The sequence below is a fragment of the Brassica napus genome, chromosome C2 (genome assembly GCF_020379485.1).
Source record: "Brassica napus cultivar Da-Ae chromosome C2, Da-Ae, whole genome shotgun sequence".
In the NCBI taxonomy this organism is placed as follows: Eukaryota; Viridiplantae; Streptophyta; class Magnoliopsida; order Brassicales; family Brassicaceae; genus Brassica; species Brassica napus.
Window position 1 is genome coordinate 10,550,725 of NC_063445.1, and position 66,307 is coordinate 10,617,031.

Consider the following 66,307-nt stretch of genomic DNA (forward strand, 5'->3'; position numbering starts at 1 on the left):
CCAACTTTTCCTTTATGTAACGAGCAATTTACATTGGTAACTAGAAACTAGTCTTTACAGTATTGTTTTTTTCAAAACAAATTTTGATTAGTATTTAGTGAAAATTGCTAGATTGTTACCTTTGATTTGATTCGGTCAACATTTTGTTGTTTGCAGTGTTTTAATTTACTGAGTGATGTGGGTCACATCCCCTATATATTATTTGTGAAACATTACAACTTCTTTTTGTAGCCACATGTCATCACTAAGATGATTCTTAGAATTACTAGAGAAATAGGTTGGTCCATCTAATTATATAATAAACTTTTTATTAAACTAACCATAAATTCATTATTAATGTCATTTATTATTTCCTTAAATAAAGATTACGGAATTGCATAATGTGGATAAAGTATATATGACAATTAATGATTTTGAATAACAAAGATCTGATAAAAAAAATGTATCTTCTATCAAATTTGTTTAATTTAAAACTATTAAAATAACTTTTAAAAAACACAATAACCATATTATAAAAATTTAGATTTTTCTGTATATTTTATATTTTGAATTTTAAAAAATGACTATAAATTACTAAAACTGTTAAAAGTCTCACATTCAAATTTTGCGATCCATGGTTTAAAATTTTTGTTATGACAAAATACAAATAATTACAAAATCATATAAGTAAAAGTCTAATTTAATTAATCATTAAGATTTAAAATATATATGTATATATATCATTCTAAATTAAACTATAAGCCATATTGAATAAATAAATATTTTAGTTTCAAAATTTACTTTGAATAATTTTTTTTGATAAAAGTTTTGAACTAACATTGATAATTTTTTTTTAAAATTATCAATTACTACAATTATTAATCCCACAATGAAAATTTTGTTATCAGTAATTTAAAGTTTTTGCTATTAAAGATACAAATGATCAAAAAAATATATGAGTAGAAAGCATCATTTAAAAAAAAAATATAGACATTAATATTAAAAATATACTATATATGTTAATATCATTTAAATTTAATTACATATCCTATCAAATTTTTTTAAAAAATTGTTTGGATTAATAAAATTGATTTATACGTTCGCACCAATTTAATTATATATGTAATAGTTACTGACTTTTAATTATTCAATATATATTTATTATTTCATAATATGTAAGAACATATAATACATAAAATAATTTTTATATATAATTTTTATTCCGCGCAAGGTGCGGGTCTTAATCTAGTATATTCTATTTTTCAGAAAAAAACATTCTATACAAAAGTCTTTACAAGACCAATTCATTAATTTTTATTTGATTATTTACATACATGTATTACATATATGTCTATTTTTTAAAAAGTAGACATAATATTTTTTTCTAAAACAGTAATCATCCATTTGTTAATAAAATATAAATTTACTTTTATCTTTTATCTATCTTATTAAAACATAATTATAATATAGAACTTACATTCAATTCATGTGTTATTTACAAACTATATCATTAGAAATCTTTGAATATTTAACAGGGGTTCTTTCAAAAATGACTCAAAATTTCAAGTCAAACACAAAAATAACCTATATTTTTTTTTGAAACTTTGTTTTATCCTATTCACCCTAGAAGTTCTAGTTATTCACGAAAATGCCATTATTTTTTTCTTTTTTCTTTTTTTTTTTGGAAAATAAAGTTTTTACCTTACCATCCTCATCTTCACCAAATATTTACAACTTTGCCATTGACATCAATACCTCAACCACCATGAACTATCAAATTGAGAGTGTTAATGCCCTAAAGTTTCGATTTTTTCTCATCCTTTCTCATTTCCTATCCACACAAACCACATATCTTACACTTTCTCTCAAAATTCATCAAAAAACTGAAGATTTTGATTACAAATTATGTAAGGTTCATAAGCTCACGATTCTTAGTGATTAACGAGTAGGTAGCTGTTGTGGTGAAGTTCTGGGTGATTGGAGAAACCACACAAGTCATCTCACGAGTTCAAGGAATGAAATTGTGAACTACATTTTATTTTTCAGATCTGTTCGACGAAGAAGACTTATTCATCGAGAAGACTTTTTTAGAATTCTTCTGGTCAATGCATAGGTTAGTTTTGCAATTGACCTTTTGTGTGTTTTTAATAGAAGACTTCTAACTTTCCTTTGTAAACAAAAAATTTCGAAATTCCCAGAGAAGTCTTCTCGGATAAACAAGTTACTTTTAAATTTGACCGAAGTTGGTTAGAAAATTGACTTTTTGTAGAAGACTTCTAAGGAAGTCTTCCTGGAGAAAACTTCTACAGAAGTCTTCTGAAAGTCTTCCCCAAGTCTTCTCAATGCCGAAAGATATCTGTGTGGGTTACTTTTGCAATTGAAAAATAATAGTAAGACATTTAATATCAATGAGAAAAAGTCTTCTATAAGAAGACTTCTTTTGAAGTCTTTTCGAGTTTAATTATGGGTTTTGGTCAAAACTTTGCCCGCGAGAGAAGATTTCTAGAGAAGTCATCCGACGGAAGACTTCTAAAGAAGTCTTCGCTCGAAAAGTCAAATATAGTCAATTGCAAAAGTAATCCAGCAGACTTCTTGCGACATTGAGAAGACTTCCGGAAGACTTAGAGAAGACTTCTTTTAAAGTATTCTCCAGGTATACTTACCTAGAAGTCTTCTACAAAAAGTCAAAATTCTTACTAACTTCGGTCAAATTCAAAAGTAACCTGTTTATCCAAGAAAACTTCTAAAGAAGTCTTTTCTGGGAATTTCGAAAAAAATTCAATTTGAAAAGTAAGCCAATATTTATAAAGGAATACTTCCGAAGATGTCTTCTGTAGAGTAGACTTCTTAAGAAGTCTTCCTTCGTAAATTTACAATTGCAAAAATGACCTAAATAGAAGACTTCTTTTGAAGTCTACACAGAGTAGACTTCTTTTGAAGTCATCTACGTAAATCTTTATTAAACTTCAAATTTATCCAAAATTAAAATGAAATTTTAATATCTTCTTACCAATTCATGTTTAGTAGTCAATATTGAGACTACTGAGTCGAATTTATAACTTAATTGGTGATAATTATGAAGTTACAAACATTGACGTTTAATAATGTTTCAAGCTAAACGGAGAAGTCTTCTGTAAGTCTTCCTCATAGAAGACTTGTAGAAGACTTCATAAGAAGTCTTCTCCGATGATTTTGTTTTATTATGTTGATGTTATGTGTTTGTGTTGTCTTCCTCATAAGATACAATTTTTAACTTCCATGAGATTTAAAATTTCAACTTTCACTTAAAATTCAATTTTGATCTTTTGTGAATTTGACTAAGGTTTCTTGAGAAGTATTTTCTCTTAGTTTTAGCAAATTTTACTAAGTTTTTGTGTTGTTGTGTTTTGTTATATGTGGGTAGAATGATTAAAATGTTTTTTGGTATGTTGCATCAATAACTTTAATGAAGTCAAATACTTTTGGCAAAACATGAACATATTTACCATTCTTTTGATTAACATCTCTTAAAGTTTACAAAATAATTCACAACTAAAATATTACACATACAAATCATAAAAAGACCATAAACAAAATTATTACACAACTGGATATTATTTCTCAACATAGATAAGCTTGGACTCCACTTCACATGATCTCTTTGTACCACTTTGGGCAGAAGATTTTGGAAGACTTTCTGGAAGTCTTCCGAGAGTCTTCCAAGAATTATCCCAGAAGTCTTTCAAAATCTGTCTCAGATCTGAAAAATCTGCATATTCAAAAGTATTCAAATGACTTCAAAATAGAGAAGACTTCAAAAATAATTTTTTAGATAATAAACAAAACAGTCACATTAGTTTGGATCTATAATTTTTTTGAATCTAATATATAAAACACACAAAATACATATCCAAAATTTATACCACTTTAGGCAGAAGACTTCGGAAGACTTCCTGAAGACTTCGTGGGAAGTCTTCTAGCATAAAATGCATTAGAAGACTTTCTAAGAAGGCTTCTGAGAAGTCTTTCAAAATCTCCCAGATCTGGAAAAACCTGCAAATTCAAAAACATTCAAATGACTTCAAAACAGAAAAAAACTTCAAAAATGAAAATTTTATGCTTACAAAATAAACAAAACAGTCACACTATGTTGAATCTATAGCTTTTTAGAATCTAACATATAAACACACACATAAATTCATATCCAAAATTTAGAGATCTACCTTTGAAAGAGTGAAAGATGAGAATCATGTAATGAAAAACCAGCAAAAAGAAGATAAATTAGTGAGAAGACATAAGAAAAAATGAGAAATGGATATAAAGTTTGGTGTTTTGATGTTCAAAGAGATTAGAGAGAGGTTGGAGAGTTTTAGAGTGAGAAACATTACATTTTTGTTGCAGTCATTTGAGAGGAAGAAAAAGAATGTGTAAATTTTATGGAGACAAAAATTCCAATTAGGTTAAATATTTTCGACCCAGAAGACTTCTGGAAGATTTATGGAAGACTCATGGAAGACTTATGTAAGACTCATGGAAGACTTATGGAAGACTTTGATTTAGGCGGGATGTGTCGGAAGACTTCTTTTTAAGTTTTCTATGAGTCTTCTAGACCCTAAAATCAAATAACTATGCAAAAAAACTTTTTTAAACTTAAAAAAACTTAGAAAGTGTTTAAATCAAATTATTAGATAGTTAAGTCAATTTGAAAAAGGAAAAAAAATGAAGATAAAATTTCAAATCTAACCCTAAAGATACCAACAATACTATAACATATGTTACCAAACCCTAAACCAATGACTCATAAACCAATCTACATTTACTCATCTATGTTGAAAATAATTCAATTTCAGACAAACTAAATTTACATCATTGAAAAATGTTTATTATTACATGATTTCAAATTTTAACCCATGAAAATATTTCTTATAAAAAATTTAAATTATTTTTAAAATCTAATCCATGAGAAGACTTTCTCTGGAAGACTTCTGGAAGACTCCTGGAAGGCTTATGGAAGACTCCTGGAAGACTTATAGAAGACTTTGATTTATGCGGGAAACCTAAATTTAGGCGGGAACCATAAATTCTAATAAAATTTAGGCGGGATGTGTCTGAAGACTTCTTTTTATGTCTTCTGTGAGTCTTCCAGACCCTAAAATCAATTAACTACGCAAAAAACACTTTCTTAAATTTAAAAAATGAACTTAGAAATCTTTAAATCAAGTTATTAAATAGTTACTAAACATATATGGGTCAATTTGAAAAAGAAAAAAATGAAGATAAGATTTCAAATCTAACTCTAAAGATACCAACAATACTATAACATATGTTACCAAACCCTAAACCAATGACTCATGAACCAATCTACATTCACTTATCTATGTTGAAAATAATTCAATTTCAGATAGACTAAATTTACATCATTGAAAAATATTTATTATTACATGATTTCAAATTTTAACCCATGAAAATATTTTTTATTAAAATATTAAATTATTTTTAAGATCTAATCCATGAGAAGACTTTCTCTGGAAGACTTTTGGAAGATTTATGGAAGACTCCTGGAAGACCACTACAAGAAAACACGCCGAATTCCGACGGAGGTTCCGACGGACACCAATGTCGTCGGACATTTGTGACGGATTTGTGACGGATTACCGACCAAATCCAAAAAAATGAAGTCGTCGGAATTCCGTCGGCCATTTCCAACGGAATTCCGACGAAACAAGGGTCGTTAGAATATTCCGACGACTTTTCGACGACATTCCGATAAAAAATGTAACCGTTGTAGTCGTCGGAAGTTCGTCGGTATATTCCGACGAATTTCCGACGACATTCCGATTAACAATAAAGTCGTCGGAATTCCGTCGGTATTTTCCGACGGAATTCCGACGAACCATGTGACCGTTGCCGACAAATATATATGACCGTTGTATAGCCGTTTGAGATTGGACAATACCGACGGAATTCCGACGGACTGCTTTACATCCGTCGGAATTTCGTCGGAAAGTCGTCGGAGGTCCGTAAGCAATTTCCTATAAGTACAACCCCTCCTCATTCAACTCATTCACACTTCATTCTCTCTTCATTCTCTTTTGTCATAACAATTCCGTGAAAATCATGTATTCAGAAGTTTATTATCGTTCGTGGATGGATAAACCTCATTTGGATCCGAACACCAATTTGCTTACGGAAGAATACGTTCAAGGGATTGGAGAATTCATGAGGCTTGTTCAACAACAAACGGATGCAAAAAGTGGTATGTTAAGATGTCCCTGCTCTTCTTGCAATAATAATAAGGTTATAAAAGAATTTGATGTTTGGACTCATTTGTATATGAAAGGGTTTTCACGTAATTATAAAGTTTGGTACCTTCATGGGGAAACTGGTTATGAATATGGTAGTACTAGCGAACCTCAGCCTGTTAGTGAACCTCAGCCTGATATTAGGTTAGAAGAATCTAGAACGGATATAGATTATGGTGTAGGTACTGAGCAGATGGTACATGATCATTATAGAGGGGAAGAACCAAACCCTGAATCTAGGAGATTTTTTGACATGTTGGATGCAGGAAAACAACCTTTGTATCAAAATTGTAGAGATGGTCATTCAGTCTTATCATCTGCAACTAGATTAATGGGTATTAAGACAGACTATAATTTGGCTGAAGAATGTATGGATGCGATTACTGATTTTGTCAAAGGTATTCTACCTGAGGATAACCTTGCACCGGGTTCATACTACGAGGTTCAGAAACTTGTTGCAGGTCTTCAACTACCGTATGAAGTGATAGATGTATGTATTGACAACTGCATGATCTACTGGAGAGCGGATGAGACACGGAATGTATGCAAATTTTGTGGGAAACCTCGTTATCAGGAGACGAGGGGAAGAGTTCCGATCCCATTCAAAAGAATGTGGTATTTGCCTTTGACGGAAAGATTGAAGAGGTTGTATCAGTGTGAGCGCACAGCAAAAGCAATGAGATGGCATGCAGAGCATTCCACAAATGGTGAGATTAGACATCCTTCAGATGCAAAGGCTTGGAAACATTTCCAGTCAACATATCCAGAATTTGCGGAAGAGAGAAGAAATGTTTATCTTGGATTATCTACTGATGGTTTCAGCCCATTTGGAAAGCATGGAAGACAGTATTCTCTATGGCCAGTTATTGTGACACCGTACAACTTACGGCCGAGCTTGTGCATGCGACGAGAGTTTTTGTTTCTCTCAATTCTCGTCCCCGGGCCAGATCATCCAAAGATCACTAGATGTGTTTCTTCAACCACTAATATATGAGTTGCAACAACTATGGGCGCATGGTTTTGAGACATACGATGTTTCGCGCAAAGAAAACTTTCAGATGCGGGCAGTACTTATGTGGACAATAAGTGACTTTCCAGCATATGGTATGTTATCTGGATGGACAACACATGGGAAGCTATCATGTCCATATTGTCAAGATGACACAGATGCTTTCCAACTAAAGAACGGAAGGAAAACGTGTTGGTTTGACTGTCACAAACGATTTCTACCACCTGATCATCCATACCGCAGGAGTAAAACTTCGTTTACGAAGAACAAGCAGGTGTTTGATGGTCCACCTGAGGAAGTTAGTGGGAAAGATTTGTTGAAGCAGTTTAGGTATTTTGATGCAGAAAGGACGCCAGATGTAGGTGGACATGAAAACATTCGAGTCAATGCGGTTGGAGAGCTACATAACTGGCACAAAAAGAGTATTTTCTGGGATCTGCCATATTGGGAGAGTCATCTATTGCGGCATAATTTAGATGTCATGCATATTGAGAAGAACTTCTTCGATAATCTGATGAACACAGTCCTTAACATCCAAGGTAAAACGAAGGATAATTTGAAGTCAAGGTTGGATTTAGTCGATATTTGTGATCGTTCTGAACTTCACGTTGATGAGAACGGTACGGCCCCTTTTCCCATTTATCGGCTGGATGGTGCTAGAAAAGAAGAGTTCTTTGATTGGATTACAGATAAAGTGAAATTTCCTGACGGATATGCATCAAATTTGGGGAACTGCGTTGATAGAAGCGAAGGAAAGTTTACTGGCTTGAAGAGTCATGATTGTCATGTAATTATGCAGCGCCTCCTTCCGTTTGCTTTTTCAGCATTATTGCCACGTAATGTTCATGAAGCAATTACAGATATATTATATTTTTACAATTTAATTTATTTTTATATTTAACAATTATGCTTATAAAAACTTAATACTTACGAAAATTATGTCTTTTATCTATGTAGGAATTAGTGTTTTCTTCCGCGACTTATGCAGCAGAGTAGTGACTGAAGAGGGTATTAATAATTTGAAGACAAACGCACCAGTCAGCATGTGCAACCTTGAGAAGATATTTCCTCCATCATTCTTTGATGTAATGGAACATCTTGCTATTCATCTCGCAAGAGAATTGGAACTTGGTGGTCCTGTGCAGTACAGATGGATGTATATTTTTGAGCGTTATATGCATCATCTGAAGAAGATGGTCAAAAATCAAAGCAGGGTGGAAGGATCTATAGTGGCACAGGTGATCAATGAAGAAACTGCAATCTTTGCTGAAAATTATTTTCCACCAGAAGTGCATACAAAACACCGAAGACCTGCTCGGCATGATGATAGAGGGGAGAGAGCAACATATCATGTTACTGTCCCAAGCATGTTCAAGGAAATAGGACGACTTAGTGGAAAATTCACGAAGCGGAGACTTACGGACACTGAGCACGCTCATTTGCAAACATATTTGCTCACCAACTGTGAAGATGTTCTACAATATGAGAGGTAAAAATATTTATTCATTTATTGTTAGATTAATATTCAATAAATTTATTTCATATTGATAATATTTTTGTATATAGTGTATATATGGCGGAGTTGCGTATGACTCACAGGCATGCAACAGAAGATGAGCTTCGACAACTTAGAGATAACGGATTTGCTGCGTGGCTTCGTAGTTATGTGAGTCATATATCATATTACCCTATGCAAATGATTAGTTTAAATTTAATATATATAAACTAATTAATTTTTCAATCATATATGTTTTTAATTTATAGGTGAATGATGGTTTGGCCAGAGGTCTTGTGTTCGATGATTGGATACGCGAATTTGTGCAGGGACCAAACTATGTGGTCAAATCATATCCTAAATTTTGTACGCGAGGATATGCATTCACAAGGAAATGTCATTCTAAGACAACATATGATGCTGGTGTTTCATCTTCTTCTGGTGACGATGTCTACTACGGCAACATAAAAGAAATATTGGAAATCCAATTTCCTGGAATGGTTGGATTGCGTTGTGTAGTATTCTATTGTGATTGGTATGACACCACCCCATATAGAGGAGTGAAGATTGATCCGTTTGGTGTTACATCAGTTCATTCGCGGCGGAAACTTCAATATTATGATCCCTTCATTCTTGGTTCGCAAACTGGTCAGGTATGTCAATCTATTCATAATTTTTTACCAATATAATTAATTAATGTTATATATTTTACTAATACTTGTATAATTGATATGTATAGGTGTGCTACATCAGTTACCCTCGGGTGACGTACAGAGACGATCCATGGGTTACTGTAACGCAAATCAACCCAAGAGGACGAGTGGATGGAACTTCTGATGATGATGAACCATTGCAACCAGAGTCTACCAGCAACGCCCAGGCAGTTGAAGATTTGGAAAATGTTCAACTCGTTGAGAATTTGACTGTGTTTGGACATGATGCTGTCGTACATTCAGAGCCGGAAGCCGAGGTTGGGGAGTTTGATGAAGATTCAGAAGATTCTGATTAGTTTTTTTTTTTTTTTTTTTTTTTTATTTATCCGTCGGAAATCCCTCGCAATATACCGACGACATAGCGACGACAATGGGTTTCATTGAAATTTGGAAAGGTCGTCGGTATTTCGTCGGACAATACCGACGACTTGTTTTTCTATAAAGTTTCAATCATAAAAATCTATAAATTTAGATGCCAAAACTATGAAAATAACACATAATAAGTGTTTAGTATAGTATTAGATCGCAACTGTTCAAATATAACAAGTCATTAAAATATTTATGTATGCATATCATTGTTTTCATAACATCTCATCTTAACATTATATACTTATACAATCATATTTATATAAGCTTACACTACAAAAAATGTTATTGTGTAAAATCGTGTTATAAAACATTTTTATTGTTAAATCTTTATGCAAATACTATATATATTATAAAAGATTTGGATTTTGCATTTAGAAACTTGAAATCAACACCCTAAACACTAAGTCATCGGAATTCCGTCGGAATTTCAATTTGCCCGGGAGAACCAAACCGCTTGAAAATTTTCGCGAATTGGCATTTGGTATATTTTAATTATACCGACGGAATACCGACGAACCCGTGTCCGTCGGAATCGTCTGATATAATAACCCTCCTCCTTCTTCTTTCTTCGTTATCTCCGCATCTCTCTCTCTAAATTCCTCTCTCCACCGGCGATTCACCGGCGATTCCTCTCTCTACACCGGCGATTCCTCCCTCTACACCGGCGATTCCTCCCCCAAACCCTAAATCATGTAAGAATCATCCCAAACCTTCTTTAATCTCAATTGTTTAGGGTTTTGGAAGTTAGATATCGGATTTTAGGTTGTTTGATTGATAGTTTAGTATATGTAAGTTAGGATTGTTGTTTGGATTGTTGTTTTAGGTTTTTTTGGAACATTTTTTGATTTTTAAAAACGTTTTTTGATTTTTAAAAACGTTTTTTGATTTTTTAAAACGTTTTTATTTTATTTTTAAAAACGTTTTTCAAGTTTCCAGTAATGAAATATATATAATAAAACGTTTTTAAATTTTTTTAAAAATATTTAACAACATTTATCTATATTTATAAATTTTTTATAATTTTGTATACATATATATATATATATATATAAATCATGTATAATAAAAATTTTAAAATTTTTCATAATTTTTTATAAGTTTCCACTAATAAACTATGTATAATAAAACGTTTTTTAAAAAAAATATATAAATATTTAACAACATTTTTCTTCATTTATAAATTTTTTAACAACATTTTTCTATATGTATAAATTTTTTATAATTTTGTATACATATATATATATATATAAATCATGTATAATAAAAAATTTTAAATTTTTTTATTATTTTTTATAAGTTTCTAGTAATAAACTATGTATATAATAAAAGGTTTAATAGTTTTTTTAAAAACGTTTATAAAACCTTTTGTAAATATATAAATGAAAACATTAAAAATAGAAATGATTTGAAAATATGTTTGATGTATTAATTTTTTTTTTTAGGGCCGAGGATGAAGCCCGCCCCGCAGCCCGTCTTCGACGTAGTTCGGTGAGCAGTTCCCGTGCATCGGGATCGTCTCATGACTCGGTTCCCGCATATATTCCCGCTCCAGCTCCCGCTACCCCTCACGCTGCCCCTCACGCTGCCGCTCATCAGGATCCGGGGGTCATGCCGGTTCATCTATTGGTTCAACAACCAGGTCGAGAGCATCTCCCGTTTCTCCAACCCAACCCACGACGAGGCCATAGCACTTGGTTAGTATTTTTTTTATTTGTACCGTTATATTTTTTCCTTTAATTAACTTGCTAACTTGTATTTTTTTTAAAGGTTCACCAAGTCGAAAAATGGCATTAGCCGGAGCATCAACCAGATGATGTACTCCATGCTCCGTTTTGGATATCCAAAGTGGAGTGTGATCCCTTCCGACGAACGAGAGTTGTGGTTTCGTCAGTTTGCGGTATAGTAACTCTTCATTTTTTTTAAAGTTTTTACATTTTTTTAAATATATTTACTTATTAAATTGTGTTTGTTTTGTAACAAGAGTTCAACTGGCACTCCGATCTTACGGAAACAGTCCGTAAGAAATTCAACGAAAAGGCCATGGACTCTTACACAAAGCAGATAAACGCGTGGAAGACAGTTTGGCAGAAGAACAAGAAGCCACGGTTCATCAACGGGACGGTGTGGGAGCAGTTGATAGCTCATTGGGAGAAGGAAGAAACTGCAGAGACGTCTTCTAGGAACTCCAGGAACCGGAAGAGCGATCGTGGCGGGAAAAGGTATGTATGTGCACAACCTCGGCGCTTGCTCCATGTCTACTAAGGAGGATGAACTTGTAAGTTTTTTATTATTATTTATCTTTATATTTTTTAAATAAATATTTTATATATTTCTTGGCTAATAATGGCGGTTTTTTTAGATCGAAGCAAATGACGGTAATCCCGTTGATCGTCTCCAACTCATTAAGGTGGCTCACACTAACAAGACGACGGGTCAAATTCAGGACCCCGTGATCAAAGGTGTAGTTGATTTGGTGGAAGCTGAGATAGTTTCTCAATCTCAGCCTCTCTCTGATGACGGCGACTCTACGGGAGCTTCAACCAACCTGTCTCTATTGCAAATAAATGAGATGGTTGAAAAGGTAATTTTTTTATTAATATATTTTTTTTTATAATGTAGATTACTTACTTGTCCCTATTTACTTACTTTAAATATTTTTGTAGGCGGTTCCTAAAAGAAAAGGAGGCCGTTTAGTTGGGTTGGCCCGTCGTGCTTCTTCGTATCCGGCATCTTCTTCGCAAGCTCCGTATGCCGATCCCATGATTCTCGAGCAGCTACATGACAAAGATGAACGGTTTGGGGCATTGGAGGAGCAGAACACCACTATCCTTTCGGAGAATGCCACTATCCGTTCGGAGAATGCCACTATCCTTGCTGAGTTGGCATCCCAGATGAAGTTCAACACCGAGATTATGCAGAAGCTAGATCATTTGATGTCTTCGAGTTCATCTTAGTTTATTTCAGCTTTTTAAAACTTTCGGAATGTTTTTTTTTTCTATTTCGGTTTGTATGAATTCTAAACTTTCTGAATGTTTTTTTCCTATTTCGGTTTGTATGAATTTAAATAATATAATATTATTAGTTTTAAATTTCTGATTTTTTAATTTATTAATATCAAAAATTATATAAAAATGCAAAATCAATTCGTTTTTAAAATTGGTATATACCGACGGACAGGGTCGTCGGAAAATACCGACGGATATATATCCGTCGGAATGTACCGACGAACCTCATTTCGTCGGAAAATATGTTCGTCGGTATACTCCGACGACCATTGTCCGTCGGTATATTCCGACGACCAATGTTCGTCGGAATACACCGAGGAACACGCTACGTCGGAATTGTCCGAGGAACGTTCTCCGTCGGTACGTAGTTTTTCCGATGAACTCTGGTCTCGTGTGTCCGCATCGTAATATCGTCGGAAGTTCGTCAGAATGACGTTTCTCGGTATTCGTCAGAAAGTCGTCGGAAGTACTGACGAAATTCCGACGAATTTTTTTTTCCGACGAAACGATACCGACGGACGGGTTCATCGGAAATTCGTCGGAATCGGTCTATTCCGACGAAATTCCGACGATTTCGGCCATCAGAATCCCCCTGTTTTCTTGTAGTGGACTTATGGAAGACTCCTGGAAGACTTATGGAAGACTCCTGGAAAACTTATGGAAGACTTTGATTTAGGCGGGAAACATAAATTATTCCAAAATTTAGGCGGGAACCATAAATTCTACTAAAATTTAGGCGGGATGTGTCTGAAGACTTCTTTTTAAGTCTTTTGTGAGTCTTCGAGACCCCAAAATCAATTAACTATGCAAAAAACACTTTCTTAAACTTAAAAAAAAACTTAGAAAGTGTTTAAATCAAGTTATTAAATAATTACTAAACATATATGGGTCAATTTGAAAAAGAAAAAAAATGAAGGTAAGATTTCAGAATCTAACCCTAAAGATACATACAATACTATAACACATGTTACCAAACCCTAAACCAATGACTCATGAGCCAATATACATTCACTCATCTATGTTGAAAATAATTCAATTTCATATGAACTAAATTTACATCATTGAAAAATGTTTATTATTACATGATTTCAATTTTTTACCCATCAAAATATTTTTTATAAAATTATTTTTTAAGATCTATTGAACGAGAAGACTTACAAGGAAGTCATCATAGAGAAGACTTACAAAGAAGTCTTCTCCAACAGAGGGTTATAATGGTAAAATTGAAAACAAGTTTTTTGTTTGTTCATAAGGGGTCTGTTGTAATTTCACTAGGCTTTTGGGTTACTTTTGCATTTGATTAAATTTGGGGTACACTTTTGTATTCGAAATCAAGTTTTGAGTCATTTTTGGCAAATCCCCCTATTTAATAACTAGGTAGTAATCCGCGCCTTGCGTGAAATGTGATTATTAGTTTTGTTATTTTTGATAAGGAGACATTAATCCGTTTAATTTGGATATCGGTTCGGTTTTAGGTTGTTTTTTGGTTTTTAATCTCCTAAAATATAAATATCATTTTAAATCAATATTTATTTTGTTTGTTCGGTTAAAATGTTTGATGTTTTTTATTTTTTTTCCTGTGATAATCAAAAATTACTATTACTTGGTTGTTTTCATATTATGAATCTTAGATAGTCGTGATGTCGAACCAATGGTTTCATATTATAGTTTCTAAACGGATAATAGTTAAAAAAAGAAAAGAAAATTTTGAAGACATCATTTTACTACAATTTGGTCGATAGTGAAAGAATCATTAAGAAAAAGAATATTTTAACTTAAAAAAAATTTAGATATTTTACTTGTGGTAAATACTTAGTTATAAGGTGCTCACGTCAATATGCACATGTATATGTATGTAAAAATGTATAAAGATGGTTGATAAATATATAAAGATATTGTTAATTAATATTAAATGATATTTTTTTTTCAAAATAATACATGAAAAATAAAATTCTAAAAATGAATTATTTTAAAACAAAAATATTGTAAAATTTATATAGACTATAATATATAACTTTTGTATAGTTCTTTAAATATATATATGCATATAACGGATCAAATTGGATATCCGTTCCTATAAATATTGATATTTGTGATTTGCTTTTTTTTTTCTTTCGGATATTGCATTTTAGTATTTGATTTGCTTCGTAGAGTTACGGATATCCAGATTTTTCGGTTTGAATCAAAACGGATAACGAATCAAATCAAAATTTATGAATAATTTGTCAAACTCTATTCGTAAACAGTAAAAATAACATAAAGAAAAACCATGCATGTGAGTTTTATATTAAAAAAAACGTAAAGTACATAGTGTGAATATATTTATGTAGAGTTTGGCTGAGAATCTCTCTACATGTGACATGTGTCCATTTTAGTGTGAACACATTTATTACAATGCTTTTACACGAGACATGTGTCCAGTTTAGTGTTAATGCATTTATTACAATGATTCTCCTTTAATATATAAGAGATTCATATAACATTTAATAAAAATCAAATAGAAAAACTAACTATAAAATAAGTGATATTCCTTTTTTAAAACCTAAAAAAATAAAAATTTAAAAGTACTCTTATTATTTTCATATAAATAACTAACTTTCCTTTTTAACAGATAAATGTATGCTACAAAAATATAAACCAAAATAAATATTATTTTCACATCTGTATTTAGGTTTAAGCTTTCTCATGTTATTTTCACAAAAATAGTATTGACAAGAAAAATATTATCTGAGTATATTCTTTTAATTTCTTTAAACAATTCAATTTTTTTTTATCATCTTTATTACATCTTATGATGCTAACACAAGTTTTTTTTTTAATTACGATGTTTTTATCATACATAAGTTTGTGTAAATATGAGGAACATATGTTTGTATGTATAAGACACAATATATAATTAACTAAACATAATTTTTATTGAAAATATATTAGTTGTATAAAAATCTTAAAAAACAAAAACGAATTATAGTTGGAATTTTCCTTTTTAAAAAATTTAAAGTAACTTATTTTTTATAAATAACTAACTTTTCTTTTTAATAGATAATTTTGTGTTAAAAAATTATAAACCAAAAATAACTTCAAATATTTCACCTGATATGATTGTGAATTTTGTACAAAAAAAAACATTGTGTATGTATTAATAAAAATCTATCATTATGTGAAAATAAATTTTTTTCCTTAAATCCTAAATAAAAGAAATATGAAAAATAATTTTTTCCTCTTTTAATCTTAACCAAATAAGATTTTTTTTTCCTTTTAAATCATGACCAAATAGAATTGTAAAAGTAATTTTTACTTTTAAAATTTAATGATAAATATGATACTGAAAATATTTAATTAAAAATATTAGTGATGTTGAGAAAACGAATTTTGAAAATAATATGATACTGAAAATATTTAATGAAAAATATTAGTGATATTGAGAAAACGAATTTTGAAAATAGCAACTATTAAAAATAGTTAATATTTGCTGGAAATAATTATTTGATAGTATTTTTATTTTATAAATCTTAAAAATTTAATTATAAAATATTATGTAATTTTAATTTTCTTTTCTAACACCCTAAAACTGTAATAAAATATTTGATGGTTCTTTTCTTTAAAAAAGAAAATCCTAAACAAAAGAGATTTGTATCATATTTTTTAATTCCTAACCAAAAGAGAATTGTAAGAAGTTATTTGATAGTATAGAAAATTTGATGATGAATATGATACTAAATATTATTTAATTAAAAATGAATTGTAAAAATAGTATTGATATGAACTGTAAATCATAATTTAAAATTATTTAATAGTAACTAGAAATAATGATTTGATTGCAATAAGATTTTTCTGAAATTCTAAACATAAGATAATTGTAAGAGTTTATATGATAATACTTTTTCTTTTCTATAATCCTAAACAAAAATATAAAAAAGTATTTGATAGTTTTTCTTTTTTTAAATTGTAAATAAAAATGAGATTTATAAAATATATTTTTTCCTTTTTTAAAAAATCCTAACAAAAGTAAACATACATATTTAATAGTATTTTTAAAAATGAATTTGATGACAAGTATGATGGTAAAACTATTAAATTAAAAAAAATCTAAACTTAGGATGTTGTCGTGATTGGTATTTATGTGTTTGGTTGTACGAAAATCAAACTCATGTTTGATATATATATTTTCATGTTTGCTCATAAAAAAATTGATTATTATTATTGTCACCGTACATATGTTTAGTGAAAAACAAATCAAACTTCATCATTATCTTATTGCATTTTTTATTTTTACTATGTAGTAGTTTATAATTTATTTTAATTAAAATGTTATTATGAAAATATATCATTAATAAAAAAAATGAATCAAGAAAATTATTTAACATCAGATAAGTTTAATAAAGCATTAAATTAGTACATAAGAAAGTGTATAATGTTGTCATTGCTTCTTGGTCTTATTTAACTTCCAAATTCCTTTTTATTTCATTATAATTATTATTTCTGGTTGGATCCGGTTTAAATTTTTACGTTTGGATGTTTTTTCTAGCTCTAACAAATATTAACTGAAACTTATGTGTGAAAACGAGTTCTTAACTATAAAATAAATTTCACATAACATATGTAAAAACAATTTAAAAACAATAATAAAATGATTTTTTAATATTTTTATTAAATTAAAATATCAAATAAACCCCGTTGCAACGCACGGACCCAAATCTAGTAGTATATAATAGATAATGTTAAGTTTTCTATTTTAATATATTGATGTATATCCTAATATTGGCTTTTCACTTTGACTATGTCATAGACTGGTAAATTACAGTGGCATCGACGGGAATATTAACATGCTTCCGATTCTTAAGAGAATTATACAGAACAAAACTTCTGTTTGGATCTTCAGGTAAGAATTCTATTAAAGATCCCTTTTATGACTTCTTGTAATGTATTTTTCAGCTAAACACCCAGCTTGTCGACATTGCAGTGGAGATCAAGATTCTGTAGTTCCACTTCTTGGTTCTAGAACTCTCGTACGAGAACTTGCTCATGATCTCAACTTCAGTACCACACTTCCCTATGGACCTTGGTTCCACAAAGACCAGGTAAGTTCTCTTCTCCATTGTAACGATGCTAAAATCAGCCGAAGCCAGTTTTCCCTCTTGCCCCTGCAACTTTCTCAAGCTGATTGCAAACTTGTGGTTGTTTGGATTGTGATGTGACTAGGTTGGTGGCTGGGTCACCGAGTATGGAGAGCTATTGACGTTTGCAACGGTGAGGGGAGCGGCTCATATGGTGCCCTATGCGCAGCCCTCACGAGCTCTGCATTTATTCAGTGGCTTTGTGCGTGGCCGGAGATTGCCCAATAACACACATGAAAGAGGAGAGATCTCTTTATTAGATATATTCAGTTAGGATTGGTATTATCTATTAAATGGTGAGCTTGTTAACCACCTATATAATTACACTTATTGTAATGAAAGCTTATATTCATCGGCAGAACCTTGCCTAAAGATTTGATATGATGTTGTCATCTTGGATTGTAACCGCAAATTGATACTCCCTCCGTTTCTAAACGTAAGTAGTTTTAGCAAAAACAATTTGTTTCACAATATAAGTAGTTTACATATTTCAATGCATTTTTTTCATTTATTAGATATTGTGTGACCAATGAAATAATGTTAGGTTTTTAATAATTAGTTGAATTAATTGGTTAAATGATATATTTTTTTAAATAAAAAATTTCTAAATATTCGTGTTTTTAAGCAAAACTACTTACAATTAGAAACGGAAGGAGTATCAATTAGCGTGATCTTTTCTGAGTCTGCGTGCACTATATTGACGGATCTAAAATAATATTTTTTTGTAAGAGGAGCACAACTGGATTAATATATCTATATACCTAACATTTTTCAATTCTAATGTTTATTTTCAACTCTAATGTTTATTTTCATAAAACATAATAATTAAATTAGATACAAATTTCAAATTATTATAAATTATAAAACTTCAATATTCATATTAGTAATCAATGTATCAAATTATGTTCTTTTGTTTTATAGTTTTATAGTTTTATTTTTATTTATGTGATGTAGATTTTGGATCAAAATCTTTTCTGTAGTAATAATTAAATTAGAAAATTTGTGTTTGAAATTAAACACATATTGTATTTGGACTAAAAAAAAGTCATGCGGTAGTGAAAATCACAAATATAAAACATTAACAAAACAATGACAGTGTAGAAGTGTTCAATCCAATAAAATCAAAACATTTAAAACTGAACCAAAAAATAGTATGGATTTGGTATTATCGAATAAACCGAATGATCATTATTTTAAAACCCCCGTAGTATATGGATATAGTTCAGTATATTAAGTGATCAAACCAAATAAACCAAAAGCTGATTTATTCAGATATATTAGTATACTCATATACAAATTTTTTAATAATCTGTATTTGATCAATATTTCAAATAAAAATCAGAGAAATTGGCTATAATATTAGTCATTAAAATTTATAAACTAAATATAACATAAAAGTAATGACAATATTACCGGTAGATATTGTTATTATCAATTTATTAATTAAATATCATAAATATCATGATAATGATATATTAAAAATATTTTTAAAATAATAGTATTTATATATCAAAAGAATATTTTAATGTTTATTAATTAACTTAAATATCATGATAAATATATAAATATCAAATAAAATAATATTAGTTAAACTAATGACTTATCCTAAATTCATGAAAAATATGACAAGTAATCAAATAAACTAAAATCATGGAGAATATGACAAGTAAACAAATTCACTTCTCAAATAATAGTATACTAGGTGTTTTGCCCGCACATGCGGACATGATCGTTTTACTAATAATTAGTAATATATGTATTATGATTTAAACATCATGCTAACTTATTCTTTATATTCTTAATCATTTTGGTTCTCTTCGATTTTTATTTCGATCTAATTCTTTTTAACACAAAGGAAAGCTATAAAACTATGAGACGATAAGAGGATAATTACATATCAAATATTCCACACAATAAAGTAAAGTAAGAATGTGAACTTTTGGTATCTCTGAATCTATTTTGTATTTTTGAACCATAAACATGAATTAACTTACCAAAAACACATTTAAACACACAGAATCCAAATAATAACAAAATAAATAAAAACTATAGTTCGATGATAATTTTGAAGAATTTTTTTTTTTAAAACGAATTGAGATAATGACAATATTTCGTTAATTTACTTGATCAATATATACATTGACTTATCTTAATATTTAATAATTTTAATTTTAATAAATGAAACAAAAGATAATGATAATTTTATTATTAAAGTTAATTTATGGTTAATTATATAATGATAAGTCTAACTATTCATTAAAAATATATTTACTTTTATATGTTTTAGAAACTAAACAATTAAAGACATGTTCATAACATGATTACATAGAAAATTCTCTAAATTTAATATTAAAGCATATTTTTCTTATAGATTAAACAGTAATAAAACATACACATGAAATAACTACTGAAGTAATTCGGAATAACTAATTCATAATTCCAAATTCCATGTAACAAAACTGATTTGCTCCTAGTATTTCAGACTCAAAGAAAGAAGAAAAACATAAAACTCCAACTATAAAAAACAAATATCAAAAGTACATAAATATAGATGTCAAAAACTATAATCGAGATAACTTGGAATGAATGAGAAAATTGAAACTATAGAGTTTAAAACATCTTACATCATATGAAAATAGAATTGGTCCTAACTTTATAAAATAATTATAATTTTAATTCCAATTAGAAAGTTTGAAATAGTTATGTTATTTAAATTAATAAATTAATGATTTAAGCTAAAAATTAATAAAAATCTTGTGAAAGTTAAAATAATTATAATCATAATTCCAATTAGAAATTTCGAAATATTTATATTATTTAAATTAATAAATTAATTAGAAATCAAAATATTTATATTATTTAAATTAATAAATTGATGATTTAATCTAAAAACTAATAAGAATATGACAAATAAGCAAAATTAGTTAAAATCATGGAGAATGTAACAAATCAGCAAAATCACTTCATAAATAATAGTATAGATATATATTCCATAAAATATTCATAACTAAATCTTGTTAAGCTTTTTAATACTTAAATTTTTTTCTACCCAATTTTAATATCTAAACTAATTATTCAGCTTATTTTAATATATAAACACTTAAAATGGTACTCATTTTAATATCCAAATTGTGCTTATTTTAATAAAAATATTAATTAAGTTTTAAATAATTTTTTAGAATATCTAAAATTCACAAAACAATCTAAAATAAAGATATTATTTATTTCCAATTTAAAATTTCGAATGAAATATGTTTCTTACAAAAAAAATCATAAATTAAACTCGTAAGTGGTTGTTTCATAGCCAATGAAAATATTTATTAAAATATTATATAGAATAACTTAATTCATAAATATTGGAAAAATTATTTTCTAAGTTATATCTACTAATGTTAACGAAATTAATTAGCCCGAAGAAATAATGACAAATTATTATCATTACAGTTGGCAAAATCTGTTTAAATAAAATTATATCTTGATAGTGTAATTTGTAATAAAGTAAAATGCAAACATATGTTCGTACAATCATACATAACAGGGCAATAAATTATTTTAACATTATTGGACTAAAATTTAAGAAAATTAATTTAAAGATTTTATAACAAAAAGTCCTTTACATAAGTTTATGCTATTATTTGTATTTCCTTGCTTTCTAAAATTCTCAACTACCTGGTTATTTTCTTCGAAAAAATCACACATATAATTATAATAAATGAATATTAAAAAATAGTATTCTGATTATTATTATAAATGATATTAGGTTTGAAATTAATTAATTAATTATTTATATATATGTATATTAAAGTAAAACCAAAAGTGTAGACTTTTTCTTTTGTTATTTTAGTCTAATATAAGATTAAAGATTACAATACTCTTTAGTTATATAATTATAGGTTATGCCACTAATTTTATATATGTTACCTGATTTTTTTCTGTATAATATAAATACTTAACAATGATTTTACTAAGTGATGTACAAGTGTTCACATTCCATGTTACATTATGCAGTTTGTCACATGTGTGTTGCTATTATAAGGGAAAATGATAATATTTGTTGTTCTAGAACTGTTTCTTCTTCTAAGTTCTTCACACATTGAGAGTTGGTTTGGCGTTTTATGAACGTGATTCCAAAGTTACTATTCATCATCTTCTCCGATACAGAGAAATCGGTGGTATCAGAGTCATGTTTTGGTTAAAAGACTGTATCAACGATAGGAATATCTCATTCTCTAAAAATAATTCATAATATGATAAAAATAAAATAATTTACTTCGAATTTAAATTTTTGAATGAAATATTTTTCTTATAAAAATTAAAAATTAAACTCGTAAGTAATTGTTACATCAAAAATATATTTTGAATATATAAATTTATATAAAACAATTTAATGAGAAAATATTGTAATTATTATTTTCTTAGTTATATCAATTAATTTTAACAAAAAAATTTAGCCCGAAGAAATAATGAAAAGTTATTAATTATATCTTGATAGGGTAATTTGAAGAAAAAAATCAAATGCAAACATATGTTCATACGTGAATAGGTAAGAAATCATTTTTTCATTATTTTGACTAAAATCTAAGAAAATTAATTTAAAGATTTATACCAAAAAGTCATTTACTTAATTTTATGCTATTATATATAACAATTGAAAGTGAAATGAAAAACTCAAAACAACAATAAAAAAAGATGGGTATCTCGAAAAATATATTGATCACATTTGTTTTTGCTATCTTCTTCGTGCTATCAAATGTTCATTGCACCGATATAATTACGGGTACTAAATTATTATTTAAAATTTTAATTTTTCTTATGATAATTTCTATATAATTTCATGATTTTAATATTGTATTTCTTATTAATTTTGAATAGATTTTGGAGTTAAACACGAGTATAAAAAATGTTACAATAAATGTAATAAAAATGAAGACGAATGCGAGAGGTTTTGTGGAGCTATGAGCTTTCAGTTAATTGGAAAATGTTTTTCTGACATCTGTTACTGTATTTCAAAAAACAAAATGAAGTAATAAAATAATATTATTAGATGTTATATATATATATATTATGATGTAAAACAATATTACCAGTGATATATGAAAGCATATCATCAAACTGAAGTTAATTTGTGTAAACTCAAAAAAAATATTGGTCAAATTAGACAAATTATATAATGTAATACACGATAAAAGAAATAGAAAATTAAAATATGTATATTGTAGGTCAACCAAGTTTTCATATACACGTAACAATAAGGTTGGTATGTTTTTGTACATCTAAAATTTTATCGTGTACGAATTTGTTCGCTGCTAGCCAAAAGGCTATGATTATGTTGTTTTCAGTTGGTTGTCGAGAATATTTTCTATTAAATAATAGAATACTTAAGATATCATTTTCAAGAATTGTTGTTAACTTTATCTTGCAGTTGAACACCTTTTAGTTTTTATCAGATCAATATTATCTTAAATATTAGTATATATTAAATTAAATTATACAAGAGAGGACGAGGAAACACGACTACAAAAGAAAAGGAGAAAAAAGATTAAGAACAAGAACTAGATATTTAGCATATATTAATTGATTATGGCTAATTTCTTCTTTCTTGTACTTTGCATTTGATACTTTAATCTAGGGGTGCGTTCGGGTACCCATTCGGGTTCGGTTCGGGTCTATTCGGGTTTTCGGGGTCAAAGATTTCAGCCTCATTCGGATATTTTTAAGTTTTGGTTCATGTTCGGTTCAGGTTCGGATAACCCATTAAAATTATTTGTAAAATTTTTAAATTCATTATATATTTTAAATTTCTCAAAATATATAAAAATAATAATTTATTACATATAAATTTGAATAACATATGTCAAAAATACTTAAACTTAATATATAATTTGATTTGGTTTGAATATTTGGATAGATAATTAATAGATATTTCAAATATTTTTGTATATATTTCCAAGTATTTTGGACTATTTAAAAATATCTTATATATTTTGGATGTTTTTAATATACATTAAATCTAAAATATATTTATATAGGGGGTATAGAAATCTATTTCGGATACATTCGGGTACCCGGAATACTTCGGTTCTGGTCGGATTCGGTTCTAGTTCTTTAGATACCAAAATTTTGAATCCGTTCAGATATTTAATCAATTTTGGTTTGGGTTCGGCACTACTTTTTCGGGTCGGGTTCGGTTCGGTTCTTCGGATTCAATTTTTTTCCCCAGCCCTACATTAATCAATCAAAGAGTTATTTCATATTTGCTTTCTATTTTTTTTTTTGATGACCCTGGTATCCGGAGCCTCGAGAGGATCCGACTAACGCCAATGACCGTCCACCGGAGCTTAGCCGGGGAGCCCGCCGAAGCATCCATGAGGGCTGGTGATCACCTCATGTAAATCCCACCGGTGGCCACACATTATCAGCCTTCTCTGTATTGGGCCCGAAGGTCCCTCAAGATAATCACCTCCCAGCGGCACTCGAACCCATGACTTCCCAGGTTGAGTTTAACTACTGGACCACTAATACGTGGTTTATATTTGCTTTCTATTTACTGGTTATACAACATTTTATATTAATTATACATACATATATAATTATCATAATGAATATTAAAAAATAGTATCCTGATTATTATGTATAAATGATCTTAGGTATGAAATTAATCGTATATATAAGTAGAACCAAAAGTTTAGACTTTTTTTTAATGTCTAATATAAGATTAAATATTACAATACTCTTTAGTTATTTATTTTTAGTTATGCCACTAATTATATATATGTTACCTGATTTTTATGTATAATATAAATACTTATAAATGATTTTACTATCAAAAACTGATAGAAGTGATGTACAAGTTTTCACATTCCATGTAAAATTATGCAATTTGTCACATAAGTGTGTTGCTATTATAAGGGAAAATGATAATATAGTTGGTTAAAAGATTGGATCAACGATAAGAATATATCATCCTCTATAATAATTCATAATGTATCGAGATACGATAAAAATAAAACTACAGTAAAACCTCTATAAATTAATACTCGATAAATTAATAATTTCTATAAATTAATAAATTTTTCTAGTCTCAACTTGTGCTGGTTCAAAATGTGACACAAATCGATAAGATAATAAGATAATAACTTTTAGAAAATTCTATGTAATTATATGGTCCCATTAAAATTATAAATTAATAATTTATATGTATACATATTTTTATATAAGTAAGAACCTATTATTATATTGTTTGTTTTATATTCACAATGAAATTATCTTTATATTTTCTTAACACTTAATATATTTTTGATGAGATGTAGTAATATTATATCTAAATCCACATTTAAGTTCTATGAAATATATATATTATATACACCAAATAATATAATAAAATAAATATAAATATCAAATTTAAAAAATAACAATTAATGTTTATACACTAAAATCAAATATTTTTCTTATCTTAGTATAAATATATCTTAAAATAATAGGTATAAATAAGGAAACTTTTGTAAATTAATATCTTTATAAATTAATAAAATTTCAAAGTCCCAACATTATTAATTTATAGAGGTTTTACTGTATTTTTCCAATTTAAAATTTTGAATGAAATATCTTTCTTAAAAAAAATCACAAATTAAACTCGTAAGTAATTGTTACATGGCCAATGGAATATCTTTCCATTATTTTGAATAATAAATTTATATAAAATAATTTAATTAGAAAATATTGTAAATATTATATCTTGATAGGATAATTTGAAAAAAAAAAACAAATGCAAACATATGTTCATACATAAATAAGTAAGAAATCATTTTTCATTATTTTGTCTAAAATGCACTACAAGAAAACACAAAATTAGCGACGAAATGTAACGAGAAAAATAAGTCCTCGTAAATGTACGTCTTATTTACGAGAACCTTACGAGAAAAAAACAAATCAACGTAATTTCGTCGTAAAATAACGACAATAAAATTTCGTCGTAAAAACGACGCAATTTAACGTGGTTTTTACGGGGAAACAAGATTTCGCCGTAACGTAGACGTAAATATAAATAGGAATTTACTACAAAATATTTTACGTCTACTTCGCGTCGAAATTTATGATTAATTAATTTTAACGTTCTCTTTATTTTTGCAGGTTGATTATAACGATCGAGATTACCCCACATGGTTTCATGAATTAATTCAAGGTCCAGTTGCAAAGGTCACCACATCACCGATGTATTTCACACGAGGATTTACTTTTCATACATATGAGTATGGTAGACATCGGGCGACAAGTAATTATGGAATATGTGTGAAAGGCTAAACAAATTTCTACGGGATCTTGCAGAAGATTATTGAAGTGGAATTTCCAGGGTTATTGAAGCTGAAATGTGTCCTCTTCAAATGTGACTAGTTCGACTCCCTCGTCAACCGAGGTGTTCGATTTAACAAATTCGGTGTAGTTGATGTCGATGGTGAATGAAGGTACAAAAAATTCGAGCCTTTCATATTAGCTTCGCAAGCAGACCAAGTCAGCTTCCTTTCATACCCTCGGATGAGAGAATCAGGAATCAATTGGTTTGCCGTTGTCAAAGTCACATCTCGTGGACGAATAATCGGTGGAAAAGAACAACCATTGCAAGAAGAACACATCAATGAAGTCGAGGAACCTGAACAACAAACTGATGACATCCTTCTTATTAATCCACATAATCGTGAGTATGAAGATCTTCCCGATGATACGACAGACGAAGCTGTTGAAAACAAGTTTAACGAAAATGATGATGTTTCTAGTGATGAAGAGAATGTCAATGATGTATCCGAATGATGATGTAATTTTCTTAAATATGATTTATTTTTAGAGTTAACGCATGTGTTTAGTTTGTTTAATCATGAAAATTAAATTATATAATTTGATTTTTTGTAACTCAATTGGGGGTTTAGAAAGAAGAGATTGAGTGTTAGATGAAGTTAAGGAACTTGGGATTTGGGGTTTCGGGTGATAGGGATTTGCATACCTTCCTCGTAAAATCCTTACAAAGAAACACGGGCCTTGTTATTTCCTCGTAAATAAAAACACGGACCTTGCTATTTCTTCGTAAATTTACGACGATTTTATGACGAAAATGAAAACACATCTACTTCTATAAATAAGCACATCACTCCCATTCTAAACTTGCACAAAAAAAAACTAAACAATAGTTTGAAAAAACCTGAAGGGCGTGCACTGTCACTAGGATAGTTCTGATCAGTTTCAAATGCTATTTGGGATTGATAAGACTGTTCTGGTGCCGGTGACTTCCTTCAGTTTTTTTTTTGTAAATTGAAACACTTTTCGTCGTAAATTAAAACACGGACCTTGTTAATTCGTCGTAAGAAAAACATGGGACTTGCTAATTCCTCGTAAATTTACGGGGGCTTTACGACGAAAATTAAAAAAAAAAACTTTTCATCGTAAAATTGTCGTAAACAAAAACACGGGCTTTGCTAATTCGTCGTAAAATAAAACGCGGGCCTTACTAATTCGTCGTAAAGTTACGAGGATTTTACGACGAAATGTAAGTCTTTATATATAACCGAACCGAATCACTTTTTCATTTCGTAGTCATTTCCTCTCCTTCTCCTAGCAAGGTATTCCTCTCTACTTCCTCTCTAATTTAGCTTAGGTGGTTAGTTTAGGGAAATTAGTTTTGATCAGGTGGTTAGTGTAGGGAATAATTTGTAGATAGGTTTATAAAATTTGTTGATAATATAGGAAGATGATTTTTAAATGTTAACTAATTATCCCGTTCCAGAGTCATCCCGCACACAAGAAGATGAGGAAGAAGTACAGAGGAGGATAACAACAACAACAACAACCCTTAGTTTTTCTTTTCATTTTTTATTGTATTATATTAAATTCTAAACTTAAGTATTTATAAAATATTTTCGTATGGATTTATTATTTACGTTTTTAATATTTTGAAATAATTTTAATTTTTTTTTTATTTCATTATATTTTTTTTTATAAAAAATAAAGAATCGAAGCAAATTCGAAGCTAAATTACGCCAACTTAACGAGGAAACTGAATAAATATTACCGAGGAATTTACTACGAAAGGCACAGAGATTCCTCGTAAACATTACGTGTAAACACCGACAAAATTTAGCGTCCACTTTACGAGGAAATGTTTACGTGCACTTTATGAGGAAATAGTTTCCGTGTACTTTACGAGGAAATATATTACGTGTAGTTTACGAGGAAAATGTTTTCGTGTATTTTACGAGGAAAGTGTTAACGTGTCTTTTACGACGAATATACTGATACCACTTTACGACGAATTATTTCCTCGTAAGTTTACAACGAATTAGCGAGGAAATATACGTTATGACGAACGATTAACGAGAAAACGAGTTTCGTAGTTATTTCGTCGTAAACCCTGTTTTACGACGAATTAACTACCGTCGTTATTTATGCGTTTTTTTGTAGTGATGTAAGAAAATTAATTTAAAGATTTTATACCAAAGTCTATTGGATAATTCCAAACTTGTGGAAACTTAACATATTATTAGATGTCTAATATGTAAAGATAAACACAATAAATAAACTTAGAAATAGGAAAAGGAAGTTTCTATTTAGGTTAGGTTTGTGTTTTCCATATCCCACATGTTAAAGAGAATTGTCTTTCATATAAATAGAGATCTAATGGAGAGGTGTTCCATAAGATCAATAAAACTGAGATATGATCTAAGAGAAACATATTGAGAGCTTTAGTTTTGAGTAATTTCTAAAGCTAATAAGAAAAGTTGTTCTTATAACTCTTTATGTTTCTAGAGATTTGAATTGGTATCAGAGCTTCAGGTTGGAGACTCGATCTAAGCTTAAATTGTAGCTTAAGATCCTGGTGCTTGTGAACAAGAGATCGAGTAAGCAAGATGGTGGACGTGACTAGGGCTCCACGCACGAAGGACTTTGGATCTACATCCATCCAATGTCCGATGTTGTTATCAACAAACTACACAGTTTGGTCGATGAGGATGAAGGTTCTACTTCGTGTTCATGAAGTGTGGGACACGATCGAACCTGGTTTAGATGATCAAAAGAAGAACGATGTTGCGATAGCTCTTTTGTTTCCATCTGTTTCCGAAACATTGTTTCTCCAGGTGGGAGAACAAACCGCATCAAAAGAGATCTGAAACGCCATCAAGTCGCGACACCTAGGAGCTGATTGTGTAAGGGAGGTGAGACTTCAGACGTTGATGACGGAGTTTGATAGGTTGAAGATGGATGATAACGATACGGTTGATGACTTCGCAGGGAAGATATCGGGCCTATCATCCAAAGCAACCTCGTTGGGAGAGAACATAGAAGAATCCAAGATGGTCAAGAAGTTCTTGAAGGGTCTTCCGAGACACAAGTATATCCAGATCGTAGCATCACTTGAGCAAGTCCTAGATCTCAACTGGATGGGGTATGAAGACATAGTTGGAATGCTTAAGGCGTACGAGGAGCGTGTAGGAGAAGAAACTCAGAAAGAAGACCAAGGGAAGCTGATGTTTTCGAACAATGAAGAGAATAGTCAGAGAGGCTATGAGAATTCCCGTGGTAGAGGAAGAGGAAGGAACGGTAGAGGCAGAGGTCGAGGTAGGTCACACAACCAAAACCGTGCGTCACACACCGAAAATAACAACTCGAAGAAGAATCGTTCAAAACTGATATGTTGGAGATCTGACAAGCCTGGTCACTACGCAACTTTATGTCCCGAGAAGACAGAGATGAATCAAGAAACCAACCTAAACGAGACAGAGGAGGCCGATGCACTCTATGTACACGAGGTGGTGTTTTTGAACGAGGATAAGGTGATTCCGAAGAATCTTGATATCGACAAAGGCAATGCAAGAGTCTGCTATTTGGATAATGGAGCGAGTAATCACATGACGGGGAACAAGGAGTTCTTTCCGAGTTTGAATCTCAACACCAAAGGGAAGGTGAAGTTTGGTGATGGATCGTGTGTTGACATTGTAGGAAAGGGTGTGGTTACCTTTGTGTGCAAGACTAGAGAGAAGAAGGCACTCAAAGACATATACTACATACCCGACCTGAAGCACAATATATTGAGTCTTGGGCAAGCAACAGAGAACGAATGTGAGGTTAACATGAAAGATATCTACTTAACGCTCATAGATTCTCATGGAAGGTTGCTAGTTCGTGTGACAAGATCTCCAAACCGTCTCTACAAGACCCTTATGGAGATAAGTTACCTAGAGTGTTTGCATGTCAGGGACGAAGATGCTACATGTAGGTGGCATGCTCGACTAGGACATATAAGCTATGGAGTGATGAACAACATGGTTTGGAAGGAGATGGTCGTAGGAATGCAGAGTGTAACACACGAAGAGGCGTGTGTGACTCATGTCTAGCAGAGAAGCAGATTATACACTCATTCCCGAGTGTAACACACGAAGAAGACGTGTGTGACACATGTCTCACAGGGAAGCAAATCAGAGACTCATTCCCGACTAAGACCATGGTTCGTACATCAAGCCATTGGGATTATTGCCTGGAGATTTGTGTAGACGAATCGCACCACCAACGCCAGCAGATAATCGTGAGGCATTCTATCGGTTCAAAAGATTTCACCGATAGAGGAGGAGAGGTTGCCTCAGCTAAGTTCAATCTATGTTGCACCGATAGAGGAGGAGAGGTTGCCTCAGCTATGTTCAATCTAGGATGCACCGATAGAGGAGAACAGTTAGCCTCATATGAGCTCAATCTAGTTTGTGAAGAAAATTGGATTGAAGCTATGACAGGCAAGTTGAAATCTATCACAAGAAACAAGATATGGGAGTTTGTAGATAGACCGACTGGTTCTGAGAAGAAAAGAGAAGAGGATCGAGTTTGTGTGTTACACAAGAGGTTGCATGTGTTACGCCAGACACCAAGAGCATGGAATGTGAAACTTGATCAGGTTCTCAAGGAGATGAGATTTGAGAAGTGCACGAAGGAACCATCAGTGTACCGCAAGACTGAAGGAGGTGACGTCTTGATCATAGCCATCTACGTTGATGATCTATTTGTGACGGGAATTTCTCTTAAGGTGATTAGGCAATTCAAGGAGGAGATGTCAGATCTAGGTAAGCTAACGTACTACCTTGGCATAGAGGTGATTCAAGGAGCAGGCATAATCAAACAAGGAAGGTATGCTCAAGGAATCCTGTGTGACACAAAGGTGGAAGTGTGTAACACGACTCCACAGGGGAATGTGACACAAAGATGCAAGCGCGTGATTCAACCCACGTACCAATGCAGTCAAGGTTAAAGATCTCAAAGGCTGAAGATGAACCAGAGATAAATGTGTTGGGTGTTGAGCAGAAGGCTGACATCCTTTCCAGAGATCACGTACGTAAGATGGCGGATGTGACCAGAGTTATCGTTGCAGTGAGCTTCAGCCACAAGACTCATCGCAACTTAAGTGAAGAGGTCAGGAGAAGGTTCTACAAGAATTGGGCCGATTCTAAGAAGATGCGGTACGGAAGCGAGGAGAGCATCCGGTCTAACCTTGAGAAAGATGTGAATCCAATGGGTGGATTCGCACACCATGGTGTGGTGAAGGAAGATTACTTGAGGATTATGTTCAAGCAAATAAGGAGCGTAATCGGAGTTCAAGAAATTGATCTCCCTAATTCAAGTTGGAATTAAGGGGGGTGAATGTTAGATAATTCTAAGCTTGTGGAAACTTAACATATTATTAGATGTCTAATATTTTAAGATAAACACAATAAAGAAACGTAGAAATAGGAAAATGAAGTTTCTATTTATGTTAGGTTTGTGTTTTCCATATCTCACATGTTAAAGAGAATTGTCTTTCATATAAATAGAGATCTAATGGAAAGGTGTTCCATAAGATCAATAAGATTGAGATATGATCTAAGAGAAACATATTTTAGTTTTGAGTAGTTTGTAAAGCTAATAAAAAAAGTTGTTCTTATAACTCTTTGTGTTTCTAGAAATTTGAAAGTCTTTAACGTAAGTCTATGCTATTATATATACTAGATCTTTTTTCCGCGCTACGCGCGGATGATATATTTAAATTTATTATATTTATCATTTTTATTTGTATGTGAATTTTTGTATATTAAATTGTACATAACTAATTTTTTTAATTTTTTTTTAAATATTTTTAGTTTGAAGTAAATATTTCTATTATATGTAACACAATTAACTAATAAAATATGAAAAATCAAGTCTGAGATTTTAGAGTTATGTAAAAAAATATAATAATGTATAGAACATAAATTATCACAATACTAAAAGCAGAATACCAAGCCTTCTAACCCTGTCCACGTCAGTTAATATATTCAGCTAATCAGAGATCACTATTTTGCCATGTCATACCAGTTTTAAATCGACCAATACAAAAACCAGGCCATGCATCTGGGCCATTAGTAATATCCAGTGGTCAATACGAAGCCCATCTCATTAATACATAATCTCTAATGAGGGCTATTATCGTGGCGACTCTTCAACCCACTCTCCCTCATTCAATCATGTTCTTTACTACTCTTTTCACGTTTCAGCTCCCTTTGTTTATAAATCATTAAATATCAAAATTTTGATCCAGGCTGATAATCATTGAATACCTTGACCATATTGACAGACATGCGTTTGAAGATCTTCACAACCACATCAAGAGCTCGGCGGTGATCGTGACGGAGCCCGATTTCAACGCCAAGATCTGCCACTTCGGCACCGCGAAGCTCTGCGGGGAAACAGACGGATCGAGAGATTCCAGAGCCGTTAGATTCGAAGGAGTGATAGGATACATGTCGCCGGAGTTTCAGGCTTCGGGGGTTGCGACTCAGGAATCAGACGTGTTCGCCTTCGGAGTCATGATGCTTGAGCTTCTCTCCGGGGAGGAGCCGTTGAAGTACAGGTATGAGAAATCGATAGGGGATTTTGAACGGACTTCGGTGATTGAAACGGCGAAAGCGGTGGTTGACGGCGGAGATGGTGGTGATTTAGAGGGGCGGTTGAGGAGGTGGATGGATCGGAGGTTGGGGGATTCATTTCCGGTGAAGGTGGTGGAGAAGTTAATGCGGTTGGCGTTGGAGTGCGTGGAGGATGAGGCGGTGAACCGGCCGGAGATGGGAAGAGTCGCCGGAAAGATATCGCAATTGTATTTGGAATCGGAGAAATGGATCTTCCAACCAAGATTAGAAGCGAGATCCAGAGCGGCAGACATGGACATGAAAAATATGTATGGAGGAATTTTTGTATTCCTGCCTTTCTCAGAAGATTAGTTCCCTAGAGCCTTTCTGAAATGAGTGCTACGGTATTGCCACATCGTTTCAACTCTACGGGAAGGTAATAATAGTTAGTAAAATTACTTTTTGGTTTTGATTGCCAAATTGTCTTATAATCCGTGTCCTAATTTTCAGCCATACAATAAAAAACGTTTTCCTGGTGAGCAAGAGATCATACCACAATTACCTTGATGTTGACTCTGCTTGGAACTGTGTATCAGATTCTGAAAACCCGACATGTGCAGTCATGAAGCACACAAATCTTTATGGTGAGGCCTACCGGCTAGCTGTAATTGATGATCCATGTAGCACCTTTGGTGGTATTGTAGTCGTTTGATTGGTTTGGAGCTGCTTATGATTCAGTTAAAATTTCATTTTGTATTGGGGTCAAAAAAATTTAGTATGGTTAAATTTCATTTTCAAGTAAAGAAAATTTATTTTACAATTTTTTTTAACAAAAAATGAATATTTAAAAAAAGAAGGGGGTCAGCTGCCTCCACCTCTTCCACACTGCCTCCGCCCCTGGGTGCAACGTTGCTTAAGATACATCCACTACTTCAGCTCAGGAAACCGATGGGCTGCATCTACTGAAGTAAGTTTATATCAAAGATTTTTTGCTGTCTTTTTACCTGTCTGTGGAAAACGATGATGCAGGCATCTGTTCATAGCTCAAAACAAGCAAAGTATTTGCATCTGCCATAATGGAGACGAAAATCCATTTGATTTTTCCTAACTCTGTTCTGTAAATGTGTAAATGATTGTTTACTTTCTTAATCTTGCTTTGTTTTCTGTAAACTTCATTGATTAGAATTTTCGCCTTAGAGTTACTTTTTGAAACGTGACCTCGGATGAATAGGTTCGTCTTAATCTTTCTTTGATGATACACAGAGACTTGAGAAGAAAATCTGATTTTGGTTTGTCATCTTTTTTTGATGATATACAGGGACCTGAGAAGGAGATCAGATTTTGGGAAAAATTGACAGTGAGATGAGACCATGATTAAGATGGGAACAAATACGAAACTAGAATGGACCGGTGAATTTTTGAAATATTTTGAAGTAAGCCCACACGTTATAAAGAAGTGTTAGTTTTTTTTCCACAAGAAAGATGCTTGATTTATTCAGTTTTCTATAAATCTGCTTCTTTCTCATAAAATCAAACGACAAGGCTAAAGAATAAAACCAAGGAAATCATAGCTTAAGCATCTCAAAATGACCAAATTTCCAATATCTTTAGGAGTCCCTTCTCAAGAGATGCTAAAGGAGACGAGAGGTAAAGCTTTTTGTGTCTACTCTGTTCATAACCCTCCATCAGATAAAGTAGAAGACGTAATTGTTTTGGAGATCCTTCAGTGACAAGTTCGGAAGTTGTCTTCAAAAGATCTGAACGGAGGAAAAATATCTCCTCGCTATCGCTGATCTTGGTGTCGCTTCACTCTGACTCCGCTTTGTATAGTATCTATGTTGTTCAATCAATTCCCAATTGTCTTTTTAAACTACCGTAAGAAGATCAGATGATCGAAAGGGTTGGGTTATGTATATATTGTGGCACACCTAATTTCCAAAACAATTAAGATTAGCGATAAGTTTTTGGCGATAAGTTTTTGCTGACCTTTGTATCTGCAATACTTCCAAAAAATATAGTAAATTTACCAAACTATATCAGTGTATGTATCTTCCAAATCAAAAAAAAAATTGCATTGGTTAAATATTATTCAAAAGATTTTAAACAAAAAGATTTAAACATTTTTTTAAAAAAGGTCCACAGAAATACAAAACAATATTCTTTAAGACGGCAGAAAATATCTCAAGGTGGATTAAGAAACAAACTACTCTATTTGATATATTATATTCAACTTAATTTTTGTTTATCATATCAAAACTTTTGACAATTTAAAAAATCTAATATAACATGTCTACATATATCTATGTTTAGTAACATATAGGGATAACTTTAACCTTTTAACATATATCCTAATCATATTATTGCAATCTCTATCGTAAAATATATATACAAGAAAAATAATTTTAAAAAATATACAGGAAATATGAGATATGACCTGATTTAACTTATTGAAGCTGTATTCATACATATATACTTGACAATACTTTGGTGTAACCAAAAAAATATAATTGTAACACTGCTTCATGATATAATTTATATTTGAAATTCAAAAGGTATATAGAATTTGAGAATTATCGTAGACATATTTTCTAACATTTTTTTTTACAATTTATTTCTTCACAAGTGATGCCAAGAAAATTATGTGTAGATAATTAGTGAAAGGTTCATGTATCTAAATCTTAAACTCATTTTTAGCTATGAAGTTAGTTAGATCTTTCACCACTCTATGTTTTAGATGACAAACAAATACAAATGCGTAAACTAAATTGTTTCCAAGTTACCATTAAACAAGTTTTGTATTTGATAGACATATAACTGTCTTTCTATCCATAAGATCTGAGTATTATAAAAATGTTATAGAAAATTAATCCGGGCGTAGCCCGGAAAAGGCCCTAGTCTTAGTTTAAAAGATCGGAATCTCCTCTCGAATAAATTCACGAAAAGAAAAAGTACTCCAATAACCTATTTAAAATATAAAACCCCCTTTTAAAAAAAATGTACTTAATAATATTTTTTTACGTGTAATAGTTGAAAACTAACAATTGAATATTGATCTAGAATATTATTTTAATATATCTAACGGTAAAATATTAATTGTAATAACCAAATTTTGAATTTTGTAATATTTCATGAATTAGAAGTCTTTAAAATCTAAAATCTATTTTATTAGCATAAGATATTTTTTATTCATTTATTATTTTGACGCTACAAAATATTGCTTTAGTTTTATTTGTATATTAATTTTTTAATAATTTAGTTTCTTTTTAAGTAATTTTAAAATTATCAAGAATATAATATATTTAAAACTATTTATTTAAATATATCCAAATATGATGTCTCATTTTTATGTGTGTTTGCGTTGAGAGTATTTAATTTGTAGTTTGTATATTTAATAACACCTTGTTGCGTGCCGTTCTATGGGTTTAATAAATGTGTTGTCATTTCATTTTTATTACTACTAACATGATTTTTTAGTGATCAGTGATAATATATTTTTAACGTTATGTATTATATTTTATCGTATATTTTTTAACTCTTCATGCTGAAATTTTTTTTAGAATCATTTTAATTAGATAATAGGTTTAAAAATGTAAATAAAACATGTGTATGTTGTAAATTTAGACTTTTTTAGTGTAATTGAGTACTATCAAACTACTAATATCATGAGATAGAAAAGCATAAACTCTAAAAATGGAGTGAGTATTTGTGCTAGAGAAAACTGATTTAGCTACTAATATAGTGAGATATTACAATATTAGAAGGTATGAAAACTCTTCTCTGTTGTCTTATGTTTTCCTATGTTGGACATAATTAAGTTGTTGTCAATTTATTATATATTTGTGATAACTGGAAATACATTTTTATGTCTTACTTACATCATCCTTAATTGGTTTACGGTTCGACCATTTCTAATATACTGAGAGTAACATAATATTAGATTTTGATTATCTCCTTACAATTAGGAATGTACAGAATGAGATAAATTCAAGGTGAGACCACTTTACAATTTTGTCATCATATCTATATAGAGTTACTTTTTAGATTACTCTATCTGTTTCATAATGTAATCAGTTTTAATTAAAATATGTAATATTTAAAAGTTATTACTTTAGAAAACTGTCATTTAGTATATAAATTTAATCAATTACACTGTAATTTGCATAATTTAATTGGCCACACAATATCCAATAAATATAAAGTTACATTGAAATACAAAAACAATTTATATAGTGAAACAAAAAATAATTTTAAACCATTATATTATAAAATAAAGGGAATATTCAAATTATATTGAAACATTAGAATATTAAGAATTAGAAAAGCTAAAATCTCAACGTCGATCATTTACGTCGGCCATGCCTTAGACCATCTTCAACGTATTCCTCTTTTTTTTCTCTTAAATAGAGAAATTTCATAATAGAGATGGATTTGTCTCCGATGTATTTTTCTATTTTCTATCCTAAAAAGGAATATTCTTGATATATTATTTTCTGAGTTTACAAATAATATTTTTTATTTGTGAAAGTTGAAAACCAACCCAATATATTTTAGTATTTTATAAAATTATGATATTATCTACACTAAATATTTCTTTACAAACTATTATGTAAATAAAAAATGTAATTATATTTATATAAATAATATATTTCACTCAAAAATTATTTTTCGGTTATAATTATTTAAGTAAAAAGTTAAAGGATTATTTTGTAAAAACAAATAGAGGAGGTGACATGGGAAAAATATAGTTTCTCATTGGCCGATTATTTTCGCCTACGTAGACACTCTATCTGAGGCTTATATCCTCTATTTTTAATTAAAATATGTAATATTAAAGTTATTATTTTAGAAAACTGTCATTTAATAGATAAATTTAATCAATTACACAGTAATTTACATAATTTAATTGGCCACTCAGTATCCAATAAGTATAAAGTTACATTGAAATATAAAAACAATTTATATAGTGAAACAAAAAATATTTTTAAATCATTATATTATAGAGCAAATGGAATATTCAAATTATATTAAAACATTAGAATAGTAAGAATCAGAAAACCTGAAATCTCAACGTCGATCATTTACCTCGGCCATGCCTTAGACCATCTTCAGTGTATTCCTCTATTTTTTTCTAAAATAGAGGAATTTCATAAAGAGATGGATTTGTCTCCAATATATTTTTCTATTTTCTCTCCTGAAAAAGAATATTTTTGATAAATTCTTTTTTAAGTTTACAAATAATACTTTTTATTTGTGAAAGTTGAAAACCAACCTAATTTTATTTAGTATTTTATAAAATTATGATATTATTTACACTAAATATTTCTTTACAAACTATTATGTAAATAAAAAATATAATTATATTTATATAAATAATATATTTCACTAAAATAATATTTTCGGTTATAATTGTTTAAGTTAAAAGTTAAATGATCATTTTGTAAAAACAATTGGCCTATTATTTTCGTCTGGACACTCTATCTAAGGTTTATATCTTTCTTTTATTACTTGTTTGATTAATTATTTTTCATTGGCCGATTATTTTTCATTGGTCCGCTTTAAAAAAAACGTACACAAAGGAACCTCATGGACAGAGTATTATTTTGTCGCAAGTTGCTCTACAACATAGATATTTTTATCACAGAAAGTGTGATATGCTGTGTGACCCTAAGATACAACGTGGTTGAGTCTGGGAATGTATTTGCTCTCACTGTTTTAATACAAATTATCGATAATATGATGAGAAGGAGTTGTTATACTTTTCTATATGTAAGACGTCGCGAAGGAATTGTAATATATTTGTATCTCTTACCAGTTCTTTGGTTAACAATATCAGCAAAAGGACATAAACATAGCTTTCTTGTAGTGGACGTGTGTTTAAGAAGAGATGTTACATGCACTTTAAAACGGGTCAAAATAGCTAAGGTTAGATTTTAACAATTCATACAACTATTAAAAGACATTTTAACGGATCAGCTAGCAGGTGAAACAATATATTTGACTTTGTTACCAGTTATTCGTTTAATACACTTGAAAAGTGTAAGCAAACATAAATTAGTTGAAGGAGTCTATTTTATAAGTCATTTGAAATACATAGCCAAATAGCTCAAGTACACATAAATAATTGAAGGAGGCTCTTTTCTAAGTCATCTGAAATACATAGCCAAATAGCTCAAGTACACATTTATTAAGGATTTTTTCTAAGAAAACGACAAAAAGCAGCTTTGGAAGTCTGCAACATTCCATTAGGCTCCAGTAATCTGAAGCTTAACCATTGCGAACATGGTTTTTGGTAGGTTTAGAGGCTGTTTCTTGCCTTCCACCATGACATGAGTAATGGGTCCGCCGTTGTTGACTGGAGCACCTCTTTAAAGAGCTTCAGAAGTATCTCTATATATAGCTCCTGGAACATCATTGCCGGTGTTTTCATCACCTCCCTGTGGAGGAGTAAGGGTATACATAACACAATAATGCTTGGAGTGCTTAAACGTAAATATAGAGAGAGATTACCTGCTCTGCAAAATCTGGAAGGGGAAGCTCTGGTTAAGGTGAATGACTGATGCTTTGATGAGAAATTAAACCTTGAAAGTTTCTGCTGGAATGTTAAGGCCCTCCCCAGTATGTCTCTGAGGCACTGTGGGAAGGCAATGTTATGTGCATCCTCCATGCTGGTGCCATGTTGGACAATCACAAATAACTAAACAGTCCTTTCAATTTTACTAAAGCTACACACAAATAACAGAGGCCAATTGATTGATGTTACCATGTCTTGAGACACTCATGCAGCAGGAACATTGATCAGCTTGTTCATCTCAGCATCGAAAGCCACAAACAGAGCAGAGTCGGATGCATCTGATACTGCCATCTCCACCCGGTACTTGTCATCAAAGAGAGAGACGACTGGTTAGGTGAACTGATTTTTTTTGTGAGCATACCTAAATCATGTATGAAACCAATTTCATCATAGATTACCTTACAATGCCAACAGCTTTTTCATCATGATAAGATCCACACACGAAAGATGAAAGCCCACGCTGCAGTTTCCAGGAGCTCTTGGAACATGAGATATAGCACCACTCATGTGATGTTTCAGTGTTAACTTTCCCAGTATGCAGTCTATAATGTCTAGTGATAGTAAGAGGAATACCAAATGAGCATAAGATGTTGGTGCTAAGTTAGATATAAACTAACCTGTGGTGGTGAAGTGAGCACAAAACTTTTATTTTCATGTCTAGTGATACTAAGAGGAATACGTACTAATTTATTTTCCTTGTTTCGTTAAAGAATCTTCTTCAGATGGAAAAAGAAAACTTAAATTACTAAACCCCGGCGCATCAAAGTATGCCTGCAACAGATATTTCAAATATTGTTCATTAGATCACATCTTGCTATCTAAATGACAAATATATCTTTTCAATTCTGAAAAGATTTAGTAATTCCACCTGATACCAGGTAAGTCCTGGTGCTTTTCCTGAGAATTTCTGCCACTTAACCTTCTTTTATCCTTTCTCGTGTGAATATAGAGCTTCTAGCCTTCAATACCCACCTACAGATTTGAAAAAAAAAAACAGATCAAAATCGCCTTGGAGGTAACCAGTTTATAACCAGATACAATGACATTGAGCTCAAACAGATCAACAGAGATTATTAACTCATGGGTATACTTCTTCATAGGGAGAGTGAAGGCTCTGGCTAAACCAAGATCTGCAATCTTGAGCCTCATCGTCTTGGGATCCATCAAGAGATTGTGAGGCTTAAGATCTCTGTTAACAAAACCAAGAGAAAGTAGTAAGATTTCTCTCTTAAATCATTCTCACTTGTAAACATTATATACCTGTGCAGCACACCGTGGCCATGGCAGAATGCGATTCCTTTGCAGAGTTGGTACATCAAGCTCTTGACGATTTGGGGAGGAATGTTGTCTCCGGTTTGACGGAAACTTCTGATGTACTTCTTGACATCAGTGTCCATGTACTCGAACACCAGGTAGAGCACAGTTTTGCCATCTTTGCTCAGTCCTTGCTTAACATCCATCAACCTGAAGAAAATCAACAATCAGATAAGTAAATAGATGAAACTAACAGATACTGAGGATCGAGATGCAGTGGTTTATCATCCTGAATCCTAATTGAGATCTATCAACTCTACGAATCATCTCCAGAATCCTAATTGATCATCCAAAATCCTAACTGAGATCAATCATCTCCAATCTAACGAATCAACCAAGCAATATGAAATCGAGATCTAACGAAACGAACACTATGATATACGAAACCCTAACACAACTCCAATAGAGAGAGTGAGAGAGGGAATCCGAACCTGACGATGTGAGGATCGCAAGCGAGCATGCGTAAGATGGAGATATTGCGGAGAGTGGTGGAAAGAACGCCTTCTTCGTCTTCATGGAGACGCGTCTTTCCGGTAGCTTTCTCTCTGGATCTGTAAACCTTCCCGTAAGTGCCTTCGCCGACTTTCTCGAGCTTCAGGACAAATACTGATGACGTGGCAAAACGAATGTCTCCTATTGGTTGATTTAATTGAGGACGTGGACAGCCTCCCTACTCCTCATATATCCCTTTTAGTATAGGATAGATATATCAATTTAAAGTGAAATAAAACACTCAAATTGATTTAGATAATAACCTACAAAGATTGGGTATCTCCAAAAATATTTTGATCGCATTTGTTTTCATTATCTTTTCGTGATATCAAATATTTATTGCACCGATATGATTACATTTCTAAATTATTATTTTAAATTTTAATTTTTCTTATGATAATGTCTATATAGTTTCATGATTTTAATTTTGTATTTCTTATTAGCTTTTAATAGACTTTGGAGTAAAACACATAGTTAAAGACTATTTCATTCACGTGATTTAGTTTTGCATTTTAAAATGGATGTGATTTGTTATATAATATAAGGGGAGTATTGATGTTTCTAAACAGATTAGAAATGTTTTTTATATGACAACAATAAAACTAAGCTATGATATATGTTCTGGCGGTTCAGAAAACCAAATCGGAAGCACATAATCGATATAGAACAGAAGACGAACACCTAGCATCGCGTGCAAGCATGCTGAATTGTTTAAATTTCTTTGGATTTATTTATCACTGCGGGGCGACAACGACGTCGTTTTAGACTTTGAGTACACACCCGTAACAGGTTTAAGTGATAAATAAAAATGAGAATAATGAGGTCAGCGTGAATCGAACACGCAACCTTCAGATCTTCGGTCTGACGCTCTCCCAACAGATTAGAAATGTTTTTTTTATATGACAACAATAAAACTAAGCTATGATATATGTTCTGCCGGCTCAGAAAACCAAATCGGATGCACAAAATCGATATAGAACAAAAGAAGAATACCTAGCACCGCGTGTAAGCTTGTTTAATTGTTTAAATTTCTTTGGATTTATTTATCACTGCGACGTATTAGACTTTGAGTCAACTGCGTGATAAATAAAAAGAAAAATTATGCGGTGAGCGTGGATCGAACACGCGACCTTCAGATCTTCAGTCTGACGCTCTCCCAACTGAGCTATCCCCGCTTTTAATTATTATTGAATTAGTTATAATTAATGATGTACTTCGTCTGCAACTCTTCAACAATATTTGTCTGTCTCTTTCTTCTACCTGAACTTGTTGATAATTAAGCAATGTCTATTAGTAATATATCATTAATAATGATTAAGTTAATACAATTATACAAAATAGAATACATGGTGGATGATACAATAGAAAACGCATTTCAAAGTAGTAAATATCAAGTACATATAACATCTTTTCATGACAATTATTTTACTTTGTAAAATATCCAGCAGAAGCTACTGCTCTCTGGCCTTATTCTTCTTGTAAGCAAAGTTTTTATACGACTTCCTTACTTCCTGCACACGATTCCGTATCCAGAAGACGCTCCACGGGTGCAATCCAAAGCTGCATATTCAATCTCTGACTTAACGGACTCAATCTCTGTATGTGATTCAGAGAAAATGCAAGTTTTACAGTCATTGGAGAGGAGAGATGAGGTCTTGAAGCTGTCTTCACCACCAACCACTGGCATTGCAACCCCAGGCTTAGCAGGGTTCTGGAAATCAGGTTTGTAGGTTCGTCCCAAGATTCCATCGACCTTTGGTGAAAGGTTGAAGAACTTGAACTGGGCCTCTAGATGTGCAAAGCAGTCATCTGATGGTACTTTGTAGCTGTGGATCCTGTCGTCTTCTTTTGTCACTGGAACAACGTTGACCATGATCTCGGCTTTGTCTTTGATTGTCACGATCACGCTGTTTCTCGAAGTCACTCTCTCGATCTTGATGTCCTTGTTTGGTGAGTACCTGTTTTTCAAGATTACAATATTGATTTCAAGAATTTTGGAAAATATATATTCAATCTGAGTTTTTGTTTGAGTACTAACCAGGTGGAGAGAGTTTCTTCCGGGACAGATAAGTCTTGGCCATCGAAAGTGAACTTGAGATGGTCGACTTCGTTGTCCCATGTAGCGGTTTTGGCGGCTTCAAGAGAGAATTTGTGGGAGTTGAAGAGGAACCCGAGAGCTTGGATCCATGTGAAGTCTCTGGCACGACCAGCGGGTCTGTGGCCAATGAACCTACCATTGATCTGAAGGTCAGAGTCAGAGACGAGGCTGAATTCTTCATTGCTCTTTCCATGGAAGTAGAACACAATGCCGTCTCCTCCAATGAACCTAGGGTCATAACAAGCTGATCCAGGTCTGTTGCAGTTCGGTTTCCGCACTATACCAAAAAAAACATATGATCCAACATTTCTTGAAATAAAGAGTGCACAAGAATGTGGGAAATGTGGAAACTTTTTTTTTTTTTTTTTTTTTTTTTTTTTGAAATGTGGAAACTTATATGACAAGGTATCAAAAAATCTTACTGCGGCATTGGGATTTGCAAGTGGGTCTATCACAATCCGCGTAGCAAACTTTGTACTTGGAGTTCATAGCAGTTGTGCTTGGACATTCCTCTGGACATTGAATGTACTTGCGGTAACATCTAGTGTAAGGGTTGCTACAGTAAACTCCAGCTGCCTTGGCTTGCAAGAAACAAGTTGCAGCCACAAGAGAAACCACTAGCAAAAGGGTTTTTGAGATTTCCATGTTTGTATCCTTTTGGTTTTGAGTTGAGAAGGAGAGAGGTGATTGTGTTGGTGATGATGAGAATTGAATTTTGATTGTGGATTTATAGGAGTAAAAAGTCAAATGCTTGCTTAATAAAGGGGCTATGATGTTAATTGATTATTGAGGTCCATGTTGGGGAAGGGTTGTGTGCCTTTGGACGAACTTCGCGGTGACACCATCAACAATTGCACTTAACGTGTTTTCTTTTTACTTCGTTTCAAAGTAAAAGTGTGACTATTTCTCCAATTTAAGCATCGTTTAATTAAGATTAATTTTGTAATGAAGAGAGAGCATAATAATCTGAACATTTTGATTCTTAAAGGTAACTAAAAGAAGTAACATGTGTTAAAAACAAACAAAAGAAGCAATATAAGTTATATAGCTGTTAGAAAAGAAAGTAGAATGATCATTTCTCGGTATTAATAAAATGGACAAATGCATTTTGTTGAGTATGTATTATATATAATCTGTGTTTGACCTGAAGCCAGCAATCATATGCGAATGGAAAATATGAATCATTTGGGGAATGAATCAAATAAATGTTTGGTTATTATATAACATCATGAAGGGACATTCTTGTTGGAGTGATAGGTTATAGCCTTATAAGGAAGAGGGATGCTGTGAATTGTATGGTTGAGAATAAAAACGCCACGATTTTGCGAGGAATTAGTTCTGCAAATTCAGATAGGATTGTAAAGACTCTGTTTGAGAGATTCTAAATTGTAATCAGTGACGAATCTAGAAATTATTTTGTATATACATAGGGGCATTCACTAAAAATTTAAAGAAAATACATTGAAATTTTAAAAGTCATGGTGGGCAACTGCCCCACCCTTTGTCCATGTATCTTCTCCCTTGATTGTATCGTGGTTGTAATCGTTACAGATTCAACTAAAGAGAGAGATTGCAAACTTATAGTGGACACTTTGACTTAGACCTCGTTGCGGATATACCACTACAAGAAAACAGCGGTATTCTGACGGACATTCCGACGGAAAATGAAATCCTCGAAATATCCCGAGGAATTTCCGAGGAAATTCCGAGGAAGCACAAAATTGGGTTTCCTCGGAATTTCCTCGGAATATACCGACGGAATTCCGAGGAAATATCTATCCGTCGGAATATTCCGAGGAAATTCCGAGGAAAAATGGGTTCCTCGGAAAAAACCGATGAATTCCGAGGAAATATTATAGCCGTTGGAGAGCCGTTGGGGGATTTTACAAAATTCCGAGGAAATTCCGACGAACTAGCCTTTTCCGTCGGAATTCCGTCGGAATTTCCTCGGTCTGTCGGCAGGATTTAAACTATAAATACAAGCACTCCTCTTCCTCTTCATTCACTCCATATCTTCATCCTCCCTCTTACTCTATTTACACACGAATTTGATTCATAAAAAATATGTCTTCTTCAAATTATTTTCGTTCTTGGATCAATCGACCTCATTTGGATCCGAACACGAGATTGCTTACGGAAGAATACCAACGAGGTATAACCGAATTCATGGGGTTAGTTCACCGACAACCGGAAGAAAAAACAGGTATGTTAAGATGTCCTTGCTCTAATTGTAAAAATAGAAAGGTTATTAAAGAGTGGGATGTTTGGACTCATCTATATTTGAGTGGGTTTACACGAAGTTACAAAATTTGGTATCATCATGGGGAAACTGATTATGAACATGGTAGTACTAGCGAACCTCAGCCAGCGGTTAGATTAGAAGAACCAATTAGAACAGATGTAGATTATGGTGTACGTACTGAGCAGATGGTAAATGATCATTTTAGAGGGGAAGATTTACCCAATGCAGAAGCTAGGAGATTTTATGATATGTTGGATGCTGGAAAGCAACCATTGTACGAAGGTTGCAGAGATGGTCATTCAGCTTTATCATCTGCTACAAGATTGATGGGCATTAAAACATATTATAATTTGGCTGAAGACTGTGTGGATGCGATTGCTGATTTTGTAAAAGGTATTCTACCCGAGGATAATGTAGCTCCTGGTTCATACTACGAGGTTCAGAAACTCGTAGCTCGTCTTGGTTTATCGTATCAGGTAATAGATGTATGCAGCGACAACTGCATGATTTATTGGAGGGCGGATGAACAGCGGGTTACATGCAAATTTTGTGGAAAGCCTCGTTATAAAGATACGAGTGGAAGAGTTCCAGTGCCATATAAAGGGATGTGGTATTTACCTTTGACGGAAAGGTTGCAGAGGTTGTATCTGTCTGAACGCACAGCGCAACCAATGAGATGGCATGCGGAGCACTCAACAGATGGTGAGATCAGACATCCTTCAGATGCAAAAGCGTGGAAACATTTCCAATCAAAGTATCCCGACTTTGCGTATGAGAGAAGAAATGTCTACCTTGGATTATGTACTGATGGTTTCAGTCCGTTTGGCAAGAGTGGAAGACAGTATTCTCTATGGCCCATCATTCTTACACCATACAACCTACCCCCAAACTTGTGCTTGCGACGAGAGTTTTTGTTTATCTCGATTCTCGTTCCCGGACCAGAGCATCCTAAGAGATCACTTGATGTGTTTCTTCAGCCACTAATATATGAGTTGCAACAACTATGGGCTCAAGGTGCTGAAACATACGATGTTTCGTGTAAAGAAAACTTTCAAATGCGGGCAGTACTAATGTGGACAATAAGTGATTTTCCAGCATATGGTATGTTGTCTGGATGGACAACGCATGGAAGGCTATCATGTCCATATTGTCAAGATAACACTGATGCTTTCCAACTAAAACACGGAAGGAAAACGTGTTGGTTTGACTGTCACAGGAGATTCCTACCACCTGATCATCCATATCGTAGGAGTAGGAATTTGTTTACGAAGAACAAGAGGGTGTTTGACAGTCCACCTCCGGAAATTTGTGGGAAAGATTTGAAGATACAACTAAGAGATTTTGGTGCAGAAAGGACGCCAGACGTCGGTGGACATGAGCGTTTTCCGGTAGATGCTGTTGGAGAACTACATAACTGGCACAAAAAAAGTATTTTCTGGGATCTGCCATACTGGGAGGATCATCTGCTAAGGCATAATTTAGATGTCATGCATATTGAGAAGAACTTTTTTGACAATCTCATGAACACGATCCTTAATGTTCAAGGTAAAACAAAGGATAATTTGAAGTCAGGACTGGATTTAGTCGATATATGTGCTCGTTCAGAACTTCATGTTGATGAGAATGGTAGGGCTCATTTTCCCATATACCGACTTGATGCAGAGGGAAAAGATGCGTTCTTTGATTGGATTTCAAACGATGTGGAATTTCCAGACGGTTACGCATCAAATTTGCGTAACTGTATCGACAGAAAGGAAGGAAAGTTTACTGGCTTGAAAAGCCACGATTGCCATGTAATGATGCAGCGCCTCCTTCCGTTCGCCTTCAAGGAACTATTACCACGAAATATTCATGAAGCAATTGCAGGGATAAGTGGTTTCTTCCGCGATTTATGCACGAGATCAGTGACTCTTGAAGGTATTGAAAATTTGAAGACTAACATAGCCGTGATTCAGTGCAACCTTGAGAAGATATTTCCTCCCTCATTTTTTGATGTTATGGAGCATCTTGTTATTCACCTGGCAAGAGAATTGGAACTTGGTGGTCCTGTGCAGTATAGATGGATGTATCTGTATGAGCGTTATATGTTCCATTTGAAAAAGATGGTGAAAATTTTAAGTAGGGTGGAAGGTTCTATAGTCGCACAGATGATCAATGAAGAAACTTCAAACTTTGCCGAGTACTACTTTCCAGCAGAAGTTCAGACCAAAAACAGAAGACCTGCTCGGCATGATGATAGAGGCGAACGGGCAACATATCATGTTACGGTTCCAGACATTTTCACAGACGTTGGACGACTTAGCGGAAAACCAAAGGACCGTCGACTTACTGAGCAGGAGCGCAGTCATTTGCAAACATATTTGCTCACCAACTGCGAAGACGTTCTTCAATATGAGAGGTAAATAAATGAGCTTACAAATTTTTATTTTAACAAGTTGAAATTTAAATCTTAATTAATTACATTATTGTCATCATATACAGGATTTTCATGGCAGAAAAGCGGTTCGAGTATAGATACGCCACAGAGGACGAACTAGAAGAAATGAAGCAGAGAGAATTTACTGGATGGATGTTTACTTATGTGAGTGCTTTAAACAAATTAAAATATATTTTATCACATATTTATACTAATTCACATTTATTGATATAACATATATATATGTGCTATTAATAGGTGTCTGCTGGTTTGGCCAGAGGTGAAACATTTGACGATTGGATACGTGAGATGGTCGTTGCACCAAACTTTGTTGTGAAGTCATATCCGAGATTTTGTACTCGAGGATATGCATTCACAACTCAGAAGAGGAGACGTTCGAGTACGACTTATGATGCTGGCGTTTGTTCTGCATCAGGAGATGATGTATACTACGGACACATACATGAGATTTTGGAAATCAAGTATTTGGGCATGGTTGGATTGCGCTGTACTGTTTTCTATTGTGATTGGCACGACAACACTCCAGATCGAGGTGTGAGAACAGATGCATTTGGTGTTACATCAGTAAATTCGAGGCGAAAGCTGCAATATTATGATCCTTTCATTCTTGCTTCTCAGGCCGATCAGGTATTTAAATGTTAATTATTCAGAATGATTCATCATCATGTGTATTAATTTATAATTTTTTTAAATGTTACAGGTTTGTTATATCAAGTACCCCCGGGTGAGGAACAGAGATGATCCATGGGTTACTGTTACAAGACTCAACCCGAGAGGCCGAGTTCAGGGAAGTTCTGAGCTGGAAGACCCACTACAACCAAGCACATCCGGCAACTTAAGTGCAGCAGAAGATTTAGCTGGAGTTGGCCTTGTAGTCGATTTAACCGACTTTGGAGAGGAAGCCGTCGTTCACGTAGAGGATGAACCAGTGATTGGAGAGTTTCACCAAGATCCAAATTCAGATTCATCTGGTGATGATGACTCGGAAACAGACTACCATTGATTTTTTTTTTTTTTTAAGAAATACCGAGGAAATTCTGAGGAACACTTGATATAACCTCTTTCCTCGGATATTAGTTATTTGGTTTATCTAGCAAGGCAAAACTGAATACGAATTAAAAACTACTCAAAACACAACCAAATAAAACGAATAAACCATGTAAAAGAAATACGAACTCATAATTAAGAAAAAAAAAACTAAGTTCAAAATTAAGAGAAAATAAGACCATAAAACGTTAGAATAAAAAAGAAAATAAAATAGCGCGGTCGGAAATCAAATGGCAATACTGGCCGGTGATAGCTCCTACTCCTCGTCTCCTGCTCCAGATGTTCCTGCATCGTTGGGTCTCTTGGACCTCTTTCTTACCCTGTGTGTACCACTCGAACCCGAACCAGAGCTGGATGGAGAGTTGTCCCGATGAACTACATCATCCTTTTGGCAACGACACGGCCTGATACGTGAAATGGCAGCCCAGATCTTGTGTAGCATGTCGTTGTTTGTCTTTATGCTCTGATCTCTCCAATGTTGTTGCTGGCGCGAAGTGGCGTTCGGTGGAAGCTCTTGCAGCTTGTACTGGCTGGAGTCTGATGGGGTTGTGAATCATCTGGAATGGCTTGTGCAGCCTCATCTTCTCCTTCTTCATCAACCACGGCCTTGCCTTTGGTCTGATATTTTGGCGTGAAGAAGGATGGCTTGTCTACTAGTGCGGTAGCAGGGGGTAGGAACTCAACTGCAGCCTCTGAAAGTAGAGCAGTCAGGCCGATCTGAGGCAGGTGGCAGTAGAGTGTTTTCTTCGCTCGGTCCTGGAATACGTGGACGTAAGGACCATCCCGATCGATCCTCGAGTGGGGACCAGCTATGAACTCCTTACTTACTAGAGAAATGACATCCAGGTAGTTCCAAGCAATGTTGTTCGATCTGTCCAGTGCTACCTGCTGGTTCTGGCAGTCTACACCCACATGTCTAAGGATCCGAGTAATCACTGCACCAAATCCACATGCATTGCTCTTGGATTTGGTTACTTTTCCCTTGTATCCTGCTAAGTTTGCGGCCATCACCGCTCCCATGTTGAAGGCAGTAGCAGGTGGGAATGTAGAGTTTCCAAATGTCGGTAGCAAATGCCTCACACCTTGGTACAGGAGGCACAACTCCCATTGCGTGACTGATGCGGCTGTGGTTGTCCCGTATAGCAATGAGCCAATGAGGCGTGTCGCATATCTCAGTACTGGGCTCCGGATAAGTGATATCTTGCATATTTGCATTGTTTTATCTATTCATCCATGTGCATTTTCATCATAGAGATTAGGATTTAGACATGTTTAGGTTGCATTTTGCATACATGAGTCTCTATTAGGTACTGGAGTGCCACATGGAGTTCTTAGGGACATTTGGATGCATTTGGAGCTCAAAGGAGGTGATATATGTGATCATTGGACGAGCAGAGCAGGGGAGCGAGGTTCCGCAGCGACGTCATGAGGTCGCTCCAAAGCACCTCTCAGAGCGACCTAGCTGGAGCGACCCCGTGAAGTCGCTCGCCATACTCACCCCGTGAAGCGACTTGCCCAGAGCGACGCGCCGAGGTCGCTCGCATCTCACACACCTCTCGGAGCGACCTCCTAAAGCGACGCCATGAAGTCGCTCGCGTTCTCGTCACTCCGAACAGTCTTAGATGACCCTGGAGCGACCTCTCAGAGCGACCTATCAAGGTCGCTCCCGATCCAGAGCGACTCGTTGGAGCGACACACCAAAGTCGCTCGGGACCTCTCGCCCGGAGACACCAAAAATCGGCCCTGGAGCGACCTTCCGGAGCGACACCTGCAAGTCGCTCCGCGTTATTTTGCTGCCGAAAATCATGACTTCTCAAGGACCTTTTTGCAATTTATTTTGGACGTTTTACATTTCTAAAACCTATGTTTTAAACATCTTTGGTAGCCACCAGAGAGATTATCTTTTGATCTATTGAGAAATACACAAAAACTCTCTTGAGAAGTTCATCTCTTGGATTTTGATTGTTATGTTCTTGTGTTATTGTTGATTTCTTATCTATTTCTCTACATGATTAATCTGAAATCCAATATGGGTTTAAGAGGAATCATGGAGATTAGTGAGTAATCACCTTTTGAATTCATGGGTTAGGGAGATTAAGGGTGATTAGGTTAGTTCTAGGATGTTTTAGTGTAGATCATTCTTGTTCCTTGCTAGTAGAGTATTCCTAATGCATCTTCTGAGTTGGCCACTCAAAAGTTGATCAATAGGCATTTTCCACCCGAAAGGTGTTTGATGAAATGCCTGAGACAACTCTCCTAGGCTTTTAGTATACTTTGCCAAAGACATTTGTTGTTAAAGGTGCTAAGATAGCTAATAGACTTGTTAGTAATGATTGCTTTCATATTATTCAACCAAAGACATTTGATGTTTGAGATATGTTAGCAAATGAGCATTCATCTAGACATAGAGCTTGCTTAGAATTGTGTCTAGGCTTAAGGTTGATAGTTTGATTGATCATTTGCCATCCTTAGTTCGATACTTGATCACCCAAGGTCTAATCCCTATGCCCATGAGTTCTCTTTTCCCTTAGTCAAGAAAGTATCATTTTGTTATTGCTTTCTAGTATTAGTAGTAGTTTAAAACCCATCTAAATCATTGGTTGCACTTAGATTAAGTGAGTACTTGCATTCTCAGTGCTTTGATATCCCTCAGAACTGGTTCGACAATCACTATACTACAACATTTGTCTTAGGAGCCTTGAAAACTCCTAACATCAAATTGGCGCCGTTGCCAAATTCTGAGTAGATTTAAACATTGAGATTTAGTCACTTGCTTGAGACTAAGTCATTTTAATTTTGTTTTGTTACTGATTCTTCTTCTTCACCTACCTTTCACTTTCAGGTGTATGAACTTGAGGAGCAGGGGTCCATCAAACCTAGTTCCAATAGTAGCAGACATCAGAGCTTTTGAGAGGGAGTGTGCTAGAGCTAGAAGAGAAGAAGAACACCAGGCCCACTTGGATATTGATATGGCAGATCCACCGCAAGGGGCAGAACACCAACCGCGGGCAGCTCGACCCATTGGCACTTACGACCGCCCCAACATACATGGTCACAGATTCGGAATCCGAGCACCAGCTGTGGCAGCCAACAACTTTGAGGTCAAGTCAGGACTCCTCAACGTGATCGAGAACAACAAGTATCATGGCTTGGCTCTGGAGGACCCATTTGATCACTTGGATAGGTTCGACAGCTACTGTGGGTTGTCAAAAACCAATGGTGTGTCCGAAGATGCCTTAAAGCTCAAGCTATTCCCTTTCTCTTTGGGGGATAAGGCACGTCAGTGGGAGAAGTCTCTACCCAGCCACTCTATCACCACTTGGGATGAGTGCAAGAGAGCATTCTTGGAGAAATTCTTCTCATCCTCAAGAACTGCTAAGCTGAGAAATGAGATCTCCAGTTTCCAACAGAAGAACTTGGAAGGATTCAGTGAAGCCTGGGAGAGATTCAAGGGCTACCAAGCTCAATGCCCACACCATGGTTTCTCTAAGGAGAGCTTGCTGAGCACATTCTACCGTGGTGCTCTTCCTAAGTACAGGGCCAGACTGGATACAGCTAGCAATGGGTTCTTCTTGGGGAGAACTGAGGAAGATGCAGAGGAGCTGGTTGACAACATGGTAAAGAGTGATGCAGTCTACAGTGGAGACCACGACAGAAGCAGTCGAACAGATGATAAGCAGACGAGGAAGGAGTTGAAAGCTCTACAGGATAAGATAGACATCCTCCTTGCTGATAAAGCCACACAAGAGCAGCTGCACTTTGTTGGTAACCCAAGCCAAGATACACCACCTGTTGTCCATGAGGTTGAGGGTTTGGAAGGTCAGGAAGAGCTGTGTTTCATCAACAACAATGGTAGCTGGTACAAAAAAGAGCCCAACTTTCAGTACAACAACTACCAACAGAAATCCTACCCCAACAACCAACAGAGTGGTTATCCGCCTCGAAACAACCAGCAAGGCAGCTATCAACCTCATCAAAACCCCTCATCTGGTTCCTCTGCTCCTCAAGAGAGCAGCACTGACACCCTGCTGAAACAAATCTTGGAGTCTCAGACTAGAAGTGAGAAGCATGTTGGATATGAGTTGAAAAACCTTCATTCCAAGATTGATGGAAGCTACAATGAGCTCAACAACAAGTTCTCACATCTTGCTTCTACAGTCAAGAATTTAGAGAATCAGTTTGCTTCCATGAACACTCACCAGACTCGCCAGCAAGGATCTCTACCTGGAAAATCTGACCAAAACCCCAAGGAGGCCAAAGCTATCACCCTTAGGAGTGGTAAGCAGTTACCTCCTACAACCCTCACCAGGGATGCTGAGAAACTAGGTGAAGAGGTGGCCATCAACTTAGATGATGAAGTGGTGATTGTTGATGAGAAAATCAATGATGAAATCTTGGAGAAGATTGTGGAAGCCAAGGGTAAAGGAAAGGTTGGGGAAGCGAAGAAAACAGTGAAAGATGGTGAAGTTCTTGCTCCAGCAAGTGAGAATTCTTTTGTTCCTCCTCCCTATGAACCCAAACTACCATTCCCTGGTAGATTCAAGAGGCAGCTGCTAGAGAAGTACAAGGCTTTGTTTGACAAGCAAATGAGTGAAGCTCAGGTTGCAATGCCCATCATCGATGCTTTCATGTTGATTCCTCAATACAACAAGTTCCTGAAAGATGTTGTAGCTGCAAAGAAGAAGGAAATGGAAAGCATGATGATTCTTACCCATGAGTGCAGTGCCATCATCCAAAGGCTTGATGTTCCAGAGAAGTTAGAGGATCCAGGATGCTTCACACTACCTTGTGCTCTTGGACCTATGGTATTTGAGAAATGTCTCTGCGATTTGGGAGCTAGTGTCAGCGTGATGCCTTTGTCTGTTGCAAAGAAGCTTGGATTCACTCAGTACAAGAAGTGTAAACTCTCTCTGGTGTTAGCTGATCGTTCAGTGAAGTACCCTGTGGGCATCTTAGAGGACCTACCTGTGAAGATTGGAAAATATGAGATACCTACAGATTTTGTGGTGCTTGAGATGGGTGAGGAGGCTCAGGACCCATTGATTCTTGGAAGGCCATTCTTAGCTACAGCAGGAGCAATTGTTAAGGTGAAAGAGGGCACGATTGATCTCCATTTGGGTAAAGGGCATGTTCTCCACTTTGACATCAAGGAGAAAATGAAGAAACCAACTGTGTTCGGGCAAGCCTTCTACATTGAAGAGATGGGCACTCTTACTGATGAGCACCTTGAAGAGTTACCACCTGAGGACGACGAGGAGGGAGCATCTCCCTCTACTCATTCTCCATAGAAGGTAACCCACTACTTTCCCTTGTATATACCATTTCGTTTTTTGCATATTAGTTTTCTCTTTTTGGGTATCTCTCTCTCCTTGACAACACAGAGACTGTGTCATTTAAGTTTGGGGGAGGTACCAAGTATTTGATCACGTTTGCTTTGATGATTTTGAGTCTCATGCATTGCATTATACATATATATTTGCATTAAAAATAAAAATTAAAAAAAAAAAAAAATTCATTTAGTTTGCATCATTGGCATTTCTAGGAGAGTCTAGAACATATAGGTTGCATTTACTTGCATTAGGAGCAATGATTTGAAATGCCTTGTAAAGGACATTACTTTGCACCTGAATAGCTTATGCATCTCTCAAAAACACTTGTATGCTTCGAGCCTTGAAGACTCTTCCTGAAACTTGTTGATTGCTGAAACTCAGTCTTTGAAGTCAACTACAACCTTATTTGAACTGAACGAACTTAATGCTTCTTGCTCATGGTCCCTTGTGTACTGAGTCATGGCTATACACACCTGAGTTGTCACATCCTTTATGCCAATCTTATTCTGACAAACTCTAGTGGTAGACCACTCCCAAAACCTTTCCCTCCTTTTAAGCTTTCATTGTTTGATGAGTGAGGCCTTCTTCGGAAAGTCTTACATGTGCATAATGTTGAGAGTATCGGGAACGACAATGCTTGATCTTCATTCTTGCTAGATTGGGCACTCTATTGTCTAGCTATAGGTGGGGGGGGGGGGGGTGAGAGTTGTGATTATGATTTGGGAGCAATGAAAAAGAAAAAGAAATAACTCTTTGTGTTTAAGTGAATTGTCTTACTGGGATAAGTAAAAAAAAAACCTCTAGCTCAAGTTATGAAAAGTCTTGGCCCCCATTTAAAAAAAAAAAAAAAAAAAAAAAAAAATATGAAAAGAAAAGAAAAAGAAAGAAAAAGGGGCTAGCAAAGCTGTTAGGAGCTAAGTAATGTTTTGAGGTTGTGAAAAATCCCTTGTAGATTTCAAAGAGAAGGAGTTAATGTTCTTAGGATCTTTTGGTGAGAGATGTGAGTTGGGTTTGACATTTGAGAATGATTGTGTAATTGTATGTTTGGGAAAAGGGTAGAACAATGGAGATTGAGCATTGTATGCATGAGTTGATCCCTTTCTTAGATATATTATGTGCAATGTCAAGGCTACTTGTTTCGAGAGTAAACCACCTTAAAGATTTTATGTTTCGAACCTCTTGAATCACTTGAATAAAAGCCTTCCCTTACCCAACCCAATGACTTGGACCAACTGACCATTTGCAAGAATTCACTTGATGCTATGCTTAATGAACTTGAGAGTTGGCTGATTTGCATGTGTGAATGCATGATGATGAGTGTAGGGATGAAAAGAGTTGAATAGGCCTAGAGAAGCTAGAGTATAATAAGAGAGGATGTACTAATGCTGAATTTAGATGTTGATTTGAGTGCTTTATGTGTTTCTTTTGGCTATGAGCTCTCACCTTCAAACCTCTCTCCCTATGAGTTCTAGAAAGTTCACTTGTGGACAAGTAAAAGAACAAGTTTGGGGGAGTTGATATCTTGCATATTTGCATTGTTTTATCTATTCATCCATGTGCATTTTCATCATAGAGATTAGGATTTAGACATGTTTAGGTTGTATTTTGCATACATGAGTCTCTATTAGGTACTGGAGTGCCACATGGAGTTCTTAGGGACATTTGGATGCATTTGGAGCTCAAAGGAGGTGATATATGTGATCATTGGACGAGCAGAGCAGGGGAGCGAGGTTCCGCAGCGACGTCATGAGGTCGCTCCAAAGCACCTCTCAGAGAGACCTAGCTGGAGCGACCCCGTGAAGTCGCTCGCCATACTCACCCCGTGAAGCGACTTGCCCAGAGCGACGCGCCGAGGTCGCTCGCGTTCTCGTCACTCCGAACAGTCTTAGATGACCCTGGAGCGACCTCTCAGAGCGACCTATCAAGGTCGCTCCCGATCCAGAGCGACTCGTTGGAGCGACACACCAAAGTCGCTCGGGACCTCTCGCCCGGAGACACCAAAAATCGGCCCTGGAGCGACCTTCCGGAGCGACACCTGCAAGTCGCTCCGCGTTATTTTGCTGCCGAAAATCATGACTTCTCAAGGACCTTTTTGCAATTTATTTTGGACGTTTTACATTTCTAAAACCTATGTTTTAAACATCTTTGGGAGCCACCAGAGAGATTATCTTTTGATCTATTGAGAAATACACAAAAACTCTCTTGAGAAGTTCATCTCTTGGATTTTGATTGTTATGTTCTTGTGTTATTGTTGATTTCTTATCTATTTCTCTACATGATTAATCTGAAATCCAATATGGGTTTAAGAGGAATCATGGAGATTAGTGAGTAATCACCTTTTGAATTCATGGGTTAGGGAGATTAAGGGTGATTAGGTTAGTTCTAGGATGTTTTAGTGTAGATCATTCTTGTTCCTTGCTAGTAGAGTATTCCTAATGCATCTTCTGAGTTGGCCACTCAAAAGTTGATCAATAGGCATTTCCCACCCGAAAGGTGTTTGATGAAATGCCTGAGACAACTCTCCTAGGCTTTTAGTATACTTTGCCAAAGACATTTGTTGTTAAAGGTGCTAAGATAGCTAATAGACTTGTTAGTAATGATTGCTTTCATATTATTCAACCAAAGACATTTGATGTTTGAGATATGTTAGCAAATGAGCATTTATCTAGACATAGAGCTTGCTTAGAATTGTGTCTAGGCTTAAGGTTGATAGTTTGATTGATCATTTGCCATCTTTAGTTCGATACTTGATCACCCAAGGTCTAATCCCTATGCCCATGAGTTCTCTTTTCCCTTAGTCAAGAAAGTATCATTTTGTTATTGCTTTCTAGTATTAGTAGTAGTTTAAAACCCATCTAAATCATTGGTTGCACTTAGATTAAGTGAGTACTTGCATTCTCAGTGCTTTGATATCCCTCAGAACTGGTTCGACAATCACTATACTACAACATTTGTCTTAGGAGCCTTGAAAACTCCTAACATCAATAAGTGACTCCTTTGCCTGAGAAGATCTATAAACCCATGTGCCAATCGTTTCCCAGAAGTTCAACAGCTCTGAAGTCCAATAAAGACCAGATGTCCTCTCCCCCGCACTCAATCCAAATAGTCCGCAGAGGTCTGTGAAAGATACCTCATAGTATACTTTCTGCACTACGAATGCCAGAAAACCTTCCTGATGGCTATCATCGGGACGGCTGACGTATGCGGATGCTATGAACTGGCGTACCAACTCCGGATAAGTGGGTTCCTTGAGGTTGCATAGTTGGCCTAGACCCATGTTCTGGAATAGCCCTTCAATGTCTGCTTTGATTCCCAATATTGTCATCGTCTCAGGACATGCTAGTTGTGTAGCCGGAACGGCTACCTTCTTCATGTTGTTGTAGTGGGTCGTATCAGACTTATCCCACTTCTTTGGCCTTTGCGTCTCTCGCTGAGACGAACCCTCTTCTTGTGTGTTCTTCTTTGCTGATGTTTTCGTGCGCTTCATTCTCTACAAAATAGAATCATTGCTCTCAACATGGTTATAATCAATTAAGAACTCAAAGCAACATGAAAATGAAAGGCAAAATCGAGTTGTGATAAAAAAAAACGAAATTGAAAAAAATTCTCAATCCCTAAATCATCTCAATTGTGTTCCAAACTCGTTGATCACAGACAATTGTGTTCTATTCCATGTTTAAACATCTGTTTCATGCATATTTGATCAAGGAATCAACAAGGAAATAAGAAATTCACAAAACCCAAATATTGCTCAAGAACACGATTTCAGAATGTGGAGATTCGCGGAGTATACCTGTCTTAGGGTGAAAACGAGTGTAGGAATCAGGTAGAGCTCGAAAAATCAAGGGGAATAGAGCCCAAAATTGTTCAAATCGGATGATTATAGAGAGAGAAAGGGGGGGCGAATTATAGGGGAAATCGGAGGGGATGAGAGTTCTGAGGTTTAGATCCAAAAAAGGTCGGGTTTTGCCTTATAATTCTGTTTCCCGCACACGCATCGATCGATGCGTTTTTGAACACATACAGATCGATCGATCACATTCTTACGGCCCGGTGCATCTTAGTGATCGATCGATTCGTTTTTATACATATAGCGATATCGATCGATTCGTTTATACAAAAACTCACTAGATTTTCCGAGGACATTCCGAGGAACACTTGAGATTCTCGATCGATCGATGGGATAATCTCATCGATCGATCACATTCTTACGGCCCGGTGCATCTTAGTGATCGATCGATGCGTTTCTGGATATATATCCATCGATCGATCCGTTTATAAAAAAACTTACAAGATTTTCCGAGGAAATTCCGAGGAACAATTGAGATTCTCGATCGATCGATTGGATCATCTCATCGATCGATCACATTCTTACGGCCCGATGCATCTTAGTGATCGATCGATGCGTTTCTGGATATATATCCATCGATCGATCCGTTTATAAAAAAACTTACAAGATTTTCCGAGGAAATTCCGAGGAACAATTGAGATTCTCGATCGATCGATTGGATCATCTCATCGATCGATCACATTCTTACGGCCCGGTGCATCTTTGTGATCGATCGATGCGTTTTTTAACATATATCTATCGATCGATGCGTTTATAAAAAAAAATTGACGTTTTGAAACCCCAAACACTAGTTCCTCGGACTTTCCTCGGAATATTCCGAGGAAATTCCGAGGAAGAAGAGGGTTTCCTCGGAGTTCCCTCGGAATAATCCGAGGAAATCCCGAGGAAATAGGGTTTTTAAACCAAAAACAACGTTTTGCGGTTTGAATAACACCTATATAACCCTTATTAAGTGTCTTACGCTCATTATGAAGTCAAATATTTGTTCTTTACCGTATAATTAACACTTTTCCGATTGTATGAACGAAATCCCACAACATAAGAGAAACACTTATACCTTTTAATGAACGGTAAAGGGAATACTTTCAATTAGTTTTGAAATTTGTTATTTCATGGTTTATGCTCATCTATACAAAGAATTCTCAATGGTATGCATTACAATTGTATAAGAAATGAAATACGGCAAAAAAAATTGATGTTTTGAAACCCCAAACACTAGTTCCTCGGTATTTCCTCGGAATATTCCGAGGAAATTCCGACGGATATTTTACTATCCGTCAGAATTTCCTCGGAATATTTTCATTTTACCGGGCAAATATTTCGCGAAAATTGAAATTAGAATTCCGACGGAAAATGTCCGTCGGACCCTAGGTTTTATAACCACGAGCCCCTTCTTCTTCCCCATTTCTCTCTTCTTCCTCTGCGCGACTCCTCTCTTCTCTCCGGCGATTTTCCCCTGAAATCCGACGATATCTCCGGCGATCTCCCCCTTCTCTTACACAAATCATGTAAGGACCCTATCCCACTCTCTTAGGTTCTATTTCTTAGGTTTTTGTGTAGTTTTGATAGATTTTTGTTAGGGTGATTGGTTAGGATTGTGATTTGGTTGTATAATAGGTTTAGAATTATGATTTGGTTGAATAATTTGTTTTGTTGAATTGATGTAGAATTTTTTTATAATTTTTTTATTTTTTTGTATTTATAAAATCGATTTTTGTATATAAAATCGATTTTTGTATTTTACAAATCGATTTTTCTATATAAATTCGATTTTTTGGATTTTACAAAAAAAATTTGGTATACAAATTCGATTTTTTTGGATTTTACAAAACATTTTAAATATCTATAAAACTTTTTTTGTGATTAAAAACTATTATTTGGGATTTAAAAATATTTTTAATATATATATATTATTAAAACTATTTTTTTATTATTAAACTATTTTTATTTATTAAAACTATTTTTTGTTTATTAGAACTATTTTTATATATTTATTAAATATTTTTAATATATATAAATCTTTTTTGTGACTATATTATTTGGGATTTTTTTTAAAAACAAAATTAATTTATATATTTCTCTATTTATTAAATATATTTTTTTAATTTACAGGTCTCATGATGATCAGACCCGGCCTCGACAGCGTCGTAGTCGTGGTGGTACGGGGAGCCAGTCTCGGGATTCCAGCCATTTTCAGGATCCCCCTTCGCCCCACAGCTCCAACCATACATCTCCCTCTGCTGCACCCGCTCCTGCTCCTCTCGCTCCCGCTGCTGCATCCGCTCCTGTTCCTCCTGGTCCTCCGGGAGTGATACGTGTTGCGGAGTTGGTTCAACAGCCCGGTCGTGACCATCTTCCGTATCTCACTTCGTATCCACATGGACGGGGTCAAACATGGTAATTAAACATTTTTTTCTTTAAATTTGGATTCATTATTAACCGTTTATTCTTTTTATTAGGTTCAACCGATCCGGGAACGGGATCAGCGCATGGATCAACCGTATGATGTACTCGGCCCTCGACAGTGGACATCCGACTTTCACTCACTTCCCTACCGAGAAGCAGGTTCTGTGGTTTCGTCAGTTTGCGGTAAGTATTCTAATTTCTTACTTATATTTTTAATCTTTAATATAATTTTTCTACTAATTGTGTTTTTTTTTCAGCAAGAGTTCAACTGGAATTCCGATGAGACGCTCTTTATCTATCACCACTTCGTCCATAAAGTAATGGACAACTATGGGAAGCAGATCCACGAGTGGAAGAAGAAGTGGGAAATCAATAAGGTTCGATTTAATTTATTAAACAATTTTTTAATTTATTAAACAATTTTTTAATTTATTAAACTATTTTCTTTTTCTTTTTTATTAAAAGGTCCCAAAATCGATGAACGACACGGTCTGGAAGGAGTTGTGTGCGCATTGGGATAAAGAAGAGACGAAAGAAACTTCTTCCACCAACTCCACCAACCGCAGGAGCGACCGTAAAGGGAAGGGCATCTACAAGCATAACTTGGGTGCTCAATCTATTGCCACTCTGGGAGATCGCATGGTAAGTTCAACCGTTTTTCTTCAATTATTTGAGTTTCAGAATTTTAATTTATTGTGCATTTCTTCTAATTTCTAATGTTTCTTTAATTTATGTTTTTTTTCAAGGCGGAAGAAAATGATGGCGAGCCGGTTGATGATCTCGCCCTAATGAGGAGGGCGTATACCAACAAGAAGACCGGCCAGATTGATGACGGTCTTGTGAGGGACGTGGTCGACCTGGTCCAAACTCAGGTATATTCCTATCGATCGATATATTCCAAACTTCAGGAACATCGATCGATAGGAATATACCGAGGGACACATTCCTTCAAATCCCATGTTTCGCTGTAGATTCTGAGCAGAGTGTCGCCTTCTTCAAACAAATAGTGTTTTCTAGTAGGCATGGGCGTTCGGGTCGGGTTCGTACCGGTTCCTTTCGAGTCCGGGTCTTTTCGGGTCCTAAATATTTAGACCCAATAGGTACTTAGAAATTTTCGGTTCGGGTTCGGGTCGGTTCTTCTCGGGTCCGGGTCTATAATTAAAATACCCATAAAATACCCGTAATTTTTCGGATCCATATCGGGTCCGGGTCGGGTTCGGGTATTTAGGATCTGAAAAGGACATGATATACCCAATTTCATCAACTTTAGTTGAATATTTGTCATATATATCTAAAATTTTACAAAACAACTTAAATGAAACTATTAATAATTAAAATAAAACATTTTAAAACTCTAAATTTTACATTTTAAAGCTTTATATTACTTTAAAAATGTTAAAAAATAATAACAAATGTTGTTAACAAAAGATATTTCAACTAAATCATAAAATAATATATATAAAATAGAACACAAAAACATCATAGTTTTAGATATACATGTTTTTAAGTCGGGTACAAATCGGTTCTTATCGGGTCGGGTCTATTCGGGTCGGTTCTTTTCGGGTCTGGGTCTATTCGGGTCAGTTCCTTTTCGGTTCCGGTTCTTTCGGGTAAAAAAAATTTAGACTCAAAAGGTACTTGTAAATTTTCGGTCCAGTTCCGGGTCTGGTATTTTTGGGTTGGTTCCGGTTCGGATCTTCGGGTCCAGGTTAAAATGCCCGGGCCTATTTTCTAGGATGTACTTGCAACTTCGCTCACTTGTTAAATATCTCTCTCAAAGAGCGTTTAACAGCCGTATTTACCAAAGTATTAATGTTTTTTATTTGGAGGTTTTGCTAATAAATACGACAAACTTAAAAGCAGTTGTAGTTGATGATTCAGAGTTATGACCACATATTGCCACATATGAGACTTGTTGTTAGCACATATTTACAAGAAAGTGGAGACGGTAACTTCCAGAGCATGTCATGATTTTGCTCTAGAAAAAAACAAACAAAAATGCGGTGAGCGTGGAGCGAACACGCAATCTTCAGATCTTCCAACTGAGCTATCCTCGCAATGACAACTAATTTCAAACACAATAATATAATTCAATCAACCAAAGCACAACTACATAATTGACCAAAACACAAACAATTACATACATGAGAAAACAATTTACATATCTTTTGTGAAATTTTAACTAAATGCTTTATCAACACAAATAGACAAATTATTCATCGATCAAAACCTCGCATTGACCATTGTTTAAGGAAAATTTGTAGTTAACCTACACTTTATATTATAATAAGACTCATTTCGTAAAGATAAAAAGACTCATCTATTCTAAGTATCAAAAGTTTTTGATAGATAACTTAATTCAGAATAGAGTTTTTTTATACTCATCAATTTCTTTAAATAATGGAGTGTTATTCAGACTTTTCGATTTGGTCTTATTCTAAGTGTCACTACACTCATTTCGTAAAATTTATGCATGCTCCATGACATTTTAGGTGAAATATTTAACAAACTAAATAAAAAATACAGTTTAGTTGAAAAATGGGCCCAAATTGTGATGTGAAGCATAACATTGATAATTTAGTCTGTTGAACAATAGTTTCTATATATTATTTTGCTTTGATTATGGTGGTCATGTTAATAATGTTACCGACTACTAGTATTTACTATACAACCCTATATAATTTCTAAAAAAACAATAGTTTTCCAACATGTTATATAGTACATGAATTGTACACAACTCGACTCTTTCTCACTGATCATTTTTATTGGTTATTATTTACTAATCAATGTTAGTAAAATATATTTTGTTAAGAGTACTAGACTAATTTTGGATAAACCCTACTTTGAATTAAAGTTCGTTAGTGAATAATCTTTACGGATTCAAGTAAGTATGAAGACATTAATTTATCAAAGTTCTTGGGCTTTCTTAATTGCATTGGTGATGATGATATTGTCAATTCCTTTTCCAAGCAGTGATGATAAATTTAGAACTTTTTGGCAATAACAATAATTATGGCTATTCCATAATTCTCTTAGCATAAAATATATGTTATCTAGGATTCTTTTTAGATTGTTTATTTCATCATAACTATAAAATCTATTCTTTTATAGATCCTTGTCAAACGGTAGTTAAAGTATAAAAAGATTGACGTGTCAACGTTAAATTTAAATTTTATTTGGATCAAAACTAATATGTTGGTGTCAAATGCATATTTTTGTAAAAGTGTGATATTAGTGGATCAAAAATCAGAATCTCATGTTGTTACTAAGAAGCTCTCGAATTGGTAAATATATTATTCTACAATATCCAAATTAATCTTGTAATTTTTGAGATTTCCGAATATATATAGCTACCAAACAAAAGACTAATTAGGAATTTCATCGATGTTAAACCAATAATTAGGAATTTCATCGATGTTAGACTAATAATTAGGTGTTTTTCAGTAAATTAGGAAATAATATTGTCTCCAATTTTAAAACATAAGGCAAATACACACTTGCAATTTAGAAAAAAAAAAGCACATATATATGTGGAGGAAAAAGAATTGACAAACAAGTAAAACCTATAACAATATAAAAGTTATACGAGTTAGCTTTAATCGGTGTAATATCCTAGGTCTCATTGAAACTGTCACCGGAACAATATATCCAAGTATCATGGGGGCGAGGTGTTCAGTGAACCATATGGTAGATAGATCACACAAACCAAACTCTTTTGACTCTGTGTTACTCAAGTTTATAGAACTTATACACGAGTCAGCTTTGATCAGTGTGATATCCTATGGTTCGCTGAAAATACTTCCATAATCTATTATCAAAGTATGTTTAGTGAGCCATGTTATTTCAAGGCATGTTACTCGAAAACAAAACATGTTTTCATGTCCAAGATGTTGCATGATACTGAAGAAACAATAAAACCTTGAAAGTTCTTATAAAAATGTAATAATTATCAATCTAATAAAAATCTTCAACGTAGACCTAAAATCTAAGAACTAACCATTATGAGACATGTCAGTATCAATTTAAGATAAATTAGGATTTAACGAAATACTAATAAATTTTAAAATAGAAGAATGGAGTATCAAAAAGTAAAAGAAAAACCCTAAAAACTTCTAGAGGATGGCGACTAATGGTTGAACAAAAAAAAAGAGAAAAAAAAAAGGATGGCGAATAATTAAAGAATCATATAATTGACAACTAATCGCCTAAGTTTTCCAACCAAAATCATTTACAATGTCTTTAAATACAGGATCTCCGGAGAAATCCTTATTCAATACATGCGCAGGATAAATGTAAGAGTTGATTCTCAACAAAGACCGCATGAAATCAAATTCGTGAAGCATCACACTTATGTGCTTGGAGTAAAGGAGTGTATTTTTCAAATACAACACCAAAATAAGCACGCTTGATGTGGATAGCGATGCAATAGCGTCTTACTACGGGAAGGTAGAATGGCAGGGTGGAACAGCAACATCAGCATGGTTTGTGCCGAACCAGTAAAAACAAGGAACCACTTATTCTTCTCATGTCAGTATTATGCTCAGATTTGGGATGCTCTAATGAGAACAAGGAACCACAGCTGAACCTTATATGCTAAATTAATAAGCTTCATTTTCCACGTTCTTTTCTTCAATTCTTAAATTAACTATTTTGATATATACGCTGTAGAATTTGTTTTCATTTGATACATGTCTTTTCATACAATATTTTTCATCTTAAGTTATTTTCATACAAATTGTGGTTATGAAAAAGCTTGGTGGTTTAGGCTTATGTGATTTTGAACCCTTCCAGCCTATTCTCGTAGGTTCTATAAAGCAGATACTTTGATGATTGTTCTTTTATGGACAGAGCTGGGTTACAAACTTTTTTTTTGCCTGGAGAAGCATTCTTCATGGTAGGGATCTGCTGAAAAAAGTATTAGAACGATGGTTGGAATGAAAGATCGCTTTATGTCTGGACAAACCAATGGATAAAAGATGTTCATCTTAGATCTCCCCTTATGAAGAACATTGTAGTTAACTTGAACTTGAAGGTGGCAGATCTGTTTTGATAAGACTTGGAAATGGTGGGACAGAGATAAGCTTAAAGATCTCTTCTATCAAAGTGACATTGATGTGACACTAAGTATCAAACCAATTCTGGACGAGGAAGACTTCATGGTTTGGAATCATAATAAAGATGGAAACTACTCTGTCAAGTCAGGCTACTGGTTAGCAACCCAAATATTTAGGAAAGATCAGATCCAAGAAGCTGCAGCTCTTCCTACCATCAATCGACTTAACGCCTCAGTTTGGAGAATCGAGCACGCTCCTAGCTAGATCCTCTAACTTAGGAGCTCATCTTATAGCCAAAAGTGTGACTCGAGAGGATCATATGCAATCATATGTTGATTCAAGCTTCCCTACTTGGCTCAACGATCTATTTTGTCAATGAAGGTGGTTAAACCACTTGTATGTTTTTGACGGTGGTGTCTTGTATGATTTTGCTTTGATCCAATTCTCTTTTGTAATCTTTTTTTTTTAACACTTTGTGACTATAACGTGAAAGTTTGAACAAGAAGAGAAGAAGAAAGATACGAGAAAAACCAGAGAGTGGAAGATACCAACAGGGCCCCACACTCAAAAATAAAAAACGAACAACATAAATCAAACAACAGCACTCCACTCCCGT

At 33.9% G+C, this 66,307-nt stretch overlaps 6 protein-coding genes and 2 non-coding genes across 8 annotated transcripts in view; 4 read left to right on the forward strand and 4 right to left on the reverse strand.

Moving 5' to 3' along the window:
• Positions 1 to 125, forward strand: part of LOC106390109 (protein arginine N-methyltransferase PRMT10-like) — a 2,187-nt gene extending 2,062 nt beyond the window's left edge. Inside the window, exon 7 of the mRNA XM_048747179.1 lies at positions 1 to 125. This exon is cut by the window's left edge and continues 252 nt beyond it. The gene's annotated coding sequence lies outside the window, so the exon portion shown is untranslated.
• Positions 126 to 17,591: 17,466 nt separating this feature from the next.
• On the forward strand, positions 17,592 to 18,383 carry LOC125581545 (serine carboxypeptidase-like 42). Its single transcript, XM_048747180.1, has 3 exons — positions 17,592 to 17,730; positions 17,812 to 17,929; positions 18,051 to 18,383. Exons 1-3 carry the CDS (start codon positions 17,675 to 17,677, stop codon positions 18,237 to 18,239), a joined length of 363 nt encoding a protein of 120 aa, XP_048603137.1. The 5' UTR covers positions 17,592 to 17,674; the 3' UTR covers positions 18,240 to 18,383.
• Positions 18,384 to 29,181: 10,798 nt separating this feature from the next.
• LOC106377882 lies at positions 29,182 to 30,342 on the forward strand. Its single transcript, XM_048748714.1, has one exon. The coding sequence runs from the start codon at positions 29,182 to 29,184 to the stop codon at positions 30,340 to 30,342; it is 1,161 nt and encodes a 386-aa protein (XP_048604671.1).
• Positions 30,343 to 32,418: 2,076 nt separating this feature from the next.
• LOC106412648 (lysM domain receptor-like kinase 3) lies at positions 32,419 to 33,222 on the forward strand. The gene is made up of 2 exons (XM_013853562.1): positions 32,419 to 32,471; positions 32,544 to 33,222. The coding sequence occupies exons 1-2, from the start codon at positions 32,419 to 32,421 to the stop codon at positions 33,220 to 33,222; spliced, it is 732 nt and encodes a 243-aa protein (XP_013709016.1).
• Positions 33,223 to 38,901: 5,679 nt separating this feature from the next.
• Positions 38,902 to 41,915, reverse strand: LOC125582160 (cyclin-dependent kinase B2-1-like). The gene is made up of 8 exons (XM_048748715.1): positions 41,880 to 41,915; positions 41,167 to 41,405; positions 40,682 to 40,885; positions 40,290 to 40,610; positions 39,820 to 40,192; positions 39,611 to 39,724; positions 39,358 to 39,515; positions 38,902 to 39,284 (listed from the first exon to the last, which is right to left on the reverse strand). The coding sequence occupies exons 1-4, from the start codon at positions 41,913 to 41,915 to the stop codon at positions 40,394 to 40,396; spliced, it is 696 nt and encodes a 231-aa protein (XP_048604672.1). The 3' UTR covers positions 38,902 to 39,284; positions 39,358 to 39,515; positions 39,611 to 39,724; positions 39,820 to 40,192; positions 40,290 to 40,393.
• Positions 41,916 to 42,329: 414 nt separating this feature from the next.
• TRNAF-GAA lies at positions 42,330 to 42,402 on the reverse strand. Its single transcript has one exon. It is a non-coding gene; the product is annotated as a tRNA-Phe (tRNA).
• Positions 42,403 to 42,500: 98 nt separating this feature from the next.
• Positions 42,501 to 44,038, reverse strand: LOC106379281. The gene is made up of 3 exons (XM_013819284.3): positions 43,748 to 44,038; positions 43,266 to 43,602; positions 42,501 to 43,185 (listed from the first exon to the last, which is right to left on the reverse strand). The coding sequence occupies exons 1-3, from the start codon at positions 43,968 to 43,970 to the stop codon at positions 42,732 to 42,734; spliced, it is 1,014 nt and encodes a 337-aa protein (XP_013674738.2). The 5' UTR covers positions 43,971 to 44,038; the 3' UTR covers positions 42,501 to 42,731.
• An 8,390-nt stretch (positions 44,039 to 52,428) lies between these two features.
• Positions 52,429 to 52,535, reverse strand: LOC125582625. Its single transcript, XR_007320082.1, has one exon. It is a non-coding gene; the product is annotated as a small nucleolar RNA R71 (small nucleolar RNA).
• Between the last annotated feature and the right edge of the window lie 13,772 nt (positions 52,536 to 66,307).

Excerpts from the sequence above, each read along its gene's own strand:
- LOC125581545 (XM_048747180.1), top strand. The coding sequence starts at position 17,675 with ATGCTTCCGATTCTTAAGAGAATTATACAGAACAAAACTTCTGTTTGG. Across the intron at positions 17,731-17,811 it reads ACTTCTGTTTGGATCTTCAG|TGGAGATCAAGATTCTGTAG; the intron begins GTAAGAATTCTA and ends TCGACATTGCAG. Across the intron at positions 17,930-18,050 it reads CTTGGTTCCACAAAGACCAG|GTTGGTGGCTGGGTCACCGA; the intron begins GTAAGTTCTCTT and ends TGATGTGACTAG.
- LOC106377882 (XM_048748714.1), top strand. The coding sequence starts at position 29,182 with ATGACGGAGTTTGATAGGTTGAAGATGGATGATAACGATACGGTTGAT.
- LOC106412648 (XM_013853562.1), top strand. The coding sequence starts at position 32,419 with ATGAGGGCTATTATCGTGGCGACTCTTCAACCCACTCTCCCTCATTCA. Across the intron at positions 32,472-32,543 it reads ACTCTCCCTCATTCAATCAT|GCTGATAATCATTGAATACC; the intron begins GTTCTTTACTAC and ends ATTTTGATCCAG.
- LOC125582160 (XM_048748715.1), bottom strand. The coding sequence starts at position 41,915 with ATGCTAGGTGTTCGTCTTCTGTTCTATATCGATTAT. Across the intron at positions 41,406-41,879 it reads TTCTGTTCTATATCGATTAT|GGAGGCTGTCCACGTCCTCA; the intron begins GTGCTTCCGATT and ends TATGAGGAGTAG. Across the intron at positions 40,611-40,681 it reads GGCCACGGTGTGCTGCACAG|AGATCTTAAGCCTCACAATC; the intron begins GTATATAATGTT and ends TTTTGTTAACAG.
- LOC106379281 (XM_013819284.3), bottom strand. The coding sequence starts at position 43,970 with ATGGAAATCTCAAAAACCCTTTTGCTAGTGGTTTCTCTTGTGGCTGCA. Across the intron at positions 43,603-43,747 it reads TTGCAAATCCCAATGCCGCA|TGCGGAAACCGAACTGCAAC; the intron begins GTAAGATTTTTT and ends TTTTTGGTATAG. Across the intron at positions 43,186-43,265 it reads GAAGAAACTCTCTCCACCTG|GTACTCACCAAACAAGGACA; the intron begins GTTAGTACTCAA and ends CTTGAAAAACAG.